The 72,089-nt window shown below is 32.3% G+C and overlaps 5 protein-coding genes, 2 long non-coding RNA genes and 1 pseudogene across 9 annotated transcripts; 3 read left to right on the forward strand and 5 right to left on the reverse strand.

Annotated features, from left to right (window-relative positions):
- Positions 1 to 5,803: 5,803 nt before the first annotated feature.
- On the reverse strand, positions 5,804 to 10,400 carry LOC131628901 (double-stranded RNA-binding protein 1-like; annotated as a pseudogene).
- A 5,465-nt stretch (positions 10,401 to 15,865) lies between these two features.
- Positions 15,866 to 17,080, forward strand: LOC131628948 (uncharacterized). The gene is made up of 4 exons (XR_009291922.1): positions 15,866 to 16,130; positions 16,215 to 16,490; positions 16,592 to 16,690; positions 16,933 to 17,080. It is a non-coding gene; the product is annotated as an uncharacterized LOC131628948 (long non-coding RNA).
- Positions 17,081 to 20,017: 2,937 nt separating this feature from the next.
- Positions 20,018 to 21,292, reverse strand: LOC131628902 (double-stranded RNA-binding protein 1-like). The gene is made up of 3 exons (XM_058899709.1): positions 21,057 to 21,292; positions 20,386 to 20,693; positions 20,018 to 20,305 (listed from the first exon to the last, which is right to left on the reverse strand). Exons 1-3 carry the CDS (start codon positions 21,274 to 21,276, stop codon positions 20,018 to 20,020), a joined length of 816 nt encoding a protein of 271 aa, XP_058755692.1. The 5' UTR covers positions 21,277 to 21,292.
- Positions 21,293 to 26,864: 5,572 nt separating this feature from the next.
- LOC131628949 (double-stranded RNA-binding protein 1-like) lies at positions 26,865 to 28,941 on the reverse strand. Its single transcript, XM_058899758.1, has 5 exons — positions 28,583 to 28,941; positions 28,223 to 28,467; positions 27,679 to 27,898; positions 27,359 to 27,481; positions 26,865 to 27,215 (listed from the first exon to the last, which is right to left on the reverse strand). Exons 1-5 carry the CDS (start codon positions 28,884 to 28,886, stop codon positions 26,956 to 26,958), a joined length of 1,152 nt encoding a protein of 383 aa, XP_058755741.1. The 5' UTR covers positions 28,887 to 28,941; the 3' UTR covers positions 26,865 to 26,955.
- Positions 28,942 to 30,272: 1,331 nt separating this feature from the next.
- LOC131628950 (5-methyltetrahydropteroyltriglutamate--homocysteine methyltransferase 1-like) lies at positions 30,273 to 34,473 on the reverse strand. Its single transcript, XM_058899759.1, has 12 exons — positions 34,293 to 34,473; positions 33,713 to 34,066; positions 33,382 to 33,469; positions 33,026 to 33,153; positions 32,551 to 32,942; positions 32,291 to 32,454; positions 32,136 to 32,216; positions 31,874 to 32,040; positions 31,674 to 31,779; positions 31,312 to 31,562; positions 31,026 to 31,227; positions 30,273 to 30,926 (listed from the first exon to the last, which is right to left on the reverse strand). The coding sequence occupies exons 1-12, from the start codon at positions 34,415 to 34,417 to the stop codon at positions 30,558 to 30,560; spliced, it is 2,427 nt and encodes an 808-aa protein (XP_058755742.1). The 5' UTR covers positions 34,418 to 34,473; the 3' UTR covers positions 30,273 to 30,557.
- Positions 34,474 to 46,119: 11,646 nt separating this feature from the next.
- Positions 46,120 to 48,270, forward strand: LOC131628952 (serine carboxypeptidase 1-like). The gene is made up of 7 exons (XM_058899760.1): positions 46,120 to 46,507; positions 46,593 to 46,700; positions 46,781 to 47,055; positions 47,147 to 47,508; positions 47,630 to 47,722; positions 47,854 to 47,959; positions 48,047 to 48,270. Exons 1-7 carry the CDS (start codon positions 46,120 to 46,122, stop codon positions 48,197 to 48,199), a joined length of 1,485 nt encoding a protein of 494 aa, XP_058755743.1. The 3' UTR covers positions 48,200 to 48,270.
- A 9,925-nt stretch (positions 48,271 to 58,195) lies between these two features.
- On the forward strand, positions 58,196 to 60,952 carry LOC131628953 (uncharacterized). 2 transcript variants are annotated; one of them, XR_009291924.1, is made up of 6 exons: positions 58,196 to 58,789; positions 58,868 to 58,905; positions 58,987 to 59,054; positions 59,134 to 59,202; positions 59,337 to 59,437; positions 60,444 to 60,952. It is a non-coding gene; the product is annotated as an uncharacterized LOC131628953 (long non-coding RNA). The 2 variants fall into 2 exon arrangements; XR_009291923.1 differs by having other exon boundaries at positions 59,134 to 59,437.
- A 1,943-nt stretch (positions 60,953 to 62,895) lies between these two features.
- Positions 62,896 to 65,240, reverse strand: LOC131628954 (serine carboxypeptidase 1-like). 2 transcript variants are annotated; one of them, XM_058899763.1, is made up of 7 exons: positions 64,770 to 65,240; positions 64,577 to 64,684; positions 64,220 to 64,494; positions 63,765 to 64,126; positions 63,572 to 63,637; positions 63,293 to 63,398; positions 62,896 to 63,206 (listed from the first exon to the last, which is right to left on the reverse strand). In XM_058899763.1, the coding sequence occupies exons 1-7, from the start codon at positions 65,182 to 65,184 to the stop codon at positions 63,054 to 63,056; spliced, it is 1,485 nt and encodes a 494-aa protein (XP_058755746.1). In that variant the 5' UTR covers positions 65,185 to 65,240; the 3' UTR covers positions 62,896 to 63,053. The 2 variants fall into 2 exon arrangements, with proteins under 2 accessions (XP_058755746.1, XP_058755744.1); XM_058899761.1 differs by having other exon boundaries at positions 62,900 to 63,206; positions 63,572 to 63,664.
- Positions 65,241 to 72,089: the final 6,849 nt, after the last annotated feature.

The following is a 72,089-nucleotide window of genomic DNA, read 5'->3' on the forward strand; positions in this document are numbered from 1 at the left end:
CGTGCTCACTTATGGATTTGAAATCAAGTCATTTCGGAATCGGTCTCAAAACATTACTCTCTTTTAAGGAAGCTTTCAAATTAGGATTTGACTGCCTCATTAATTTCGACAACTCCCTCCACTCTCCCATGCTCACCTTCCAAAGAAGTGATATCATTCCTTCTATTTCTCTCCTTAATCGAATTATGGAAGAAGTGAGTATTCTTGTCATTAGGGTACAACTTTAAATCCCATTAGAGTTTTTATCTTTGAACGCGACTGAACAATCCATAAGTGCAGGTAACCAATTCCTCATTATGTTAATTGGCATTAATTGATTGGTTAAATATTGATCATATATGAATTAATCTATTTTAATCTTGTTGAATGGTATTTTGGGAAAAATTCCTTATTCCATAAAGCACATAAAAGATTTAAACATGATTTGATAAATATAGTAACAAATCTTCAATCAGCGCGTGATTTACTCAGAGCATAACATCTTCTGGGCGCGATAGGATGTCTCACAGACTAGAGAACATTATGCTCTACACATGTTGATTTCTTGTTTGAGCATAGTGAGATCTAATGTCTCACACAATGTAATGACATATTTCTACACATGTTTCCTAAAAATGTCGTCAATTAGATGTAACAACAAACTCCCTCCTTTGGCCAATATTTTTAGAAAATAAAACATGTAAGATGTAATGCATTATGCTACAGGCATTCTTCATGATATGATTATCAGAAGTCATATGAGAGTAGTGAAACAAAAAAACATGTTATATAATATCACATTCATAAGCATGTGCATTAAACATGCGAACAACTTGCAGATATCGGTACTAACACCACAAATCCTCTTAAGCGGATTCAAGAACATGTGTTGCATAACATCAACAAAATATACTTCTCCTAATTACCTCGAAATGGGAAATGGGTACAAGCACTAAAATAACACAAATTAGAAATCAACCAACAAAGGGTAACATCCCAGAACGGACAAATGTTTCAGAAGAACACAAAATAGGAACCAACCTAATATAGGTTAACAAGAACAATTATCCTGCCCGTATAGGGCAATTTAAACATTAAAATAATAAAACCCATGTAGGCAATTAGATCTTATTCGAATATTTTAACTAACCACTATTGATGAATGTGCATTACTTGAGTAGAATTTACTCTATAGTATTACGACTAATTAACAATAAGATTGTACCCAACTCCTTGGTGCACAACTCTCTAATTCCTTAGGAGAATTCAAAGTAAAAGTTTGTTATATACATGCGTTAATTCTCTAGTCACAACTTATAATTACATATCCCTATTATTTTAACTTGAACAATTTCTCTATTTCAGATCGGTAGCCTTACGGTCAATAATCCATACTCATCTAAATTCACTTTGCGCACTTGTCAACACTTAAAGAGTATTAAGATTAAAAGCAATTGGATAATAATTATAAGGTAAAACATTCAAATAACATCAAACATTCATATAATCCAAAAGAGAACAATTAGGTTCCTCTTCTAAGACCTAATCAAAAGAAACCTAGCTACTCACAGTGTAATAATAAATTACCATGAGTTAATATGAAGGGGCATGAAAACCAATGAAAAAATATGTCTCCAATGGCTCAAAAGCTCTTCAAATTTGGGCTTGAATTTCTCTTGTTGTCACTTTCCCGCATGGAAACCAGAACCCCTCCAAAAGTTAAAAAAAAATCACTATTTAAAGCTACAACTATGTGTGTCAAGATTTTGCATCATCGCGACCCCATTTTCTTGTACCGCGATCGTGATACTTTACCATTGCGCCCACGATGAGAGCATCATGGTCGCAAGAATTCTTGGGGAAAACCCAAGGTTTTTCTTCATTTTTCTTCTTAATTTTTCTAAGTCCCCATCTCCACCTTTGGCCAATTTTCTCACTTCTTCATTATTTTAACTTGTCTTTTGCTTATAATTCCATATATTATGTAAAAAATACTCGCAAAAAATATTACTTAATTACAAAGTGTCATCAATTATGAATTTATTGACTAACTTGGAATATAACTAGTTTATCTCACAACTAGAAAAAATCTCACAAAGGAATTACTACAACAATGGCCCCACACTAGCTAGAAACAAATACATCATATATAAGACTCAATCTCAAAAGCACTAAGGAAAAGGTGAAGAAATAAAGATATGAAGATCAGTAGGAAAATGTGAAGATGAGTGGGAGAAAATGGTATTTGAAATATATTTCCTGGTCTAAATGATACTAGAAATGAGCCCTCTATTTATACGAGAAAATGTGGCTTAAATATGGAAAGAATTTATGGGCCTTTTAAAGCTCAAAATTGATTATGCAATAAGGATAATCGATTATGTAACACAAAAAAGAAAGTTTTTAAAAGCGTCGTTACTAGCCGATTAGGAGACCTAATGATAGATTATTAGGGTTGTAACAATGATAAATAACTATCCTAATAGGCTAATCGATAATGCCATGTAAAAAACCCCTTCCAATTGTTTAGAATGTGTCTCTAATCCATTAGCGACTCACAAAAACATTTTCTATTATTTTAATAAAATAAGAGAGGATTTTTTAATTATTTGAAAGTCGAGTTTAATCACTTCGTCTCTTTCACAACTATAAAACTTTAGGTTTCTTACTACAATATCTTTGACTCTAACACTTCACTGGAACCTTGAATCTTCTCCCTTATGATACATGAGATAACTCTTCATGGTATACACTATCATTAGACATACAGTTTAATCAGAGATCATCACTAAATTCACTGAACGCCGCTTGACATTAGGTGGTGTCCTTCAAAGATGTGCTTTGTTATATAATTTCCAAGCACCACAACTGGATCACCAAATCAGATGACGAATTCAACTTATAGTGTTATCATCATAAAAGCAAGATGGACTTGATCAACACTTCAGATGAAGAATTCACTTTAGAGTATTGTCATAAAAATCCAAATAGATTGTTGCATACATCATGCCTGCGAGCACAAAGGTCCATATGCTTCCCCTTTTGATGATGACAACGATCTCTCTTGAAAATTATTTAAGGTACTTATTTCAAAGGATGATGATGTTAAATCAAAGGTCACAACATATATGATTTCTTGGTCGAGCAATGATAAATATTACAAACTTCCGTCCTACAAAGCATAAACAAGGGCATGGGGGAAACTATTCTGGACTATCCACAAGACCCAAAAGCACTTATGTCTAATACCAGCGAAATCAAACAGTAAGGTGCTGAACAAGTGGACTTCATTTCCCTAGCAAGCAAGTAAACTCTCCCTCAAATCTATCCTTCTCGTCCATATCAATCTGACGGCTGACCACATTTCATGCCCCTCACATGTGTTCAGTTGCTAACTAACTCTCTTATTTAAAGAGAGGATCACGTCATTTCTCAGTTATTCAAATTTTTCTCCATACAAACTTCACTTCTTACTGACCTTGAGTGTTGGAGTGCTAACTTTGCAGGTCAACCCCCTTTTCACCACATGAAAGCCTTGAACCATCACAATATACCATAAATTCAACCTCTCCAATCATCATCTTATTTCAGAGCAGAACAAAAATCAATTATCTGTGTTTCCAATCTAATTATTTTTTTAGGGCACCATCGTGTGTCTTCTCTAATTTGAAAATAAATTTTATGTGTACCAATTTTTTTTGTTAGGAAAATAAATTTGATTCATTGGAACAAAATATACCGGGGTTAAAGAGGAGGGGTTTGGACTATTTTAAAACTTTTTATTTATCATTTTTAGAAGAGGGCTGCTATTTATACACCCAATATCATACACTTATCCAGTTACACCGTATAAAATACTTTTTGGCATGTGCTTGTTTTTAGAATAAAGTAAAAAATAATGATTAAATATTAAAAAAAATCAAAACCATAATATACTACGGTGTAGGTGTCACTTAAATTGTAAGAATAACATTTCTCTTTTTAGAATAATGAAAGTAGAGGATTCACACTAAAAAAATAGCTAGTGGTAGAGTTTTGGAGAGTAAATATACATTAAATAATGGAACTATTAGGGATGTGAAGATAAAAATGTTTAGGTTAGAGACAAAATGCATGAGATATATAAGCTTTGATGGAAAAGAAATTAATCTCTATTGGAATTGGATGAGTGAGGAGATGGATGAATTTGGTAGGGTAACACATATTCTGTTAAGAAACACCTTGTGCCTTGTGGCTTACTCATATATTGTCAATAGGAATTAGTTTACTTATAGATTAATTGTTTGTTCCTAGAATAAGGGAAACAAATATTGACTTGTTCTCATTAAATGTAATTAATTGTGTAATTACTTGTATAACCCTGTAACATCTATATATACCAGAAATAATAATGAGAAAGGCATCAAGCCAAGAATTATTGACATGGTATCAGTAGGTTTTCGATCAAACCTGTGAATTTTAGGTTAATCTTGGCTTTATTCAGCGACACTCCACTGGGTCGCTCTTGAAATCATCTCGGTTCTCGGTTCTAGGCTTGCGATTGTGATCTTCGGTAATTATAATTGTTTCACGGATTTGTTCTTCGTAAGGGGGGTCAAGGGTTACAATTTCGCTGTTCGTTCTTGTTTGCAACTCACGATCGGTTTGGGTGTTCTCGTTTCGGTGTCGGCGAATCTTCGGATTTGGGTGTTGATTTCTCTATATTTTCAATCACACACGGTTTTGGGTTGTTGTTCCTTCATTAACAACATTGCCATTAGTACTGCTACAAGTTAACTACAACACTGCGTGCCACTTACGTTGATTAAAAAAAAAAAAAAGGCAGTATTGTTGTTAGGTGGAGAGAGTTGTTCCAGTAAGGAAACTTCTGTTTTTTTAATTATTAGCAATATTGTTTCTATGGCTTTCAAAGGAAATTTGATTTATGTTCGCTTTACCGGAAAAAATTATTCTACTTGGGAATTTCAGTTTCGGATGTATGTCAAAGGAAAAGGATTATGGAGTCACTTGGACGATGTCTCTTTGGCACCGTTAGAGACAACTGCCTTAGATGCATGGGAAATAGAAGATGCTCAGATTATCACTTGGATTCTCGGTACTATTGATCCTCACATGATTAATAATTTGCGATCTTTTTCCACTGCTCAAGAAATGTGGAACTACTTGAAGCGTATCTATAACCTAGACAATGCAGCTAAACGTTTTCAGTTGGAGCTAGAGATTTCTAATTACAAACAAGGTAATCTGTCAGTTCAAGAATATTATTCTGGTTTTTTGAATTTGTGGACAGAACACTCTGCGATTATACATGTTGATGTTCCCAAAAGCTCTCTCGCGGATGTCCAAGAGGTCTACAATACTAGTAGGCGAGATCAATTTCTCATGAAGCTTCGTCCAGAATTTGAGGTTGTCAGAGGTGCTTTGCTGAATAGAAATCCTGTTTTTCATGAACGCACCAAACATATCGAAGTTGATTGTCACTCAATCCGTGACGCATATGATGATAGAATAATATCACTTCCTCATGTCAGTACTCAGTTGCAAGTTGCAGATATTCTTACCAAGGCTGTTCCGCGTCCACGTCATCAGTTTCTTGTTAGCAAATTGATGCTCATTGACCAGCAGCATCAATTTGAGGGGGGATGTCAATAGGAATTAGTTTACTTATACATTAATTGTTTGTTCCTAGAATAAGGGAAACAAATATTGATTTGTTCTCATTAAATGTAATTAATTGTAATTAATGAGAAAGGCATCAAGCCAAGAATTATTGACATATATTAGTTCTATTCAAAATATAAAAAACAGATAATATAAGGGACAGTCTAGCAACAGTTATAAGTGGAACATTATAAAAAGTTTTATGGTCCTATAGGTTTTGAGCTTGTATCATAGTCCTTCAGGTAGTTGGGCCTCTTAATTGGCCTTTTCAAACGGCTCAAATTCGTATCACTCATATTGCTCATCTTCATTTTTGTATCACTCATATTGCTCATCTTCATTTTTTTCTTTGGGGGCAATGGAGAAGATTCATTGGGTATGTCATTGTGATTAACTTTGACATTAGTAGGTAATATCTCTTGATCCAACAGTTGATCTGATAGAAGATTAACATGTTCAATGTTTAGTATATTATACCTTTGAAAAATGTAAACTAATTTCATGATAAATCAAAAAGTAATATTGGTAAGAGTAAGATATGTTTCTGGCTTAAGGGAAGAGAAAACATACCTTCAATATTTAATTTCTGTTTGGACTTATTAAGGTCTAATTCATGAGGGGATTTTACTACTTCGTTTTCTTTGATTGAGGAAGCAAAAGCAGCATACATATGTACTCCACCTATGCAAGACATCGAGATTGTCAATTTATAATCACAAACACTTCAATTAAAAATGTGTCTGATATCCGCCGGAGACACATATCGCTATATTCAATTGTTGTTATAATAGAGACCAAATTTCTAGTATGTTGAAGTTCTCCTTTAAAGTGATACTTATGCATGAAAGTAAAATAGAGCCAATGAGCTTACTCTCTTTTAAGGCAGTGTAAGCAATTTTTGCAGCATCATGTTCTGCCTGTTTTTTAGAGCTAGATGCTTTTCCATGAAACTCCAAGCCCTCTACTGTGACAGTTGAGAAAAAAGTTGGTATATGAGGAGGACCAATCTTCGTAGATTTATATGTTGGTTTGGAAAAACCTTCTTTCTGTGTTAATTCCAGAAGTTTACTCTTGGATGAACCCGAATCACCCTGAATAAGTAGGATACAAATCAAAATTCAATCATAACTATTTCTTAGGCAAGTAAAATGTTAATTTAGAGAACATATGAATTTACAAGGACAGTAACCTGTTGAAACATGTGAACAATATTTATAGCAGCTTGTTCTGCTTCTTTTATAGTGTTGAAAAATGTAGGGCTTTCAAATGATTTCCCGTTGATAACAACAGTAGCCTTATAACGAGTGTTATGAGGTGGCCCTTCTGTTTTAATTGTAAAAACAGGTTGATCGAGATTACTGTTTCGAGCATAGTTTTGCGGCTGATGTTTGCTCAAATGATCCTTGCCTGGAAGAAAAAGTTGATTATTGTTGATAGATCATAGATATGTTGAAATTGAACAATAGTATGAAAACTATCAAAGACTTGCAAACACAAATAGTGAAATAAAGTTAACAACATTTTTCGAAGACTCTACCAGAATACACAATGTTATTCAAGTTCATAAGTAGATGCTTCATATACGTGTAAAACTAAAATTCAATGCGTTATTCAGGCAAGCAATTATGAAAAAGTAAGACAAGAGGAAAGAAATTCTTACCATATATTTTATCTGGAGATTGTGGGGGAACTGGACTCTCCTGTGGTTTGGGTTTGGCAGCTTTAACTTCCTCTTTTGAACCATATTTGTTTGTTGGTATTGAAAAACCTATAGATGTCATGAAACACATACATTAGAGTAACCTATGAATTTGATGTAGCTTACTAATTCTTATATCATCATACTTGTAAAACATTCAAGAGCTTAAACAGAAAACTCATTTCCACAATACAAAACTATCAACATTATCATCTCACAGAAAAGATAAAAAAGAGAACATTTTAGCCGCGGAGAGTACTAAGAAAGAAAAAGAAGTGGACTACATGGAGGTGGAGAAGAAAAGTTGAGGAAAGCATTCATAGCAGCTTGGTTGTAAGCTTCTTTGGAAGAATGGAAAGTATGATAAGAAGAAAAAGTATCGCCATTTACAAAGACAGATGCCTTAAAATTTGGCATGTGTGGTGGACCTTCACTCACGGCAGAGTACTTTGGCAAACTCCACCGTCTCCGTTGACATAGCTCCTGCAACTTCGCCTTGTACATTTTCACTTAAACTCCTTGAACATTCAATTAAATAGTGAGGAATTAATCAGATAGTTATATGATAGAACTATTTTTTATAATTTGATGTTATACATATATATATGGTGTAAAATAACATTGACATTGAAAATATATAAACCATTTGAATAATAATTACATGATATATGGTTGGTTGCATGCAGAGAAAATGTATTAGGCGTGAAGGAAAGAAGGATCATGAAAGAGTGGTTGGTACTTTGGGTAATGTCTGTCTTGAAGCCTATTTTGGAGTTTTATGTATTCTTGTCTTCTTGGTTATGAGAGGGAACTACTTCAGTACCCTTCAAAAATAGTAGGGTAATTTAAAGGGTGCCACATGTTTATAAAATCCATATCATGAAGATGTAATAGTTTATAATATTAGCGAGATAAATTATTTAAAATTATAGATACATTCCTTATGACTTTGGAATTGTTTAACATCACATTTTCTTTTCTTCTATTTTTAGAAGAACCTCTTAGAATTTCATCTTCTTCCCATGGACAAGTACAAGCGCCTTTTCTTCTTTTTAGAAATTTGTTTATACCATAATCATGGTTTAGGTAAGAGTAAGACAAACAAAAGGAAATGAAGTTGGCTGAAAACTCTTCCTAGGTTACACGTTAACTCCAACAATCATGGAACATTTGGGCTCTTTCTTCTTTGATTTTCACCTACATCCCAAATCATTTACATCGATAACAACATGATTTGCAACATAACCTTGTATAAAATGTATCTATTATAATATATTAAAATAGAGCGTAATATATTTTGCGACACATATGTACCACCTAATTTAAATATGTCCTAATATTATTTTGGTCTATATTATTTTGATCTATGTTAATTTTGGAGTTTATTTTGCTTACTTAAGTTTAAAAAAATTATATATTAGCTTCTTAATTTTTGAAAACGTACCATATTAAGTGTCTGTTTGGAACTGCGTTTGGAGCAAAAATATCGCGGCCCAATGCTTTTTCAACGTGAAAATGAAGAAGCTACAAATTGTAGTGTCGTGGTAAACGCGCGTATTTTGGATTCTAAACGTACAAGCAAACACACACTAATTCTTTTCGTTTAATTCTGAATTTTTTGCATCGCTAAACATATCATATTAGCGATCAATTCTGAATTTTTTGCATCGCTAATTAGATAAAAAAAAGACTAACATGATACATTTTATAAAATTGAAAAATCAATATAAACCTTTTTTTTAAGATAAGGAATCAAAATCAACTTCAATGCTAACATACAACAGAAAAATAGGATATTAAACCTTTAAATATTGTCATGTCAATTTTTTTTTGATGTGGCACCTTTAAAATAAACTCAAAATTAATTTCTATACTTGTATAGTGCTAATATGTGTTACAACTTTTCATTATATCAAAAGTCATATTTATTCCACATTCATTGATTTTTCTTTATTAGTAGTTGTAACACTCTTGCTAAGGTGTAATTCTCCAATTATGACATTTAGACCTTTTGGTAACTTTCCCTATCCTATGAAATCCTTTCTATCAAAAATCAAGTTCTAGATTGTTACATACTTCATTATGGAATGTATTCAAAGTGGGGTATTTGCATACTCATCAACTATATAGAAACACTTATATTAATATACATCCCTATAAATAATTCAATTTTTTTACAAACTTTTTATCTCAACCAATTAAAAAATGAGGTCAAATGACCTAAACGCATCATTTTAAAAAATTTTAAATTGAATTATATTTCTCAATTTTGAAGAAAGTCGACAGAAAATGTAGCTCAGGATTTGAGCTTCAATTTCTAACTCCTACAACTTTGTGCTTTAATTAGAACCAAAATGACACACTTATTTTATAAATCATCTTATCCTTCAATTTTCTAGAAAAATCGACATAAAATATTGATTAATATTTTATTTAATTAAGTTGAACTCAGTCTTTACCTCATATCTTATATCTCAGTGTTTTACTAAAAACTAAGATATAAACTTTAAGCAATATTTTATTCTGAGATCAAAATTTTAAGTCACATTCAATTTTCATTATTTGATCTCATAAACTTTTTTCGCCCTAGCGAACAAAGAAAAATAATTCTTCATCTTCTCCGCCTAACAAACTGAAACACTATTCTCATCTTCTCGAATAAGGAAACTTGAACTTCAAACTAACACTTTTCTTTGACTCTCTCATCACATTTTCGATATGTAAAATTTTCTCCATACTTGTACCAGTAATATTGTTATTGTTGATGTTGTTATTGTTGTTATTGTTATGGTTTTTGAGACTTGGGGTATCATATTGTGTTGTTTTTAAGGTATTTGTAGTTGTTGTTTATTATTGTAAGACTCCATATAATATAAATCTAGAATAATATCATACACAGTGTTAATTGGTACTGATACAACATAAGTTTCTAACGGCATCATTTATATATACATGTCCAAAATTTACAATGCATCGTATGGCACATGATATACAAAAGGACAAAAAAACATGTTGATGTCCCTAGAAAATACGTTGTAGTTCATAGAAAATATGCACCCATAATGCGCCCACGATAGCTTCAAACATGCCCGCATTGAATCAATGATGGTGCAACGTGACTGCGTTGAAAGGCAGCGGCCAGGGTAGAAAGGTAGTGTGCCCGCATTGAAAAGCAGCGCGCCCGCGTTGTAGCTTTTCGCTGACATGTTTTTCAGCAGCTTTGTAAGGAAGGGAAAGGAGAAAATAGGGATTTGACGACCAAGACCCGAAAGTGACATTTGGATAGTGATTTAGGATCTCTTGGAGGTCGTTGAAGCCATAGGAGACCTCCTTCTTCGGTGATTTTTTATGTTATTCTCATATAATCTGTTGGTATTGGTTAATTTCAGCATGAGAAGCTAGATTCCGCTAGGTTAGGTCAAATTTGATGATGACCTTATTTTTACTTGATTATGGCATATGATCGATAATGTTAATGTTATTGTTCTGACTTATTGTTATTATTGAGTTATTAATAGTGCGCATTGCTTTTTGGTTGTTACGGCATGCGAGTCGATATTGATAAATAGTGACTACTGACTCTAGGGCTATCTAGTTCAACTACTTTAAATGTAGAATTCTCTAAATGACTAGGGATAGTATGATTAGGAATTGTGACTAGCTGATTAACAGTCTTTGTTGCTTAATCTCAAAGGACAATTGGCCTGAGGGATCAGGGAGTTGACGCCTAGATTAGTGAGCTATACGCCAAGGAATTGGGTATAGTGGTAAAGTTAGTTCATAGTGTAACTCTTTATTCATCGCATTTCTATTAATGCGTATTTCATCAATCGAGTTGAAATAGGGCTCCCAGTAGGAGTTAACTGCCGCCTAACGTTTACGTGAAAACCTCTAGTTAATATCTTGTCATCCTTATCTTCTTCTTATCTTTTTTGAAGATGTCTGTTAAGGTTTGGAAGAAAATAGTTAAGATTTAAGGGATTTTTCTTTGGGGAGGAGTAAAAAAGGAATCCAAGATAGCCTAGGTTCAGTGGTGGATATCTATAAGCCTAAAACGTTAGAGGTCCTAGGTGTTCGTGACCTTCGGTTGGTCAACTTGGCTCTCTTAGATAAGTGGAGGTGGCGACTGCTTTCTGTGGATTCTCGTATTTGGCGTGATATTTTCACTTCCAAATATGGAGTAGCCTTTATGACTTCTATTGTGGGTGGGATAGCTAGTTGTCTTCGACCGGCCTCGCCTTGGTGGAGAGGGGTTTTCCTTCTAGAAGCCAGAGGTGTTGATTCTACTGACTGGTTCAGGGATGGCATCTCCTTGAAAGCTGATATGGTTTCCTTACCTCTTTCTAGGAGGATATTTGGATTGGGGACTCTTCACTTTGTCTTAGATTCCCTAGAATTTTTCCGATTTTAACCACCCCAAAATTTTTTTGGGGATGTCGTAATGAGACGGGAGAGTTGAATTTAGGACCTCAAGTGGAGAAGACCTTTCCTCTTTGACTATGAGTTAGCAATTTTTACCGAGTTCCAATATGTAATTAGAGACTTCACCCCTTTTGTTGAAAGTGATGAGTAGATATGTCGTGAGTCGATTGATGGGGTTTATTTAGTGTCTTTTGTCTGTTGGCCCGAGCGTTTTCCCTAGTCGCCAAGTCTCAACCATAGAGTTAGTCATTCCAACTATTTGGTGTAGCTAGACCACTTCTAAAGTTATATTTTTCTCTTGGCATCTTCTTTAGGAACATATTCTAATCAGAGATAACTTACTTAAGGGGGGAGTCTATTTGATCTCTAGGACTATTTCATGTCCCTTCTGCTCGTTACACAACAAGACAACCTCCAATCTCAATGTGACATGTGAGGTTGCATCCTGAGTTTATTATAGAATTTTAAGGTGGTTGGGGTGGTGTGTCATTTTACCTAGAGATACCTTGGCCCTTTTTCAGATGTTTATCCCTTCAAAAGGAGGTTCTAGGATTAGAGGGGGTAGAGGATGATTTGGCATGTCGTGGTTTGGTCAGTTAAGAAAACTCAAAATGATATTATTTTTCGGGATCTTCGATGACATCAAAACACGTGGAAGACATGAACATCTTTTTGACATGAAAATGGTATCTCGATAGATCCATAGAAAACTCATGTGCCTTCTCGGTCCGACTTGAAATTAGTGTATATGAGTGCATCCTAAAATATACTTCTAAATTTATGGTCTGTTTGGTTCAAATGAGGGGGATGGGAGGGATTTTAATGAAGGGGAGAGGAGGGGAAGGATTTTTTTCAAATTATATGTATGTATGGTTCAAACGAGAGGAGGGGAGAAGAGAGATTTTGGTTAAAAATATGTTTGGTTCAAACGAGGTGTTTTATTTATAATTTACATTTTTATCCTTATGATTTTATATAAGTGATATGAAATTCAAAAGTTAAAATTTCATAAATAATTTTTTGAAAAAATATTTGTAATATTGAGTGATTAAAATTTTATAACTTATCGCATAACTTTAAGAAACTTAAGTACACTTGTTACGTATTATAACTCGACACAAAATAATCTATGTGTTGATAACAACCTTTTGAATACATAAAATAGCTTATTATTAACTATATATATATATATATATATATATATATATATATATATATATATATATATATATATATATATACGTATCAAATGAGAACTTTGGCTATTATGAGAACTGAGAACTTTTAATAATAACCATACGATTTAAAAGCAATGCCTTAGATTTCATTCAAATTTTAAGAAACAATAATTAATACATAGATTCTGGTTTGAATACATATCACACCAATGCAAATCTCATCATTGATTTTAAATCGTATGATTATTATTAAAAAATCTCAGTTCTCATAATAACTAAAGTTCTCATTTGATACGTCCCCATATATATATATATATATATATATATATATATATATATATATATATATATATATATATATATATATATATATATATATATATATATATATATATATATATATATATATATAGGGAGCGTATCCGGTGAGAACTGATATTTTTGTGAGAAACGAGAACTATCGATATCAACCATTTGATTTGATTAATGCTCAAGATTTAATAATTCCATATAAAGAACACTTTATAGAATCCTTTTCTATTACTTTTGATATTTAAAATTTTCATAAAAATTGAATCTTACCAAAAATATTATTCTATATGCTATTTAATTTTATATCAAATATATCAAGTTTAATTTTTCCATGTTATCTCGTACTTTTTTTTTCAATCTCTCTTGATTCTTTAAATTTATTATAAAAAATAAATAAATCATATTCTATATTTTGTTTATTGTTAGAGAGTTTTGATATTATTTATCTTATTAAAATAGACTATGACTGTAAAATAGATATGTCTAAGGTATAGAACTTTATTTAATTTGTTGACTAAGAATTTTATTTTTTTATCACCTATATATTGATTTATTAAAACTATTAAAGAATATGAAATTATAACCTACATTTTAGGTTGGATGATTTATTTATTTACAAGTTAGGAAATTATTATTTTAACAAGTTTTACTAAATAAAATACATTATTAATTTATCATCTATATTTTTATTTGATTAAATTATTTCTTTTATAAGAAAACAATATTTTCATTTGATTTATTCTTTATATTTTATTAAAAATATTAAAGAATGTGAAAGTATTACCAGTATTTAAATTCTGTTGATTTACTTATTTACGTGTTTGAAAATTTTTATTTTTACAAATTATACAATTGTGACTATTTTAATAATTTATATTATTGTTATAATATTTTAATAGTTATGACCCCTCTTAACTATTGGCAAATTATAAATTTTAATCTTATTATTTATTTATTTATTTTCAATATAAAATTATCCTTCTTACAAGAATGAAAATATTTTCCAATCTGCTACTTGAAAGAAATTATAACTTCATATAAAAAAAATTAAATAAATAATAAGATTACAAATTCTAGTTTACCAATATCATAAAAAGTCTACAATTATTAAAATATTATAACAATAGTAAAATTTATTTAAAATAAATCAATCAAATTAAAATATCCAAAAAAATCGTTAACAATACAAAAATATAGAATATGATTTTTTATAAATAATAATATCTGGAACTCCCTAACAATACAATAAAGAATAATACAATAAAATTGTATATTTTATACATGTATATTTTAATAAAATAAATAATATTAAAATTCCATAATAATAAAAAAAATATGATTTTATTTTGCAATAGATATAAAGGATCAAGAGAGTTAAAAAAATTGTACGATATATCATGGAAAAGTTAAATTTTATATATTTATGGTAAAAATAAATAGCATATTAAAAAGTATTTTTGGTAAGATTGTATTTTTATGAAAAAATATTAAACATAATAGAAAAGATTCAATAAAGTGCTCCTTATGTGAAATTATTAAATCTTAAGCGTTAATTGAATCTGATGATTGATATTAATAGTTCTCATTTCTCATAAAAGATATCAGTTCTCACCGGATACGCTCCCTATATATATATATATATATATATATATATATATATATATATATATATATATATATATATATATATATATATATATATATATATATATATAAATGAGGGCATATCATATGAGAATGCCATATTTATATGAGAATGTGAGAATGAATCTGAACCATTGGATTTTAAAATAAATGGTGGAGATTATGAGTGAATTTTTTTTCTCTCTCCTACATCATTTATTTCAAAATGTAGGAGAGAGAAAAAAAATTCACCCATAATCTCCACCATAATCCAATGGTTCAGATTCATTCTCAGATTCTCATATAAATATGGGGCTTTGGCTAATATGCATAAGGATTTTACTTATGCACCATGCATAAGCCTACATAAGCCATTGGATCATGTTTTTAATCCAGTATTAAGTATTGAGTATTGAGTATTGAGTATTGAGTAATAACAATTGATGTCTAGAATTTGATCCAATGATCCAAGGGTCCATAATAATCTATGCATGGTGCATAGATTTTTATCTATGCACGGTAACTGCACCCTAAATATGGCATTCTCATATGATATGTCATATATATATAAAAGTAAATTTTAACTTTTTAGATTCATTGAATAAATGTTGCATTTGGATGATATAAAGACTAGATAGATCTTTTATTCAGTAAATGTAAAAAGTTAAAATTTGTTTATAAATAGGAATGAAGAGAGTATATAATAAACAAAATAAATGAATTGTTTAAAATTTTATATATATTATATATATATATATATATATATATATATATATATAAACATAAAATTAAAATTATAATAAAAAATTTACAGTGAATATAATTTTTATTAAATAAAAATAATAATTTGAAGGTAAAATATCATTATAATAAATTGATATAAGCTTATATCAATTTATTATAATGATTTTTTACCTTCAAATTATTATTTTTATTTAATAAAAATTATATTCACTGTAAACCGGATGAAGTCATGGCGTATGTACTCAACCGTTTTATGACCAGCATAAATTCAGAAAAGTTGTTCTTTTTACCGTTTAATACCGGCAACGAGTTAGACTTTAATTCTAAATTCATCTATTATAATTTTTCATATTTTTACATTGTGTAGAAAGTTTTCATCTCACATTTGTTTTGCCTTACAGTGGACATTGGTTGTTGGTCGCGATTAATCCTATCAGTGAAGTTGTATATTTTCTGGATTCCTTACACAATCCAGTTAGTACATACGAAGCTATGAAGAATTTGGTTGATACGTAAGTGAGATTGTTCTAAATATTCGTGTGTATATTTATTTATTTATGGGAATTGTTTTAAATTATGCGTTTATGTTTTATTAGCGTTATACAAGTTTTTCGAGCACAAAAAGGAAGTCAAGTACCAAAGAGTAAAGCCAACAACATCACATGGATTCAAATGGAGGTATATTAATTAATGTTTCAAAATTTTGATTATATAAATAGTGATGATATATACGTGATAAAACTTAGGCCTTATCCATATTTTCTTTCCATGTGTAGTGTCCTAGGCAGCGTAATGAAGTAGATTGCGGTTTTTACATGTTGCAGTATATGAAAGAAATTCTTCTTTCGAATCAAATAGAGATTCCGTCCAAAGTATGGATTTCTAACTTAAGAGTTATTTTAATATTTAACACATATTTCTCATATAATTAAATAGTCTTAACTTAAACATACCATGTTATATTATTTTGTAGTATTTTGACGACTTCAAGTGTGCTACTTACTCAAAATCTAAGTTGGATGAACTTAAGGAGGAATGGTGTCAATTCATGATTGAGTTGAAAGTTGTATAGGTATACTGAAATTTTACTATAATTGATGAGAATTTTGAGTATAGCCAAGTGCATGTTGCAATATTTGATTTATCTACATAGACTATTAAGTGATATGTAGGCCGTTTGAAATACATTCGTGGGAGATGTAGAATGGTTTTATATACACTAATGTAGAATGTTTTTCACCTTTATATTGTTTTGTTTTTGGTTTTCTGTTATTCTGTTTTGTGATTATAATGGTTAATTTGATGCAATTGCAGGATATTGAAGGGTAAAAAGGTTAGCTGGCAAGAAGAAAAAGTAGATATTTAGCATCCTTTTGACTTGTGTAAAAAATAACAATGTTTTGGATAATGCAATTGTTTTCATTGAATTGGATGTAATTTTGTTGTTGTTTATTAATATATTCTTAGCATATAAAAAATTCAAAGTTTATTCGTATATATATATATATATATATATATATATATATATATATATATTCTTAGCATCTTATCTCTGAAAAATAGAGTTTATTTTTGTTGTTTATAGGTAAAATTTGTAATGGTATATTGTACAGGTGCAAAATGTGGTGAAAACCTAGGGCAAGCCTTTTTTAAATAGATCCATTTAAAAATTTCGTGGACATTAGACAGCGCTTTAAAAGAGAAGCGCTGCCTAAAAGCTATTAAAAAACTTTGTTTCAGAAAAGCGCTGCCTAAAGGGGGCCTTTAACAGCGCATTTAAGAAAAAAGCGCTGGCTAAAGTGGTACTTTAGCAGCGCTTGTGGGGAGAGCGCTACCTAAAGGTGGCCTTTAGCAGCGCTTTTAAGAGGCTTTTTCTTAAATATTGTTTCAGAAAAGCGCTGTCTAAAGGGGCTCTTTAGCAGTGCTTTAGATATAAAAGCGCTGTCTAAAGTGGGCCTTTAGCAGCGCTTTATAGGTAAAAGTGCTGACTAAAGGGTGCCTTTAGCAGCGTTTTCAAGGTGAAAAAAAGCACTGCCTTTACCTACGGCAGCGGGGGAATAGATAGCGCTTTTAAGCGCTGCCTAATGCCAAAAAAAAGCGCTGTCTATGTGCATGTTTGGCGTAGTGAAGCAATTAAGAAAAATCACAAAAAAAAAGTAGGAACACAAAAGAAAATAATAATTTTAAAATGATAAAATAAAACTGAAGATATTTTACTAAATATATTAATTTATTAAATATCAACCGTCACATTCCCTCTCCTCTCCTCCCCTCTGAATCCCTCTAATTCGAGGGACAAAAAAATGTAATTTTGAGGGATTTTGCTTCCCTCCCCTCCTCTCCCCATCCTAAAAATTAAATCAAACACATTTTATTATAAATATCTCATTATCTCCATTTATCTCTAACCAAACACACCTTTAAAGAGTTTAAGGTGATTTTGAATTTTTATAGAATGTTTCTCCTCCCAATAAATGTGCTACAAGTAATTCCCTAATTAAATAATTAAATATATTGAGGTTTTATTATTGGTGGAAAGATCCTAAGCAAGCATTGAGAGGTTTTATAATGGGTATAATTAAAGTATGAATAACTAGTGCCCTTAGGGCAGCAATAGTTAAGACTTTAAAAATAGTGAATTTTTTTCGATAATCTGCGTATTTAATACCTCAAAAAGTTAAAATATTTAATTTTTATCAATTTTTTTTTTAAATGTTTAACCAATTGTCCCGAGGATAGAGCAAGACTTAAAGTATTGATTATGTACGCATGTACGGTACTTTTCCAACAATTCTGGTCGTGCGATTAATCAAATGTGCCAAACAATGACACGTATACAATAAAAAAAACAGAATTAGAAGAAATAAAAAGCGTCTCTTTCTTATCTCACGCCCACCCCCACACCAGCCACGACCCTTCACATAGGTGTCTTCAGAGCTTGCTCGCCGCCATTAATGATGATTACACTGCATCAATACCATCAGATCTAATGATCTATACTTGTCTTTACCCCTTTCATAGTAAAACAGACCATTTTAGTTTAGTAAAACATTGTAATCAAAAGGAAAACAAAGCAACATAAGTTGTGCGCCGGTGAGGTCGATTACGGTTGGCAGTACGGCGGAAGAACGGGCGTGCAGAGCAAAGGAGCGGAGGGAAGAAGGTCGGCGGCACAATCATGGTGTGTTGCTCTTTGTATTTAGACTTACAGATGATACAAGTGTTTTTCAAACCTGTTTTTCTTTTTCTTTTGTAAATTGCACACGTGGCATTGTTTACTGCATCGGATTGATCAGACGGGCAGAATATGTGGAAAAACACCATGCCTTTCCCGCCTTAAAGGCACTCAATCTTTATCCGTTACTTTATACCAGCTGTTAGTTAAGATTTTAAGAAGAAATGACTTGGTGAAAAATATTAGTGTTTTCATTTTTGTCATACTATAGCATTTCACAATTCACATTAGCTATTGTTCTTGATAGCACCAATGATAACACATTTTAAAAAACCAAATAAAATTGTGTGTACACTCTTAACAATATACAAAATTAAACTCTACTTGAGGATATCCAATATATCTAAATTCAAACAACATTTAAATAAGTCGTAGGTTAACTTGAAACTAAATTAAACATAAACAACATTTAAATAAGTCATCTATTCTAGAGTTTAACTTGAACCCAAAATAGCAACATACAATTAACGTCATGTTTTCTACTAGTTGAAACCAAAGTCATACATGAAACTTTTTAACCAGAATCAAACATCTTTATCATTTGGACATTCCAAGCTCGCTGCAACCCATTTATCTTCACCAATAGGCACAATTGTAATCCCCTCAGGAAATTTAATATTTGGAAAACTTGTGTACACCCTGTACCTGTTACCAAGTAAATAACTACTTGGAGTTGTATTTGAAGTCTTTCCCTTGTTCAACTCAGAAATCCATACAGGAGGGGGTTTGTTACGTGAAGATGAAGGGAACATGTTGTTTGTCTTTATTTTTTTGTTAGGAGGCAGTGGAAAAGAACCATTATGCATGCCTTCAGAGTAAACACAAAGTCATTGTCATGTTCAATGATAAGTAATATATGTATTTTGGATGAAGATGAAGAAGCAAACCTTCAGAGTTGAGGATCTGCTTGGATTTAGCAATGTCTGATTTACGAGCTGATTGTATTGCCGGGTTTTCTTTGGTAGCGGAAGAAAAAGAAGCATACATATTTAGTCCACCTGTGCGGGATAATAATATTATCAAAGCATAATCATATTCATAGATATATGTTGCATCTAAATTGAACAGAACATCAGATTTCAAGCGTTTTTACTGTTTAGTGTTCGAAACCGACACAACACCGAAACATATTTATATTTAATCACTTATATTGCTTATATTAAGTTAATTATGTAGGCCAAATTTGTTTCTGATTGGTATGAATGAAAGCAAATTTAAATGAATGAACTTACACTCTTTTAATGCAATGTAAGCAATCTTTGCAGCATCATGTTCTGCCTGTTTTTTGGACCTAGAAGCCTTTCCATGAAATTCAACACCCTCTACTTCCACAGTTGAGAAAAAAGTTGGCATATTCGAAGAACGAGATTCTGTAGTTTTATATGTTGGTTTGGAAAAACTTTCTCTCTGTGTTAGTTCTAGCAGTAAACTCTTGGCTGGACAAGATTCATCCTGAATAAATAGAGTACAAAATCAAAATTCAGTTAGAACTATATTAATGCAGATTGATAGACCATGAAGTGGATACTTGCCTTGTTAAACAAGTCAGCAGAAATTGGCAATTCCTTCAAAGCAACATTTGCAGCAGCCTCTTCTGCCTCTTTTATAGTGTTGAAAAATATTGGGCTGTCGAATGATTTTCCCCCAATGACAACAGTAGCCTTATAGCGAATGTCATGAGGTAGCCCCTCAGTTTTAATTGTACAAACAGGTGGATCGAGATTGTTCTTTCGAGCATAGTTTTGTAACTGATGTTTGCTCGTCAAACAAGCTGGCTCTTGATATTTGGCAGCTACAACTTCCTCTTTTGAACCATATTCATCTGTTGGTTTTGAAGAGCCTGCAGGGAAGTCATGAATCACAAACATTAGAGTAAAATTGTATAAATATAAATAACATCTTCTACCATGTGAAGTTGATGTAATTGTAACCAACTAGCTCCTATCATAATATTGTTTTCCTTATCTTTCAGTTACTGCTAAGCACAATAGCAAAGGGAAAAGATAAAGGAAAACTTTCTAACAAAAGTGATTCCAAACTTCAGAAAATTATGAATGAGTAAGAAACCTTCAATACTATTTTGTGTTTATTTATCATAAATAAATCACTTTTTTATGAAAAATATATCATTTCCACGGCAAGGTTAAAAAAACATCTTTTTAAGGAAACAAAGCAAAATCAGAAAGAGAAAGAAGTAGAGTACCAAATGAAGGAGAAGAGAAATTGTGAAAAGCTTTCATAGCAGCTTGGTTTTGAGCTTCTATGAACGTATTGAAAGTATCAGAAGAGGTAAAAGTAACACCATTGACAAAAACAGAAGCCTTATAGCTTGGCTTGTGTTGAGGACCACCATACATGACAGAGTATTTTGGCAAACTCCACTTTCTCTGGTGGCATAGCTGTTGTAGCTGTGTCTTATACATTTTCACTCTCACTCCTTTCAACTATTGCTACTATGTGAAGTTATAATGAAAATGAAAAGTAAAACCAATGTAAACTATATATATTACATATTGGTTAAAATTACATGATATGATGATATACGGTTACATGCAGAGAAAATTGCCTTGGGCGTGAAGGGTCATGGAAATAAAAAGTACACTCATGCATTCCACAAGGGATGAAAGTACACTCATGCAAAACTAAAGAGAACTGCAAATCATGATTATACTCATGCAGAAGTGAAGAGAACTACAAATCATGATAAATATTTAAAGTTTAACTATGAAATTTGTACACTTTTGGAATTAGTTGTGTAGCAGATAACACGTGTCATGATCCTGGATTTTTTTCACTATAGACATATAGTTAATTTCATTTAATATTCCTATATATTTAATTTTGTTTTATGAATAGCTCTAAACTAACTACTTCTAACTACACGTATTGTTATGAATAGGAGTATTTGGTGTAATTTCATCTAACTAACTTCATTGAATTGAAATGGTGGATACAAGCTCTTACTTATAGTACAAATAAAGTCTACCTATATACAGTGTACAATAACTTATTACAATCTCTAACTATTTTTTAATTTTCATTTTTGAAGTATGCCTTAAAGTATTGGTCGATGAAGAGAAAAAAAACATATTTTGACATTTGTCAAAAATTAGAAAATCAAAATGCAATTTTAAGTTTGACCGGTTTAGTTTGGGAGTCTGTTATTTGATGTTAGAATATTGGGTATATATTATTTGGAAATAGTCTAAATTAATATAAAATATATTATAAGATATTTATAATATTTTATTCTAATAATTAATAGATTGTGTTTTGGGCTTTGTATGTTCGATTTTAGTAATTATGTATCTTTTCCGTGTTTTAAAGTGTGACAATAGGGTTTATGTATCTTAGGTTTGAGTGATTCATATATTGCGAGTTGTAGAGGTTGGAAAACACTTCGTAGAAAATAGAAATTTTCTTTTAACTTATATGTAATCTCTTTTAACAACTTTTTAAGTATAGTGAATTGGAGAGTTGTTCTCTCCCCAAGAATAGATCGTTTGATCGAACTGGGTAAACAAACATTTCGTCTTTTTTTGCTTTATTGTGTTATATTTTCTATTTAGTGGTTATTATTAATGAAGGCCATTTATTTTTGTTGCTATTGTTCTTTGCCTCACATATCAAAGTATTTATTGAAATTGAACCTTGTCGTTATCCCCCATGGAGAAAAACAAAGATGCAATCAATTTTAATTCATAAGAACTGTATTGATGCTTTGAAATGTGAAGTATTGATACCCGCGGCGCTTACACACGCACAGAAGACTAAGATGGTGAATAAGGCCAGGAGTGCGATTATCTTGTGCCTCGGGAATAATGTTCTAAGAGAAGTCGCTAGGGAGCAAACTGCGGTTGTGATGTGGACAAAACTTGAATCATTTTATATGACCAAGTCTTTGGCTTACAGGTTGTGTTTAAAATAACAACTCTATTCATTCTGAATGGCGGAGAACAATCTATAGTGGAGCAGCTTATAGAATTTCACAAGATTATTAATGATCTTTAGAATATTGAAGTGAAGATTGATTATGAACACAAGGTTTTACTCTTGTTGAGTTCATTAACCAATCTTTTGAGTACTTTAAGGATGTTGTCCTTAAAAGAAGGTAATGTAATTATATCTATTATAATTAATATAATTATATTATATTATTATTATTAAAAAATCAAAAATAATATTAAATTATTTTTTAGTTAAAAGAAATTAAATTTATAATTTCAATAATACAAAACAATAATAATAATAATTCTTCGATTAAAATCTCCTTGTTCAAGATCTCTCCCTTTTATTTTTTTAAATTATGGTATTTGATTTTCGGACAGAGTAATTTAAGGAGATCAATCTCACCGCCTATTTGTGGGAGTCCTTTTAAAGTCAAAACAAAGTTTTGTATTGATTTGACCCAGTATAAGAATTATTTTCCCCTAGCAGAATTCAAACCTGAGACATTGAGAAGAGCACATTTTCAAAACTCAAGTCTTCACCACTAGATCGATCTTTGGGGTTACACACCAAAATTGAATAGACGTAAATAATTACGAGATAAATTACTGCTCACAACAGGAACACCTAGGGATGGAAATGAGTCGAGTAGAATCTCGGATCGACTCGTTCAAAATTGGTTCAGATCAAATCTCAGATCAAGTTTGACACGAACTTTTATTTAAGCTTTAACTCGACTCGTTAAAAATTCACGAACAACTCGGTTCGACTCGTTAGGTTCAACTCTCTTGCTTCTCGGACTTAAAAGTCATTTTTAAAGACATTTTTTTATATAATTGACATTTTAAATTAATATTATTAAAAAAATATTAAAATAAAATAAAAATTATCATTTTGGAATTTAACTTTGTCTCAAAAATCTAGTAATTTAAAAATTACATAATTTATATAATGTTGATTTTTTTATTTTTTTTTTGTTTAGAAATATTTTTCTTATTTGAGAATATAAATTATCAATTAAAATTGCTAGATAAAAAATATAGGGTTAAGATTTAGAGTAAATCTTTAAACCTACTCTTAAAAATAATATAATTATTCTCTTATATAATCGAGTTGACTCATGAACCTAACGAGTCAAACTATGTATAGTTTAAGTTCAACTTATTTAGTTAACGAACTTAATTTTTTGCTCTTATTCACCTCATTATGTTCATGAACCTAATTCAAAGATTTAATTGTCTAACCGAGTTCTAAACTATTTTCGAGTTTATTCGATTCATTGTCAGTCCTAGGAAATAGAGGTGGGAATAGGTTGGACCGAGCTAGGCTTTGCCAAGCCTAGGCCTGGCTTGCTAAAAAATTCAAAGCCTAAGTCTGGCCTGTAGTCTATCGCAGGCCTATTTTTTTAGCCTGAGTCTGGCCTTTTTGAAGACCTGATTGGACTACTAGCCTACTTAAAAGAGCATTTCATTTAAACATTTGTAAATAAGTCATTCAACTAAAGTTTATATAGACTAAGGGTGTGTTTGGATTGGCGGTGGATAGAATTGATTATGAGAGAATTGAGTTTGGTAGAATTGATTTTAATAGAATTGAGTTTATAAGAATTGATTTATGTTTGGATACAATGATATAGAAGTGATTCTTATCAATTAATGTTGTTTGGATAGTTTTAACAAAATTGATTTTGAATTGTATAATTACCAAAATGGTAATAAATTCTAGTACAAATCAAAAAGAAAAGAAGTAATTGATGAAAATTAAAGAGGGTAAAGTAGGAAAATTTAAAAGAGTCGTAATAAATAATATATAATAAATGTAGAATTGATTCTACTAAACTCAAAAGCTAGGAATTGTAGCTTCTACTAGAATTGCTTTTGGAGGATGAGAATTGATTTTGAAAAAGTATCCAAACAAGAAAATAAAACCAATTATCAAGTTGAAGTGGACTAAAAGTGCTTTTGGGGCTTGTAGAAGCCAATCCAAACATGCACTAACAAGTTAAAAAATCAATTAGACTAAATGTTTGTCTGTGTTGAATTATTTGAGTGTACCTACTAAAATACGTTTTGTGATACTATTTATTTGAGAGAACTTATGAAAGCAATTTATGTCATTGTTCGTAAGATTTTTTTCATCTTATTTTCACAATTTCTTTAAGATAATTAATATTTATTTTTAAATTTTAATTTAAAATACAAAATACAATATAATATTAATAATATTATTCATGTTTATTTAACTAGGCCTTCATGATAGGCTTAAAAAGCTTTTTATATGGCATGTGGCCTAGTCTTTTTAGCTAAATAGGCTTATAAAAAAAACTAGGCTTTTTCTATTTAAAAAAAGTCTGACATGAGCCTGAGCCTGTGTAGATTAGACCGTAGACCTTTGTTAGTCGGCCTGACCTATTGCCACCCCTACTAAGAACATCCATAATCACTATTCCATTAAATGAGTGCATCATAACTAGCAATAATTTTCCTATAAGTAATATAATTAGTTTTTCCTTTTATATTATACACAATTAAATAAAAGGTCCAACAATTATCCCCCTAAAAATATTTACCTTTTCCTTAAGGTGAGTGTTACCCATGTGTCAATTGGGGTCTCAGAAGAACTCAAACCCTTCTTATTTGGATTTGTCACCATATAGTTATCATTTTTTCTATATTATTCTCCAATAGCATGTTTGTTTGCACATACATGGCCAAGACTAATCTTCTCATCAAATCAGAAACTAAGGACCGGTTTATTTTGCCTTTTTTTTAAAATGATTTTTATAGTGTTATATAATTTTATTAAAAAAAATTTATAAAAAAATTTTTTAGAAAAGTTTCAAATAAAAATTTTGTTTGAATAGTTATTCTTAAAATGTGATTTTAGGTATTTCATTTATTTGTGGGGAAAAAATTAAATATCAAAATTTTAAAAAATCACTTAATTTTGAAACTATTTCAAATAGATTTTCATAAAAATCATTTTTGAAATACAACTTTTTGAAAAAATTACGATTTTGACTAAGTTTTTATCTTTAATAATGTATATTTATATTATAGGATGTCAAATTAGTGTTTAATTTTAGAAAAAACAAATATAAAAAACAAGACCCTAAATCCATTTTTTTGAAAAACAGTTTTTGAAAATCTATTTTCAAAAATACAAAGAAAAAAAATCATTTTTTTAAAGCTGAAACAACCATGCCCTAAATCCTTTACATGATTTATCTTTTATTTGTGTATATGTCAACCTTATAAAGCACATGCCTTTGAAAAGAGTTTAATTGCGACTGATATGCCTCAATCGTGGAACTTGAAGCACCGAAAACATTTTGTGCATGGCTTTTATTCCCTATATCACATGTCATAGTCCTTCTGTTTCTGTAGTTTTTAATGGTTGGTTCACCACAAAAAAAGTTACAATCATTACTTTTACTCAATAAGTTATTTTTCTCATCCACCCCTTCGTGCATAATCGATAAATTCAGTCAAGTCAATCTTTCTACTTGATGTTGTTTGCCCTTATAAAATCTGAGTCCATTAAAAATATTTCCTTCAAATCAGATGGTTTAGTACATTTTTGGTGGCTTGCATATAAATCAAATTGCTCTCTGTATTCTTCACTCCTCCAGTTTGTTTAAAGCAATAATTCAAAGGGGCTTTGGATCAACGAAAAGTTTCTACCAATTGTGCCACATGACATATCATGTCTAACGACAACAGTTCAACCCCACATTCTTATAGTTCAACTTGGGCCTCCATCTTGCTCAAAAAGTATCCAAAGCCAAATTTGATCACATTGCTTGTTCGATGGTATACTTAATTTCTATTGCAGGACTCATTTGTTTAATGAACACTTATATATTCTATTTATTTTAATCATGAATAGATACTTCTATTTATAAAGATTAAATGCATAGAGTAAATTATATTCTAACAGAAAATGTCAATTAAGTGAAGAGAATCCTAAGCATGCATATATAGAGGTTTTATAGTGGAGTTTAACTTTTGTCTCTCTTGAAACTGAATTCAAACACAAACAACATTTAAATAAGTCTTATAGAGTTTAACTTGAACCCAAATAACAACATAGATTCAATATCATGTCTACTACTACTTGAAACCAAAATCATACATGAAAATTTTTAACCAGAATCAAACGTCTTTGTCATTTGGACATTCCAGGCTCGCTGCAATCCATTTATCTTCACCAATAGGCACAATTGTAATCCCCTCGGGAAATATGATATTTGGAAAACTAGTGTACACCTTGAACCTGTTACCAAGTAATGAAGATGACGGGCACATGTTGCTTATCTTTATTTTTTTGTTAGGAGGCAGTGGAAAAGATCCATTACGTTTGCCATTGTTAACTTTGATATCAGTGTTTAATATCTCCCAATCCAAAAGATCATCTGTGAGAATAAACATAAAGTCATTAACATGTTCAATGGTTAGTATTTTACATCTTAAGAAAAGCGAAATAGTTTCACAATGATTCCGAAAAAAAGTTATTGATAAGTAATATATGTTTTTGGTTGAAGATCAATAAACAAACCGTCCGAGTCGAGGTCCAAGTTGAGGATCTGTTTGGATTTAGCAATGTCTGATTTAGGAGTTGATTCTAGTGCCATGTTTGCTTTGGTTGAGTGAGAAAAAGAAGCATACATATGAAGTCCACCTATGCAGGACAATAATATTATCAAAGCATGATCATATTCATAAATAATAATCTGCGTTAAAACATATTCGGCTATATTTTGCATCTACATAGCACAGAACATCATATTTAAAGCGTTTAGTGTTGGATACCGACTTGATATTAAAACTTGTTTGTGATAGGTATGAATGAAAGCGAAGTTAAGTGAACGAACTTACACTCTTTTAAGGCGATGTAAGCAATCTTGGCAGCATCATGTTCTGCTTGCTTTTTGGATCTAGATGCCTTTCCATGAAATTCAACACCCTCTACTTCCACAGTTGAGAAAAAAGTTGGCATATTCCAGGAACGAGACTCAGTCGTTTTATATATTGGTTTTGAAAAACCTTCTGTCTGTGTTAATTCAAGCAGTAAACTCTTGGCTGGACAAGAATCATCCTGAATAAATAGAATACAAAATCAAAATTCAGTTTGAAGTTTGAACTATATTAATGCAGATAGACCATGAATATACATGTAAACTTGAATAAGTTTGATCTTCAAACACAGTTGATATACTATTAGGCCTTGTTTGGATAAAAAAAACTTGATGAAGTGCTTAACACATAAGCACTTATGAATAAGCTATTTCTATAATAATAACTAAATAAAGTCAAACTGTTTTCTTATAGTTTTTAAGCAATGTATATAAGCTATCCTAGACTTAAATATCCATACAGAAAACCTCAATTTGAAATCACATTAGAAAACAAGGACACTTGCCTTCTGAAACAAGTCAGCGGAAATTGGCAATTCCTTCAAAGCAACTTTGGCAGCAGCATGTTCTGCTTCTTTTCTTGTGTTGAAAAATGTTGGGCTGTCGAATGATGTCCCACCAATAACAACAGTAGCCTTATAGCGAATGATATGAGGTAGCCCCTCAGTTTTAATTGTAAAAACAGGTTGATCAAGATTGTTCTTTCGAGCATAGTTTTGCAACTGAGGTTTGCTCGTCAAACAAGCCGGCTCTGAAAGAATGAGTTCATTATTTTTGTTAGATAATGTTTAAATAGAAAAGAATAGTAACAAGATTTTAAAATATTTGCAAACACATTAGTGAGTAAGGTGGAAGAAATTGTTTACCAGTCATTATAACTGGAGTCTCTTGAGGTTTGGCAGCTCCAACTTCCTCTTTTGAATCGTGTTCATCTCTTGGTGTTGAAGAGCCTGATGAAGGAGTAGATAAGTTGATAAAAGCAGTCATAGCAGCTTGATTTTGTGCTTCTTTGGAGGTATGGAAAGTATGAGAAGAAGTAAAAGTGAGATCGTTGACAAGAACAGAAGCCTTAAAGCTTGGCATGTGTTGAAGACCTTCATTCATGGCAGAGTATTTTGGCAAACTCCACCTTCTCTGTTGGCATAGCTCTTGCAGCTGTGTCTTGTACATTTTCACTCTCACTCCTTCCTACTATTGCTACAATATTGAAGATAGAATGAAAATGAAAAGTTAAATCAATGCCTTGGGCGATAATAAGGGTCTATCTTGAAGATTATTTTGTTGTTTTATGTTTTTTGTGTTATGGTAGTTTACAGCATTATGAAAACAAGTGTGTTGGGTACAACTACTATTATACCATATCATGCCATACATGTTCTGCAGAGTTCTCTGCAACTAGATTGTTACAGACAATGTGTCTGCGATTCAAACTGAGTTTTGTTTCCTTCACAAAAATGGAAACAAAATTGGAGATACTCCAAAAAAGTAAATCCAACCTTATGCTCAAAATGGGAGAGTACTCTGCAAAATTTGTCTTTCTTCTTTACTCTTTTGAATGTACATTTTAATGTTGGTTTGATTTTCCACTCCTTGAACCTTAAACTAATTGTTACTAGCTAATAGCATGTTAGGATCTAGGGGTGGACAAATTTCAACCGACCGACCCATTGTAATTTTTGTTACAAATGGTTCGGATTGGATATATATATATATATATATATATATATATATATATATATATATATATATATATATATATATATATATATATATATATATATATATATATATATATATATAGAATTAAAATTAAATGATATGACACGGTTGCATGGAGAGAAAGTGAAGGATCGTGAAAATAATGGTTCTGCAGAGTTCTCTACAACAAGATTTTAAGAGAGAGATAGTACGATATTATGATTTTTTATTTTTTGGATAAGCGTACGATATTATGATCTTGTAGCAGACAATGGTGTTTACATTTCAAACTGTGTTTTTGCCTTCACAAAAACGGAAAAATAATTGCAGATACTTCAAAAAGTAAAATTGACCTTATGCTCAAAATGGGAGAGAACTACAAATCATGATAAACATTTACAATACAGGTTTAACTATGTTTGCACATTTAAGAAATTAGTTGTTTAGGAGATATCACTCGTATAACATGTGTCAAGATCCTGGTTTTTTTTTATCATAGCAGTATCATCGACATGTTCTTCAAGACCCGAGAAACATCTTGAAGATAGACAAATAGTTAATTTTCATTTAATACTCTTATAAATTTAAACTTGTTAAATTAGGAATACCTCTAAACTAATTACTTCTAACTCCACTCCTAATATTCTCTAACAATAAATAAATGTCCAGATGAAATTTACCATTTGAGTTAGTCAATGTTTCTTATAAATGAACCCAAAAATGAACATTTTTGTTTCTCAGATAAAAAGAGAGAGGGAGAATTTAGTTTTAACATATCTACTAGAGATTATTTAACCAAAAAATAATCAACTTGAGTTTTAGACTTAAACTCAAATAACATCTATGACAATTAGAAGGTTCAACTATAAGAGCTAACTTGTTATTATATTTTTCTTTTTCCAAGAAAAACATACTGTAAAATGCAAACCGACAATTGGTACATGTTTTCCAACAAAACATACAAGAAAAACTCAAACAAAAATAGATAATTTAACATATTCACATGCTGTATAATGTAAACCTACAACTGAAAGAGAAAAGAGCATCATGTTTGAGACATAATTTGAAACATAAAGCATTCAGTTTTCCAACTGGAGCACGTCCTTTCACATAGATAGATGACTCTGTTGTCTCATCATCAACTCACTTGGTACTAGTTAGTTGGTTGCGAATGAGCTTGACAGCATCAACCAGGTTGGTGAGGGCGGGCTTAACCTCAGTGTATTTTCGGGTTTTAAGGCCACAATCAGGATTGACCCAGAGGATGTTGCTTTCAAGGACTGCAAGCATCTTATTGATTCTGTCCGCAATTTCTTCTGTGGGTGGAATTCTTGGTGAGTGAATATCATAAACACCAGGACCAATGCCAGCACCATATTTAACTCCCTCACGGAAGACAGATAGTAACTTCTCATCTGATCGGGAATTCTCGATGGTGATCACATCTGCATCCATATCTATGATCGAGTGAATGATGTCGTTGAAGTTTGAATAACACATATGAGTGTGAATCTGCCAAACCACACGTTATATTAAAATTAATACAAGCTCGGTAAATAAACTGCATAATAATCATTAATGAAGATTAGAGCCAATGAAGTGAAGCTGAACCTGGGTAGTGTCTTGAACACCACAGTTTGTAATCCTAAATGAGTGAACTGCCCAGTTTAGATAGAAAGCTTCCTCAGATTTCCTTAGAGGCAACCCTTCTCTTAAAGCAGCCTCATCGATTTGGATGACGGTAATGCCAGCTTTCTCAAGATCCTCAACCTCATCCTTTATAGCCAAAGCAATCTGGTAGCAAGTCTCAAATCTAATAACAAAAAGACAATGTTAAATGAAACTGACATACTGCAAAATGATCATCATTTATAACTTATAAGGTGTTTTTGCATACCTAGGTTGGTCATCTCTAACAAAGGACCAGTTCAGAATAGTAACAGGGCCAGTAAGCATTCCCTTCATAGGTCGTTTGGTCAAACTCTGAGCTGTCGAAGACCAGAAAACAGTCATTGGCTTGGGACGGCTCACATCACCATAGATAATTGGTGGTTTGACACAGCGGGATCCATAGGATTGAACCCATCCATTGGCAGTGAAAGCAAAGCCAGATAATTGTTCTCCAAAGTACTCAACCATGTCATTCCTCTGAATTGGCAAAAAAGAAACCAACTTATAAATATATGAGTTTTGAACGGTATTTTCACACAAAAAGCCTCCTTTAAACCACTAAATAAATAAAAAATATCAGCTTCATACCTCAGGCTCTCCATGCACCAAGACATCAATGTCGAGCTCTTCCTGGATCTTAACAACATTGTTAATTTCTTCTTTAATGAAATTGATATAATCCTCCTCGGAGATCCTATTCATATAGTGACATATGGCAGGTTAAGCGTTAAAATGTGATAATCATGGAATGTGGTAGATAACTGAAGAATAGGAAGAATTATGCTTACTTTTTGGCCTTGAACTCACGGCGAACCCTTCTAAGATCTGCAGTCTGAGGGAAAGATCCAATTGTAGTGGTTGGAAGAATAGGAAGATTCAATTTCTTTTGTTGTGCACCCAATCTGGAACTGACATTAGTAGCCCTACGGTGATCAGAGCCCTTCAAAGTTGCAGCCTAAGAAAAGAAACCAACAATTTAAGAATAATCCTACTAGCTTATAACTAATCAGATACGAAAATAACATAATTGAAATCCAGAAGAGTACTAACAGCCTTTTGGACAGCCTCATTTGTCACCCTTGGGGAGGACTTCCTTGAAGCCAAAGCAAAAGCATTAGAAGAAAAGTAAGCCTGCAAAATAACACGCATTAAGAAGCTGAAAATATACAGTATGAACCAAAACATTCTTCGAGAGTATGATTTACCTCATCCTTTTGTCCAGACAATGCCTTGGCCAGGGCATTTACTTCAACTATTTTCTGTGCTGCAAATGCAAGCCAAGACTTAATCTCTTGGTCCAGCTTCGTCTCATTCACCAAATCAACTGCAGTGTGAAGAAGAGAACAGGATGTGGAAACCACAACTTTCTCTGCAGAAGAAAATTAAAATTCACATTTAGGTTGTTGCGCATTGAATATATATGTTAGCAGAAAGAAAAAGAAAAAAAACACTAAATAGTAAATACCCTTTCCAACAATGTCCACAAGGGTCTGCAAGGTGTTCAGCGAAGATTCAAGATTATTGGCCCAAATATTTCTTCCATCAACAACACCAGCAAAAAGAAGTTTTCCAGATGGAAATCCTTGCTTGATCAATTCAAGGGTCTTGGTTCCACGGACAAGGTCAAACCCATATGCAGTAACAGCCTTCAAGGAGGTGAGTGTTTTGTACGCATCAGCTGGGACATCAGCAAAGTATGTCTCAACCAGAACATCCAAACCAGATAAAGTAGATTCTAGCTCTGCATAAGCATGATCAAATGCTTGTAACTGGTGAGAATCAAGATCCTTCACAAGGGTAGGTTCATCAAATTGAATCCAAGTAGCACCAGCCGCCTTCAATTCAGTCACCACTTGCCTATGAAAAATTACAGTATGATTAATATTTGAAACAAATTAAATACATGATTCAAAAACTACATCACTACATTAAGCCGTTACTTGTAAACAGGAAGGATCTTGTCAATTAGGGAAAGAAGGGGAAATGACTTTTCAACACCCTTAGCAGGTTTTGATAGCAACAAGTAGGATACTGGCCCAACAAGTACAGGTACGGTATTCACTCCTAGCTGCATAGAACAAAAATACATTGTATAAACAACAGTAAGAATATATAAATAATTCAAAACAAAAGTCTCTTGTAACAGACATTCTTCCCATGTTTCAATCTTCTGTAGTATATCATAGGCAGGGTAGTGAAGATTCTTCCATTCCAAGACCAAAGTATTCAGTAATTATTTTTATAAAAAAAAAAATTAAATTAAAGATACTTATGTTAAAGTAAGTTTTACACTTACAGCTTTGGCCTCCTTGTATTCATCCACCGCTTTGTGTGATGCATAGGAGAACTTAACATCTGGACCCAATTCAGGAACAATGAAATGGCTGCACAATAATAGATTATGATTTTGTTATGATTATGATAAATATCAAACCAAATTGCCAACTCAACTTGTATCTACATATTTAAATGAAATACAGTAAAGTTATGCATCAAAATCTACTATAATATTTTGTATAGTTATGCGTCAAAATCTCCATTCATACACTAACCTAGCTTGTATTGAACCTAAAATCTCCATGTATAACTTGAAAAGTAAGAAAAACATTTTGAGGGGGGTTACTTACTAGTTGGTGTCAAACCACTTGGTCATTTCCATAGCAGGCACAGAAGCATTTCCTCTAGCCATGGAGAAGTAAACATCAAACCCAATCTCTCCGCCTTTCCAATTGTATCTGTCGGGAACTGCACCAAGCATAGCTGTAGTGTCCAATACTTGATCATAGTATGAGAAAGTGTTGCTTGGAATGTGCTTAATTCCGGCATCGGCCATCTGCTTCCAGATGGCTGCCCTAAGGCCCGCAGCAACCTGCTTCAGTTCTTCGGCGCTACTCTTTCCATCCCAAAATGATTCAAGGGCAAACTTAAGTTCCCTCTTTGGTCCCATGCGGGGATAACCAACGATATGGGATGTCATTGCTCTGTTATTTCAGATAAACAATTTTAATATACCATTTGATCAATCCAAACATAGCCTTAAATTCAATCATAAAGAACAACTACCAGTAGAATTCTCAATAAACCTAAACCCTAAACTACTCAAGTGAAATGAAGATACAGACCAAAAGGTACTCATGCAGCATGTTAAGAAACATAGCAATACAAAAATGATATTGTGAGTGAAGTTATGAGAGAAAGGGAACAAACCTAATAGAAGTAGCGCGGAGAGAGAAGCGATGAAAGGAGCGTGGCGAGTGGTGGCGAAAGAAAGAGAGAGAAGAGAGTGAGGATGTAAACGGCGTCGTCAGACACTGAGAGAATACTCTGTTCATTTATTATACGCAAGTAACGCAACACGTCCTCGCTCTCTATCTTGTTTTGCATTCTCAAACTCAACTTCTACTCTTTTTATTAGTATTATTAATCTAATTTTAATCATTAATTCAAATATAAATATGTTGGTTTTGGGGGTTACATAATGTGGGGTTTGTTTTTTTTGAATTTCTTGAGAAAAAAAATTTAGAAAAATTGAAAATGCCCTTCACTTTTTGAAAATACATTTTCAAATTCATCCTTTGTATTACACAACAGCTTAAAGGCTAAAGAAAATTTTATTTTAGAGATACATCTTTAATGGATGCATTTAATTTATTAAAAAATAAGGTATTCCACAACACAACTCTAGTTGTCCTGCATTATGAGACAGGAAAAAATAAGAATTAGGAACTAAAATACCTTTTTATTTTTTATTAATGATATATTTCCCCCTCTCTCATATTAATATTTACGAAAATACTCTTTTATTTCCTATTAAAAATATGTTTTTCCTCTCTCTCATATTAATATTTAAAAAATACTCTTTTATTCTTTATTAAAAATATATTCTCTCTCTCGTATTGATCTTTAAGAAAATACTCTGTTTTTTTATTAAAGTGTATTCTCTCTCATATTAATATTTACAAAAAAAAAAAAAAACACTTATATTTTCTATTGAAAATATATTCTTCATATGAAAATATCTTTTATTTTCTCTTAAAAAAAATATATTCTCTCCCCCCTCTCCTAATAATATTTACGAAAATACACTTTTATTTTATATTAAAAATATTTGTTCCCTCTCTCATATTAATATTTACAAAAATACCATTTTATTCTTTATTAAAAATATATTCTCTCTCATATGTATTTACAAAAATACCCTTTTATTTTCTATTAAAATTATATTCTCTCATTAATATTTACAAAAATACCCTTTTATTTTAAATAAAAAATATATTATCACTCTCTCTATCTCATATTAATATTTACGAAAATACCCTTTTATTTTCTAATAAAAATATATTCTCTCTATTATTAATATTTACATTTATAATGGGTATTTTAGTAAATTTAAATTTATTTTTATTTGTCATGTCCATTGTCTATCAAACATTGTACAAGGCAAAAAGTTGTCTAGTACTTTAAATGTTTGTACTATTATGTCCAGTACTTACCTTTTTGCAAATCAAACGCACCTAGTGAATTATTCAGATATGTAACTCCGGAATATTGAAGTGAAAATTTGAAAATCTGGCACCTTAGCATGTAAGATTATTCCAGAGATGTATCTCCGAAAAAATTAAATGTGTTAATGTTAAAAACAGTCACCTGCGTGATCAGACCTCATATCTAATTTTTCCATAAACCCTTTCCGTTAGTCCTGCCATTCTCAATCAACATTTTCACTCCAAAACCTCATTATTGTGTTTCATCAAATCAAAAGGAGCAAAAGAAGTTGGAATTCAATGTAAAGTTATGTCGTACCCGAAAATGTATCTCTGAATTCTTTATGAACTCATCCGGAGATGCATTTTCATAAGTTATCTGTTCTCATTTTCCAACAACCTATTTTCTGTTTAAGATGTTGTTGAGTATCTTATGTTTTTGTTTTCATTAGAAATGATTCATATTTCTTCAAACCTATTGTGTCTCTAGATTCCTCACGTGTAGTTGTGAAGTAAGTAGATGTTGGCAATCAATTTAAAGATGGACAAGAGTTTGAATTTCGAGATCATGTGCTTCAATAAATTCGTACAGAGGCTCCTAAACTGGGGTTTAGTATTTAAATCGGAATGTCCTACAATGGTTCGGATATAATAGATGCATTTGTGACATTAACATACGAGAGAAATGGGAAATATAGACATTCATTCTCTCTGTAATTTCAAACGAGATAAAACTTGTTCAAGAAAATGTGAGTGTCCTTTTAAGTTGTGTGGTTATTGGTTGGCAAATAACAAGTGGAGTTTAATGTGATATGTGGTTTACATAACCATGATTTGTATGAAAAGTTATATGGTCATCCAATTGCATGTCGTCTCATGGTGAAAGAGAATGAATGTGTTTCTGACATGACATTGAATTTGGTGCATGATAAGTACCAAATTGTAGTGCTTTTGTATATATAGTTTTGTGGCACTTATCGTGTTTTTGTGTAAATTTTGTTAAATAATCCCCCGTTTTGTGTGTAATTATGTTTAGTTTATTTATACTCGTGTTTTGATTCATTTGTGTACCTTTTGAAAGTTTTCTATTAGTTTTGTAGGTATTGATGCGTATTTGGAGCATGAGTAATATAGTGTCGAATACACGACTTCAAGCGCGCAATTTTGAGGATGGAACCAACTCATCAACGAATAAGGCTCAAGTTATGGCCAAAACAGTAATGTTGCTACTGGTGTCGTTCACCCGGCGAATCTGGCGGGACAGAAATACGTTAAAATGGGGAAAAAAATCACATTTTTAGGTTATGGTTTGGGTATTTTTTGCTCCCACTCCATGACCAAACATTTTTAGGTAGATTAGCTTAGAAAACAACTATGGAGCTTACATTTGGATGATCGGAGGTAGATTGATCATCAATCAGAGCTGACAATCCGGGAGATTTTTCAGTTCATTTCTCTTCTTCTTTGCGTATTTCTCTTTGGTTGGGTTTTGTATATGATTTTATCTTGAACTCATGTATATTTGTTGTTCATGGTGTTGTATAAAGTTTACTTTGCAAATCATTATTGACGTCTTCCTTAATCTTTTTGCTTTATGTTTTGATTTGGGTTGTTATAGACATATACCTCACAAATATTGATTAGGGATGAATATCTATTAGTTCTAGACTCCAGAGATAGTTTTTGGAGCTAATATTCATCGTGAGTATCGATGCTTAATGCCTCTGTGTTATTTGTGTTGGTTGAGAGATCGTCAATGCGAGCAATATGGTTGTCTGTTGTGTTGTTGAGGTTGGCCAAGAGATCGTCGCCGAGATGATATAGTAGTCCTCTCTACTTTGGGTTAGAAATGACTTAGGGTGTGAGCGATGTTTGAAGATATTGATGAGTATTGTAGGTTGAGTATAATTGATCAATAAGTTTATGTTTGTGAGAAGTAGATTATATGCAATGTCTTATAAGTCTCTTCTTTCTAAAAAAATGAATTTCTTTTGTGTTGATATTTACTTTTCTGTTTTTATGTTTTAACTATTCAATCCAAACTCATAACTTTGGAAACTATTGAATGGAAGTTCGGTAGCACTAATCTCTGTGGACACGATAAATTTCCGGATAAATATTTCTAAAACTTTGGTTGCTTGCCACTTTACCGCATCAGCAATGCAACCGAAGAATCATACTTGCGACCTTGAAGCGTAAAAGACCCGAGAATATCGCAAATATCAGACAAGTGTACAATAAGAGCTATCAAACTAAATTAGCGTTGATGGGGATAGAACTAGAATGAAACACCTCTTGAAACTTCTAGATGATAACAATTATGTATCTAGGTACCGAAAGTGCGAGGATGGAGTGACCGTTAGCGATATTTTTTTGACTCATCTAGAGGATAAATGGATGAGCCTCCCTAAAATGAGTCATCTAAAGGGGAGATACATTTGCGAAGAAGTCAAAATTAAACTCACCAAAATATTTTGTTCAAACACAATGAAGGGCAATTCGAATCAATAATTTTGGAAAGTGACATCTTACATGAAAAAACTACAGTTAGGGTACCGACCAAATATACGTTCCTCTTGAACCATTCCAATCTATCCACAAAAAGGGTGAGACAACGGTAACATATGATACACTATTTCTTCTATTGTATCATAGTAAGGCTAATAACCACATTAGAAGATTATTCAAGTTTTAAATAACTACTAAATATGGGGAGATACTGTAAGGAGGTATCGCCGCCATAAATAAGAATTTCAAAGCTTTTCATGTCAACACTCAATAAACAATGTCACCATCAATAAAGTCACTTTGACAAATTGCAAAACATAAATGAAACTAACAAGTAAAGAAGAAAGAGAGAAACATACCAAGATAGTTGTACAGAAAAAAGGGATGACAATAGTGACAAAGAGTTGGAAGCATTAAAGACAAAATAATTGACATAAAAGATAACTTTATATCTAATACCCTAAAATTAGGAATACCCAAGAATTAAAGCTTTAAAAAGGAGAAGATAACATAAGAGAATAATAAGAAGAAAAAAACCCTTATTTATGAAGGCCTTTTGAACCCAAAAAATCCAAAAGATCAAAAGAAACCCTCAAAATTCAGTAGGAATGAGAATAACTAAGGTTCACATGACTTCATCGAGGGAGCATTCTCATGCTATAAATCATGACACATCGATTCCTCATACCATAATCATCATTCCTTGATTATTAGGGAAAAACACTAAATGTGCCCTCAATCTATAATTTATGGTATCAGGCCTAGTAACCATGTGACGGCGTTAAAAGATACTAATAGTCGAAATCAAACTAACAACGATACCCCCTTTAGAAGAGGATACATGGGCATGGGATGATGGTCCGCATAACAACAAATAAAGTACTGTTCAACCAACTTGAGCATACCCCTATTGATTCGTCTAATGAGGTCAATAAATTAAAGTGCAATGACCATACCATAACAACATAGAAAAATGATATCGATAAAGCGATACAAGTCGTCAGATCTGAATATCAAGAAATACTAATGCCACCTTTATAACGTCAAGCCAATGACATTATTCCTTTAGAATAATTATCTACAAAAAAAGTTCTAGTATCGTAGAACCTAAGATGGACTTGTCATAAAACAACATCTAATTAGAGCTATTAGAAGGAGGAACATTTTAAAAACCTGTCCTGAAGGATCCTTTGACACATGTCCTCTCATGAAACTGTCAAAAGCATAAAGTTCTAAGGCCTTAAAATAATTCTAGAACCGTACTATAAAAAGGACTAACGAAGGTGTTAAATCAAAGTCTACACCATTCTAATCCTAAAAATCTCTCACTTTTGTTTGTCACTGATTTTACCGCCAAAGTATTTGCAAGTACCCTCTATTGAACTAGGACAAACAATTATCAAGATCTTCAACAAAATTTACCATCACATATCATTTCACACCCTATTAAAGAGCTAGAAAAATTCACGTCGGATCACTAACTATAAATGTTTATATTGATGTTGGTTATGCAGTGATTGATATAAGATTTACTTCATAATATTATACTTTTTGTGTGAAAACATTGTTGCTTGAAGGAATAAGAAGTGTTGCGAATATTATACCATAAATAGTAATACTTAAAATAATTTTAGTGTACTATTATAATCCATTAAACAAGTCTATTAGTTCAAATTTATGCATGTTAATTCTAATATTTTAACTATAACTTGTAATATATTGAAACCCTTCTACATATATTTTCAATAATGTAAGCATATTAGTCTACATCAATTTTCAAAATATTTAAATATATAATTTTAAAATGAAATTTAACTAAGTTTCATTCCCTAACAAAATGATACTAAATTTTAAATAGAGTTGAATCTCATTGATCAACTAGCTCATTAAGTAAGTAAAATTACTAACTTAAAGACACTACTATGAAATAAAATTTTTTAAGTAGTCTTATAGATTATACTAGAGCTTTAAAATTTTGATAATACCTCAAAAAAAAAAAAAACTTAATTTTTAGAAAGATTTGGAAGAGAAGAAATTTTAGGTTGCGTTTATATTTTAAAAGGTGTTTGATATTTTAAAAGAGTTAAAAAAATTATATGATTTTATATGATAATATATCATATTATTTTTTAAATTTTAAAAAAATATCAAATGTTTTAAAAATTGGACCGGTTATTAAAATGGTGAGGGTATTGAATCACTGGTTCATTGGTCGAACCATTGGATCGTTCACTACAACATTTTTTGTCTCTAGCAACACTTTTTTATACAACATGCAAAAATTGTTGCCAAAAGAATAGTTCTGGCAACATTTTTCGCTTGATGCCAACAATATTTTTACAACAACTTATAAATGTACCCTAAACTGTTTTTGGGGACGATTTTAAAACGTCTCATATTATATTGTTTTGCCAATATTTAATAATTGTCCCCTTAAACGTTATTTGAACATTTTTTTTACTGATACAATATTTTTATCAAATAACTACATTAGTTAAAAGTTAAATAAATTTTTTTAATACTGATAAAGATCTTGACAACAATCTTTTTCCAAATATAAATTATATATATATATATATATAATCTATTTTTTAATAACATAAAAAATATAAAAATTACAAGTTTTGTCTTAGATAAGGAGGAATTAAATAAAAATTATTACAAAAGAATATTAGTAACAATAGTAATTAGATATTAATATAAAATAAAAAATAATAATGATTAAAATAAATAAAAATTATGTAGTATATTGATAATCATCTGAATACTGACTGGGTATGAATTTTTATGCTTCAAACAACACTAACAAAGAATAAAAAAAGAGAGAAATCGAAAACACAATGGTGTTGAGAGACTCGTGGGTGATTTCTCTCCATTTCATGTCTCTCTCCACCAAACGTTCTGGCGGCGCTTCTACCACCATTATGAAAAAGGCCAAGTCAATCTTCGACCCTTCCTCTAACGACGCCGTTTTAGACCCTTCCCTCTCCCTCTCCGATTTCAAATTCGACCTTCCCAATCCTCGTGGAACTCTCATGGCGGCTAATCTCACTCGCAAAAAAGCTTCTCCTCAGAAACCGAAGAAATTGCTCATCAAGTTCACCAAAGGTTTCTCTCATTCTCTTTTCAAATTTTAGGGTTTTTTTGGTTTCTGCTTAATTCTAATAGGGGATTTCGATTTTCAGTTGTTATTTGGTTTAATTAAGCTTCAATTGGGGTTTTCAATTTCTAATTTGTTCTATAATTATTTCCTTAGGTTAATCACTACTCACTTGTTTTGGTAGTTATAATTAAAATTTTGATAAGTGAAACTGGATCTCTTAGTGAGAGTTTTAGTTTTGAACACTTTGTATAGGTAGAAATAGTTTTTTAATTTAGGATTGCATGTGTTTTGTCTATTTTTTGAATTTTTTTCTAGAGGCTGATTCTGTTTTTTATGATACTGGTGAATGGGTGATATTTGTGTGAAGGGAGTTATATAATGATGATAATTTGAGTAAGGAAGTGATTTTGGTGGTGGTATGTCTATTGTGAATTTCTTGTGAGATATTGTAGATTGTCAATTTATTTTTCTTAGGAATAGGATGACTTCTAAATTGCTACTTGTACTTTCCTGTTTTGTGTTTGAAGGTAAACCAGTAGCACCCATTAATCTTTAGGAGCTGAAATGGGTAACACTAAAGTCTACTATATGTGCTATATTTTTGAAGCAAGTGACTCCTGTGACTTGGAAAAACTTTATTAGGTAATTATTCCATTTTCAAATTCTTTGTTATTCTTAATATTTATCTTGAATCAATTTACGGGCATGACAACAAAGCACTAAGATTAATCTTAGGTTAATGTTATTCTATAATTTCACTTTTTTGGATTGGAATTAGATCTGTTTCATACCATTTTATTTTTGTTGGTATTTAAGGATAAGACATACATTTAATTTAAAGAATTCAATATTGATTAAATCTAACGGTAATTTTTATGTGTTTCACCGATGAGGCATTTAGACTTCACCAAAAAATAATAAATGAAAATAGAAAAAATATCTGAAATGAATAAGAAATAAAAATAGTTATAAAAAATTGATTTTGTATCTCTAATTGTGATATTTGATTCTAATGAAGAATGTGTTAGTAAATAATGAAAATAGAAAATGGGAGAGAAAAGTCTTAATAAATAATGAAAATAGAAAATGGGAGAGAAAAGTCTTGGATCTTAATGTTGAACCATTTACATCAAGTCAAATTTTTGTTTCTAGTGTGCAGGTTTTAGTTGAAGAGTATGCAAGGATCCATATCGTCAGTAATGTCTAAAAGGGGAAGGAGCTTGATGATGGATGGGATCACCACACCAATCGGTTGATGTATATTCATTATTAGAGCAATTGGATTCATTGCACATCAAGTTACAAACCAACTTCGCCACTTGTCCATGGTTATGATTACATAATTTGTGTGCTGTTATTATAAACTTAATTATTATATTAATTTGAAGAATCTTATGTATAAGTTCAACTCTGGCTAGTTAATATTAAATTTTAATTGATGAATTTCATTACTTAATTTAAATTTAATTTAAAGAATCTTGTGTATAAATTTAACTCTTGTTGGTTGATGTATGTTAAATTACTTTACAAGAATTGAGCCATACAATTGTCCTAATTTTTATATAAATGATAATTTATATGTAGGGCATAATTTAATGGTGGATAATGTAGAATTTGATCGTTCAAAAACCTATTTTACTTTAAGGCAACGATTTATAGTCGTTGGTACTTGTGGGAACACTTAAGAAGTGTTGCCTAAAAGTCCATGAAATAGGCGACGTTTATGAATATTGTGCCCAAAGAGAAAAATAAACGTCCCCTTAGATAAAAGGCAACGCTCGTATAGAGGACACCTGAAAATTGTTGCCTATTCTTTTAGGCAACGGTTTTCATAACTCTAGCAACGCTTTTTCAGCGTTGCAAAAGACAATAAATGTTGTAGTGGTTGGTCGAACCGTATGACTAAATCGGATTAGACGGAATACGTCAATACAATAAATCGATCTCTATAACAAAATTATATAGTTATTAAACCGGTTGAATCATATGACACGGTCTTTAAAAAATTCATGACACTTTAAAATTTTTAAAATATCATAATTTAACATATTCGTTCTTTAAATTCAAATTCTAAAGATAATCATCACACACAATAAAATAATATAAATACAAATCTAAATAAGTTTTGAACAAAGTCTAATTCTAATAAATTCAATTTTAAAGAGGAAAATTGTTTCAAATAAGTTTGGAAATTTCTTATTCCACTCTATAGGGTGAACAATACCCTATGAAATTCCAAAAATGCCCCTGGAAAGTAGGAAATGTATTTTCAGGACACACCTTTTTTGGTTAGATTTTAGTTAGTTCCGGAGATGCATCTCCGTTTGGAAACCGAAAACACATTTTCGATTTAGCAGCAAATACATTTCTGGTCTGTCAGCAAATACAATTTTTCTTTCAAATAATTTTGTAAGTTACAAAATTAAGAAGCTGCAATAAATTTTGAATACAATTCAAGCATAAACACACACACATATATACATAATACAAATTGTGGCAAAACTAACCAAAATATATCCAAATACAGTTAGTAACCAAAATGATATTCAAATACAATCCAAAAAATCAATACACATATATAATATAATATTTAAACCAAAATACATAAAGATATACGACGTCTATTGGGTATGGTGGACTATGAGTCAGCCCGTCACCCTAACATTCCTCCGCTGCCTCCTGTACAACAGACCCCCCGACCCTGAATGGAATCGTGACACAGTGGTCGGCGTATGCCTGAAAGTGTTTATCATAAAAAAACAAACCGGTCAATATAGACTCTGAACGGCTTTATCGCCTGCTTCCTTTTGAGCGGGTCGAATGCAGCGGCACGCGGACAATCCTCCATATAACCTGCGGTAAATGACCAACCCGAGATACGAGGTAAGTGCATTTCTAGTTTGTTTCTGCGTGTAAGCGTTCTTCAGTCTTAAAAATTCATATGAATTTAGGGCGGTTCCCGGAAATACATCTCTGGTTCCTACCCGTAGTTGTATTTCCGGTTAATTTAAAGTTGTTACGTAGGGTCTCGTCCACCAAAACCCAAGTTTCCAAGGTTTTGGTGGTCCTGGAAATGTATTTTCAGTTTCCAGGGGCATTTTCGTAAATTTGCGTGGTGCGTAAGAAAAACATAGAATAGGTTAAGAAATTCGTATACGTTTTAAGTAAAATCTACTCATATTTTAATTTCATTTTTTTAAAAAAATTATCAAAACGACGTCGTTTTGCTTGAAAAAAATGAGCATTTAACTTGACGGTTTTTCAAAACCGTCGATTCAATGATTTTTATTGATTCTAGTCGGTTCCATTCAATAGCTTAACCAGTCCAACAATCAGACTAGATCAATGACTCATTTAATTCCCGATTTGTTTGGTCTAGTCAAATTTTTAAAACATTGTATCAAACACGTTTTAATATAGACGCAACCCTCCAAATTTGTCTCCTTCAAAACCTACTTCCAAAACCCACCTTAAATAAATTTGATAATAGCTAAAAATAAAAGACAATTTCTTTATACATCCATATACCGACTTACAGACCCGCAGTGAAAAACCAAAAATAACTCTATTTTCCGGATGTACATCTCCGAAGAGATCTTTTTCTAAAAAAAGGGTGATTTCGGACATACATATCCGAAGACACTTTTTTTTAGAAAAAATGTGACTTCGGATATGCATATCCGAACTCACCCATTTTTTGGGAAATGGGTGTTTTCAGATATAAATTTTTGGTGTTGGAATATTTTGTATATGCATACCCGAAATAACTCAATATTTATTAAAAAATTAAAATCAAAGTGAATCAATATAATTAATAATATAATTAATTATGTTAAATTAAAATATATTATTAAATATATACCATTATAATCAAGATATAATAATAATATTAACCTAATAAATATTTAAATCAACACATTATTTTTGTACAAATATAAAGTTAATTAAATAAAATTATTACAAAATTAAAATTTATATTTAAATAAAGAAAATTATTGAAAAAATAAATTATTCGGTTCTTCTAGATTTTAGATAATAATATATACTATCGTTGTAAATTTAAATATAAAATACTGCATTTTTCAAAAAAAAATTGCATTAAAAACAAGAATTTTTAAATTCTTAAAAATTTAAATAAATTATTTTTAAATACAGTTTTTTAATTTATTTTCAAATTAAATGTCCTAAAGTAATAAGTTATTAATTCCTCAATAATAAATATTTAAAATAAAATATTTTTTTTTTGAGATTTTAATTAATTCGGATATATATATATCTGAATTAACCAATATCCCAAATTTTTTAATTTCTTTGAGATTTTTACTATATGCATATCCGAAAAAATCTTTGCCAATTTTTTTTGTGTTACTTTGGATAAACATATCCAAATTAATTAAAATCCCAAATTTTTCTGAATGTTCTTGAAAATACATTTTGGAAGGGTATTTTGATGTTTAAGCAAGGGGTGTACGAATAAATTTTCAAATAAAATATACAATATGGCCCAACTTAGACCTTAAATTCTTTGAACAAGTAAAACCTTTTATGTAGAGCCTTCCTCGAGTAAGCATATTCGCACCCCAAACTAACAATATTACAGATGCTCTCAGATGGAGATAAATTACAACTGCATAAACCATAGCAATAAGTTAGAGGAACAGATACCCCTATTAACTTTCAAAGTTGCTAAATTGTTAAATAACTTCACATGGTTCTAGAAAAGAGAAAAAGAACAATTCAAGGAGAAACTTAATGAAATCAGCCGGCTAATATCTATACATAGTAATTGTTCAATAGTAATGTTATCATTCTTTTGTTTCTTTCACTTCTCTCCAACCACAACAAAACAACTCCTACAAGATTTGCCACTGTTTTTCATCTATAAATACTTAGAAACTATAGAAACTTAATGATATATAGAAACCAAGTTGAGAACAAGATGAAGAAAGCTTCTCTTTATGCTTGTTTATTACTCAACTTTAGTCTTTTGGCTATTGTTCCACATAGCAAGGCTAGTCAAGCTGATAAACTTGATGAGTTGATTCTGTCTAGAAGCTCACAGAATCCTCCTAAGACTTTTTCATGGGAAGCTGAAGATGCATTGCAAACACAGTCTTCTTCATCTGCTTATGTTGTACCTCCTCAAGAGGGGAGAAGGCTAGCTGACAAGATTGTCACATTGCCTGGTCAACCCTATGGAGTTGATTTTGACCAATACTCAGGCTATGTCACAGTTGATCATGAGACTGGAAGAGAACTTTTCTACTATTTTGTGGAGTCTCCCTCTAACTCTTCCACCAAACCTCTAATATTGTGGCTCAGTGGAGGTAAAAACAGTCTCAAACGGCTTTATGCTTATACCTTTTGTTCCTTTATGTTTTTTTTTTTCAACACAATGTTTGAAACATGCAGGACCTGGTTGTTCCTCACTGGGGTATGGAGCCTTTGAGGAGCTAGGACCCTTCAGAGTCAATTCTGATGGAAAAACTCTACACCGAAACCCATATGCTTGGAACGAAGGTGCGACAATCATCAATATAATTGATTTTCCTTGAGATATGAATATCTCTAACCAACTTATATCATTGTGAAATATGCAGTTGCAAATATACTTTTCTTGGAATCTCCAGCAGGAGTAGGCTTTTCCTACTCGAACACAACTTCTGACTACGACAATTCAGGAGATAAGACAACTGCCAAGGATGCCTATGTCTTCCTAATCAACTGGTTGGAGAGATTTCCACAGTACAAAACAAGGGATCTTTACCTAACTGGAGAGAGTTATGCTGGTCACTATGCTCCTCAGCTTGCATCCACTATTCTTCACAATAATAAACTCTATAACCAATTCATTATTAACCTCAAAGGCATTTCTGTATGTTGTTCAAACTTCAAACACACCTATAATGAAATATAACTCAGTCATATATGTCTAACTTTCTTATCTTGTATGTAAAAAATTTCAGATAGGAAATCCTTGGATTAATGATGCTACAGATTTAAAAGGGATATTCGATTTCTTTTGGACTCATGCTTTGAACTCAGATGAAACTCATGAGTTGATTGACAAGTACTGTGACTTCAATTCTGAAAATGAATCAGCAATATGTTATAATGCAACAATAAGAGCTTCAAATGAGATAGGACACATAGATTTTTATAACATCTATGCTCCACAGTGTCATGATTCTTCTCTCAAAAATGTCTCAACTGGTTATGTAAGTAATGAATTTGACCCTTGTTCTGATTACTATGGTGTTGCCTATCTAAATAGACCAGAGGTTCAAAAGGCTCTTCATGCAATACCTACTAATTGGACCTTTTGCACGTAAGTAATCCCTAACCCCTTTTAGGAAATTTGCAAAATAGTACTGTTTGTTTTGATACCTCCATAACTGTATTTTTTTTGTGTTAATCAAGAATGTCTTATTTTTTATGACAATTTGCAGCCGCGTCATTCGTAACTGGATAGACAGTCCAGTTACCGTCCTTCCCACCATCAAGTATCTCATTGACAGTGGCATTAAAGTATGGATATACAGGCAAGCACAATTTCATATCATATAACAAAGTGTTAACACTGCTATGAAAATTTGAATACACAGAGACAATAATTTACCATGTAGACTCTTGTGAATAATGAGATGTTGCATTTTTGTATTATATATTACAGTGGTGATACAGATGCAAGGGTTCCAGTTACATCTTCACGATATTCTATCAACACTCTTAAGCTTCCTATCAACTCTGCTTGGCGTCCATGGTATTCCGGAAAAGAGGTACTGAAATTAATCTATTTAGTGACTTTTCTTGTAGAGCAAGTAATTGAATATTTTTGAAATGTGACCAAATTGTGATAATGACAGATTGGAGGATATGTTGTGGGATACAAAGGATTGACATTTGTCACAGTAAGAGGAGCCGGACATCTTGTTCCAAGCTGGCAGCCGGGACGAGCTTTGACTTTGATCTCATCTTTCATCTATGGAATTCTGCCTCCTGTCTCACCATCAAATTAATGGCTTCTAAGCATGCTCCATGTTTCAATTTACTTTGTTGAAATGCACTGTGTGCCTAATCTACTTGTTAGATTGTAATAAAAAATTAGTTTCAACTTCCAATTAGTCACAACTCCATCCTCTAGAAAGGTTTTCTAGGGAATCTTCATCCGTGAAGGTACGAGGATTGTCGAGGGCGCGTGCAACATGTAACTTAAAGTTACCGTGCAATGATGCTACGACTTGAATTGAATATTTATGAAGTTTGTTGATTCCGCTGCAAGTTAATTATTGAATTTAAACAAAGTGATTTTTAGTAATGATTTGATTATCGTTTTAAATTTTTGTGCTATGTATCTATGAGGGAAGGCAAATAAGCCGTAACTGTTTTTGAAATGACGAATATGTGATACCTCAAATGAACTTGTTTGAAATTTATACTCTGATTATATTATATTTTTCGGGTAGAATTTGGGGTGTTACATTAGTGGTATCAGAGCAGGTCGGTCCGTCCGGCCAGAGTCGTCTAATTATTGTTTATCCTTTTGTATGCGACAAGTGTGTACAACACTGTCGGTACTTGTTGCTTTCTGGTTGTTGCAGGAATTAGTTTGAGCGAAGTGGGGGAGAAGCTTTGCTTCTCGGATGTGGTTCAGTTGCAAGTTCGCAAAGATGATTGTTGTCTGGGTGTTTCGAAAACTGAATTTCGACGAAAGAATGTGTCTCTCGAGTTATAAAAAGTTTGGGAGTGAGGAGATATGTTAAGAGTTTGTAACACCCCAAATCTACCCAACGAATATTTAATAAAATCAGAGTGCGGAAATTCAACATACAATTGGGATGTCACATTCAACGTAAAACAACAAACAACTTAATCACATATATCATAGATACATAGCACATAACTCGGATGAACCGATAAAACCTGTTTACTCTTTTAAAAAATAAAAACAACTTTTATTAATAATAATAATATCAATTATTTAACTTCACTTCGCATAATATTTTTATTAAACTAAAACAACTTCACCAACATCATATTACTTCATAAATTCCACTTAAAAGTTAACAACTTATAGTTATAACAACAATTAAAAGACAATCGTTCATCCCGCCGAGTGCTACGTATCAGAGCAAGACCCAACTCGAACTAACAGCAACTAAAGACTTCATAAAATCACTTCAAACTCCCACCGCACTCCCACCGCTATCTTGAGTACCTGTCCATTTCCCATGGTAGGGAAACATCATTCAGAAGGGGTGAGATATCCAACAATATAAACAAGCGTATGATAAATAATATATTAGGATTAAATCATACAAAATTATCACTTCACAGTCATAAAACTATAAATCACTTCACATCGCAAAAATCAACTCATGTCACTTCAAATGAGACACAACTATGCATATGCATGTGGTACCCAGGGCTTCAGCTCCCATCGCCAATTGCCAGTTAAACAGAGGCATCAAGGCATAAGCCTTCGTCGCTAATTTGCCAATCCAGGCCGTCGCCAAAATATGCAATGTATGCAACTCGATAATGCACATCACACAACATACAACATAAACAACAAATCCTCGTCGCCAGGCATAAGCCTATATCACCAATTCATTTACCAATAATTAGTGGTAAATATCGTCACTGAAACATCCTGCAACTTCGCATAAAACAACAAAATATAGCAACATACACATCACTGATAAATCCCAAAGAAAATAGCAGCCCATCGTATTCAACATAATGCACGAAACAACTAATATACAACAACGTCATAATAATTTCATACTCATTCAACACTCTAACAAAATATTTTTATTAACTTATTCTATACTCTTAACTCGCGAAAATTTATAATAATTAATAATTATAACTCGACAGAGTTTCCAAGAACTCTAAATAATTCTATAATAATCTCTACAACTCTAAAGTGTAAAAAAAAATACTCTACTGACAACATCTAGCAATTTTCTGCAACTAATTCCTCGATAATAATAATTATAAACCCTAGGTTAATTTTCCACCACCATGGATTGAACTTTTATAACCTTATTCACCGACGTCAATCAATTTCAACATTCAACAATACAATCACAACACACGAAACAGAGGCAATCATACAACCATAACCCCCACATATCATTCATCATAATCCTGTTTATAGAGCTAGAACCCCACCCTTACCTTGGATATGAGATTTCTCTACTCTCCCGGTTGCCATAGCTTATGCCGCCGCTTCCATCTTTTCTCCGAAAATCTTTTCTAACAACGTGCAGAGACGCAACAAAAACCTGTTCGGAAATCGCTTTGTCAGACAAACTTAAAATCATCAAAACGAAAATCGCTCCGGTCAGAAGTTACCTCTACGAGTCTGGAACGCTGTGTCCAAGAACCGCGACGATCCAACGGTTGGATTGGGAGAAACGTCCATTTTACTAAGGTGTCTCACTGCAGAAACTTACTGCGAAAATTGGACTTCCTCTAACTTTTCTCTTCCGCTATGGCTCTCTTCTTCACCTCTCCTCCAAACCCTATTCCTCTTTGTGTTATGATAGTTCTTCCTTCTTCCAATTCTAAATCCAACATAATTGGGCCTAAGTTACATACCCCCTCCTTACTTCACAACAACTCAAATTAAATCCAAAGTTATTTTTAAGCTCATTAATAAAATAACACTTCAACTTTATTTCACCAAATTAATCCGATTAATTACTATGCCAACTTAATAAAATAATTCCGACTTCGTCGATAAAATTCGAATTAAATACAAATAGTCCAATATTAATAATAATATTATTTCTTCAACGAAATCAACTTTATTAATTCTCCGACTAACCGAATAAAATTCAACTTTAACTTAATAATCCAAATACGCTTCCCAAAATAATACCGACAATTCCGATTGATCCTCGAACTTCGATTAAATTCTTAAATAATTTAATTAACTAATTAATTAAATTCGGGGCGTTACAACTCTCCCCCACTTGAATATTTTCGTCCTCGAAAATCTATCCGACACAACCATCCTCAACCTCGCTTATACTCGACTATACAACATCACAAAATACTCTTATCAACAAGATTCTCGTTATAGCATCCATCACTTTACTCACCATCAAGATAGCAAGATACGTCTATACCATCCAACACAATTTTCGTCCACTATCAACAAGAGATTAAGGGTGATCAAGTCCTCAATTTGTCAATAGACAGCCGACAACGATATTGAAGTATAAACCATCATTACCAACATTAATAGTGTTCCTTTCCCAATTGTACTCACCGACTCGCATTTCCGATCCTAACTCACAATTCAAAACTTCCCAACAACTTCTACAACTTTTTCCAAATTTTCAGCAAGAATCACCAAACTTCAAACACACTTATCTCTTTCAATACAGACCTCCCAAACACAAAATTTTATTCCAAAATGAAGGTAATTTCATGTAGATTCCAGAACTTCAAGAATCACTTAAATCCGATTTACGAGTATAAAGTTATCATCCTTGCAATGGGACTGGCCCAGAATTCCCGTATGCAGAATTTTCCAAAAATCAGCATCAGACCCAAATATTAAAATGCACTTTTCTTCCTCTTCACAAATTTTCTGAAGACAAATCTTATATGCGAACTATAGGGAATTTCGTAAGCTTTTCAAAAAGTCCAGAATCTCTTCAATCAGAATCACGAGTAAAAAGTTATGCCCCTTTTACTGACAGTTGTTCCATAATTGCAAAAATCAGAATTTGAGGTTGATGGACATAAGTTCCATCTATCTCTCTTGCTTCCAAGATCTACCAACATCCTTTCTTCATTCAAGACGCTCCAACTTGTCAAACAACTAAAATCTTAAATCCATGTTACCTCGGAAAACAACACAACTTAAACAATACTTGCACTGTAGCCAACTGCAGCACACCAACATCTTACCACTGAATAGATCCGAGAAGCACCGCTTCTCCCCCACTTAGCTTCAAGCCAACTCCTGCAACCAACAACTAGAAAATAAACAAGTACCGACAGTGTTTCACACACTTGTCGCATACAAAAGGATAAACAATATTAGACAACACTGGCCGGACAGACCGACCTGCTCTGATACCAATTGTAACACCCCAAATCTACCCAACGAATATTTAATAAAATCATAGTGCGGAAATTCAACATACAGTTGGGATGTCACATTCAACGTAAAACAACAAACAACTTAATCACATATATCATAGATACATAGCACATAACTCGGATGAACCGATAAAACCTGTTTACTCTTTTAAAAAATAAAAACAACTTTTATTAATAATAATAATATTAATTATTTAACTTCACTTCGCATAATATTTTTATTAAACTAAAACAACTTCACCAACATCATATTACTACATAAATTCCACTTAAAAGTTAACAACTTATAGTTATAACAACAATTAAAAGACAATCGTTCATCCCCCCGAGTGCTACGTATCAGAGCAAGACCCAACTCGAACTAACAGCAACTAAAGACTTCATAAAATCACTTCAAACTCCCACCGCTATCTTGAGTACCTGTCCATTTCCCATGGTAGGGAAACATCATTCAGAAGGGGTGAGATATCCAACAATATAAACAAGCGTATGATAAATAATATATTAGGATTAAATCATACAAAATTATCACTTCACAGTCATAAAACTATAAATCACTTCACATCGCAAAAATCAACTCATGTCACTTCAAATGAGACACAACTATGCATATGCATGTGGTACCCAGGGCTTCAGCCCCCATCGCCAATTGCCAGTTAAACAGAGGCATCAAGGCATAAGCCTTCGTCGCTAATTTGCCAATCCAGGCCGTCGCCAAAATATGCAATGTATGCAACTCGATAATGCACATCACACAACATACAACATAAACAACAAATCCTCGTCGCCAGGCATAAGCCTATATCACCAATTCATTTACCAATAATTAGTGGTAAATATCGTCACTGAAACATCCTGCAACTTCGCATAAAACAACAAAATATAGCAACATACACATCACTGATAAATCCCAAAGAACATAGCAGCCCATCGTATTCAACATAATGCACGAAACAACTAATATACAACAACGTCATAATAATTTCATACTCATTCAACACTCTAACAAAATATTTTTATTAACTTATTCTATACTCTTAACTCGCGAAAATTTATAATAATTAATAATTATAACTCGACAGAGTTTCCAAGAACTCTAAATAATTCTATAATAATCTCTACAACTCTAAAGTGCCAAAAAAAAAATACTCTACTGACAACATCTAGCAATTTTCTGCAACTAATTCCTCAATAATAATAATTATAAACCCTAGGTTAATTTTCCACCACCATGGATTGAACTTTTATAACCTTATTCACCGACGTCAATCAATTTCAACATTCAACAATACAATCACAACACACGAAACAGAGGCAATCATACAACCATAACCCCCACATATCATTCATCATAATCCTGTTTATAGAGCTAGAACCCCACCCTTACCTTGGATATGAGATTTCTCTACTCTCCCGGTTGCCATAGCTTATGCCGCCGCTTCCATCTTTTCTCCGAAAATCTTTTATAACAACGTGCAGAGACGCAACAAAAACCTGTTCGGAAATCGCTTTGTCAGACAAACTTAAAATCATCAAAACGAAAATCGCTCCGGTCAGAAGTTACCTCTACGAGTCTGGAACGCTGTGTCCAAGAACCGCGACGATCCAACGGTTGGATTGGGAGAAACGTCCGTTTTACTAAGGTGTCTCACTGCAGAAACTTGCTGCGAAAATTGGACTTCCTCTAGCTTTTCTCTTCCGCTATGGCTCTCTTCTTCACCTCTCCTCCAAACCCTATTCCTCTTTGTGTTATGATAGTTCTTCCTTCTTCCAATTCTAAATCCAACATAATTGGGCCTAAGTTACATACCCCCTCCTTACTTCACAACAACTCAAATTAAATCCAAAGTTATTTTTAAGCTCATTAATAAAATAACACTTCAACTTTATTTCACCAAATTAATCCGATTAATTACTATGCCAACTTAATAAAATAATTCCGACTTCGTCGATAAAATTCGAATTAAATACAAATAGTCCAATATTAATAATAATATTATTTCTTCAACGAAATCAACTTTATTAATTCTCCGACTAACCGAATAAAATTCAACTTTAACTTAATAATCCAAATACGCTTCCCAAAATAATACCGACAATTCCGATTGATCCTCGAACTTCGATTAAATCCAATAATTAAATTCTTAAATAATTTAATTAACTAATTAATTAAATTCGGGGCGTTACATGTCCCATCCAATCTCCACCTGGGTGAAGGCTTGCCATGACCTGACAGATCATATCAACCTTGATCTTGAATAGGTCATCGGCTTGAATCCGAGCCATAGGATCTCCCTTGTTGTGAGAGTGTTTAATGTTTGTTTTTGTATGTCGCATTTGTATGAACCAAATGATAAGAGATCTCTAATAGAATTCTAGTTTATTGATTGTGCACAACTTGATTACAAAGTTATATGCCTCTAAGTATATAAAGTGCCACAAGGTTTCAAAGAGATAAGGTAACTACTAATTTTGAATAGAAACCCTATCTATGATAACTAACTTTATCTTTTATCTTAACATCTAGGAGAGGGAAAATAAAATTGTTACATAACAAATTCTGTTATGAACTTTATAACTATTGACACTTTATTACTTCCCTTCAAGTTGGTGTCTTGGATTATGAACAACACCTGACTTGAACATTAGTAGAGAGAAAGTATTAGTGCCCAAGGATTTTGTAAAAATATCAGTTGGTTGTTGTTTAGTTGGGGTGTAGGCAGTAGAAATTATGCCTGATTGTAAATGTTGACGTATCCAATGACAATCCATCTCAATGTACTTAATTCTTTCATGAAAAACGAAATTTGTCACCATACAGAGTTGTGGGTGAATCATAATTAATGGGTAGACATCATAATAAGCTTCTCAACCAAATGATTTCACTATTGGCATGTGAAATGGTTCGATATTCCGCTTCACTGGATGATCTTGACACGGTTGCTTGATTCTTTGTTTTCAAGAGACTGGAGTTGAATCCAGTTTAATCAAATATCATGAAATTGATCTTTGAGTCACTAGGCATGAAGCACGATCAGAGACAAAAAAATGTGACACCCTAAACTCTAATGAAAAAAATTTCCTTTATAATATAGCATACTTTTGCGGAATAAGTAATTATAAAATCAAAAGGGTATCACATCAATATAGATAACATGGAAATTTCTCATAAATGAGTACTTTGATCAAAACATAACATCAACATAATAATTTCAAAATATGAATCTCGATCCCGATGTCACAATATCATAGCCTTATTACAAATTAAACCAACTAGATAACTAAATGGTTCAACAAAACATAAGCATAAAGGAAAACTAATGAAATGACATTCTATACCATCTTCCATAAGGTATTGCAAAACGACTACTCCTCAGTCTCGACCTGAGAATACTCTGCATATATATATATATATATATATATATATATATATATATATATATATATATATATATATATATATATATATAGGCTTAAATAGTCACTTGGTCCCTGTAAGTTAGCGTGTTTTTGATTTTTGTCCCTATATCTTTTTTTCCTGGATAAAGTCCTTAAATATTGAATTTCTTTTGGATTTAGTCCTTAAAATTAAAATCCGCAGGAAAATCTGCAGATTTCCTGCGAATTTTTCTTCGGATTTTCCTGCAGATTTTAACTTTAGGGACCAAAACTAAAAAGATTTTAACATTGAGGAATCATTCCCAAGAAAAAAAAGATACGGGGATAAAAATCAAAAACACGCTAACTTATAGGGACCAACTGACTATTTAAGCCATCAGGGCCGGCCCAAACCGTTTAGAGGCCCTGTTCTATTTTAACAATAGGCTCATTATATAAATTAAAGTATAATTTTTTTTAAAAAAAATTATTTAAATTGTAGCATAAGAACTTAAAAAAATAAATAATTATTTAGAAATATTTTGACAAAAATACAACTATAATTCTTATATCTTTTCTATCGATAAGATTTCTCCATATTTTCCAATTATTACTAACTATACAACTATAAATTTAATTGAAGACAATGTATATGACAAACTTTAATATTCTAATGTACTATTATATAATTTTTAATATAAAATATAAAATATATTTTAAACAAACACATAATTTTTTTATTGGGAGATGGTATACTAATAAATAAGTCTATATTTTTTTAAATAAAATAATATATTTTGTTTTTGGCACATTTAATTTTCTTCTATTTAAACTTATAAGTTTGATAACGTTGATATATAACTAAAATTGATTAATGACTAAATTAAACAATAGCAATATATTAATTAAAATATATAATTATTGTCAAATAAGAAATAATAAAGCATTATAATTCCACGTGAAAATTTGGTAAACGTAACTTAAGGATAGTTTAAAATTGACTCTTCATGTAGGATCGGTTGTAACATTTGCTAAATTAATTTCAGTTTTCTTTTAATTCCCATAAAAAAATATTACAAACCAATATTTTTTTTTAAAAAATTGAGGCCCTTTAATAGATGGGGCCCTGTGCAACAGCTCTTGTTGCACTTGCTTTGGGCCGGGCCTGTAAGCCATACAAAGAGATGTGAGAATACATTCTATCACTACTAGAAATACTCTATTTACCTGCGGAATTTCCTGCGAAAAATTTTCCGCAGGTATACCTGCGGATTTTCCTGCGGATTTTGTAAAATAAAATAAACTTCCTGCGGTACGAGAATTGGCAGAAAATTCCGCAGGAAAACCTGCGGATTTTGCTGCGGAATATATATTTTCATTAAAATATCTAATTACAACACAAAATCCGCAGGTAAGTTCGCAGGAAACTTTGCTGCGGATTTTGCTGCGGAAATTTATTTTAATAAAACTAAACCACAATACTAAATCCGCAGGTAATTCCGCAGGAAAGTTTCCTGCCGATTTTGCTGCAAATTAGCCATTTTTATTTTTTCCTAAAGATAATTGTAATATTTTTAAAAAAATTAATCATTAATTTTTCTATTTTATTAATTATTTTTATGGTATTTTTATTTATTTTAATTTATAGTAATTCTTATTTTATCTATGTTATTAATTATTTTATGATGTATTTTAATTAATTCTTAATTTTTAATAAAATAAATAGTATGTAAGATTTGATAAATATTTATTGTCTAAATTTTGCACGTATGAACTACCACCTTTATTGTCTATATTTTATTTAAGTTGTATGACTATATTTTTTAAAAATTTAATAAAAGATTAATTTTTAAATTTAATGTAATTTTTCCATTTAAATTTTAATAAAATGTATACAAATTTTGAAAGTTAAAATAATAAAAAATTATTAAAAAATTGAAAATGTAAACATGATACAATTTCTACCATAGTAATCAAACCTATTATCTACTTTATATTGGACCAAAAAATCTACCTTATGATAAGTTTGTAATAAGAAATTATGATATACTTTCACGAATGTTCCGTAAATTTTTCTATGAATTTTACACTAATTTTTAAATTTTTTAGATATATTTGCATAACTACTAACTAGTTAATTATATTTTTATTACGTGATAATCCTATTTATAAAGCTTCTCATCTGAAAATAATTTTATAAATATTTTTTTTAATTTTTTATTAATTTTAAATGTTTTCTAAAAATAATAATATCTTTCATTAATTTTATCAAAAATATTTTATAAATACAATAATAATTATTAAATTACTATTTTTTAGTGTTATTTAGCGTAATAGTATTTGTTAATCATAAGTAGATTAGTGTATGTACGAATAAAAATTGAATATATATTTAAATATCATTTTTATGTTTTCCTAAAGCTTAAATAGAAAAATTAATAAAATTTTAATGATTAATTATTCAATATTATTATTTCTATTATTATTTTTCCTTTTCTTTCTTCCTCTCAAAAGGTAGCCTCTCAAAAGGTAGAAAACGCAGAAGCATCTTTTTGGCAAAACCCTAGCTCTGACGTACCTTTCTCCTTCTTTCTCCGTCTCCGTCCGCTACTCCAAACGAAGAAAGGAAACTGTTTTTGGATTTCCCATCCCTCGACCTTTCTATTGAACCAATGAAGTTTCTCTCCTCTGAAACACTACCGCCGTCGCTGGCGCCTTTTCAACTCGATCGAATCTCGTAACCCTAGCTTTTTCAACTCAAGTAAATTCATCTTTCAACTCGGTTTGACGTTTTTTATTTTTATATCTATTATAGAGCTCAGTTAGTTGGTGAGTTAATTCAATTGGTAGAGTTTTTACTGATTTTTACATTGATTATAAACTTGGGTGATTTTTGTAAACAAATTGTTTGTTGAAATGCCACAATGAGTTTATTAGGTTGATTCTGAGTTGGGGCTTGAATGTTAATCTTCTATCATGGTGGATGTTTTATGGACGGTTAGTGTTTATCTATGCCTTTCCAAAGTTAAGTTAACCGACGAAGGGCTGAAGCTGTTGTTGCAGAAATGCTTATCCCTTCAAAGTTTGAATCTCTATGCAATGTCTAGGTATGAATTGAAACTCAACCTATTGAAGTTCAATTTGTCTTTCTTTCCCTGAAAATTCACTGCATTACTCTTATTCAGTTTCACAGCTCATGTTTTTGGATCTCTGTGGTGCCCAGGTAAAATCTTCGGTTGTTGTAGATTTCTCCGCACAATTCTATCTAATGCAAACTGCTAATAGAAATAAGTTTTCCTTGCAGAATCTTTCAGATGAAGGACTTGAATGTATTTCGAAATGCAAGAACCTTGTATCCCTCAATCTGACTTGGTAAACTCACGATCAACTTGAATATTCGTCTATCTCATTTTATGAAACTAATCGAGCTGTATCTGTTTTTACGTGATAGGTGTGTACGTGTGACCGATGAGGGAGTTATAGTTGTTGCTCAGAGTTGCACCTCTCTTGAATTTCTAAGGTATTATCATATTTTGAGAAGTTTATAGCACTTGGATAATTGTTATCCTAGAATCACTTATTGGATTGCCATATTTGCAGCTTATTCGGATTGAGCTTTGTTTCTGGTTTGTGGTTTGAGCTTTGTTTCTGCAGGGAACATTAAGGCTGAGATAGTTAAGTTTCATTAAAACTATATATGAAAACTAGAATGAAAGTGTTATCAAGAACACAATGCTGTTTGTGATGCTCTCAAGGTATATACAATAATGGATTCAGCTTATGCTTTGTGTGTGATTTGTTATTTATACTTTGATTTAGATGCCCTTAAGTTTTCAGAGCTTGTATGATAAACATGCACAAACCAAAGCTTTGATTTGTACAATTGTAATTTATCATTTTTTGACCGGGGATAGCCGGTCACCAATCACGGGTTGTTGGGTTCAACCACCGGGTAAAGAAAAGCAAGTTGCTCCAAAAGTAAGCAAAGGATGTGATAAACCCCACGGGTTATTCATTTGATTATTTCTAATAATCACTTAAAATGTGGTTTTAGTTTTGTGCACGTTGACTTGTATGTTTAATCTTGTAGTTGATTAGTCATTAATCATGCTTTATTTTTTCCATAACATTCATCATTAATTAACTCAAAATATCTAAACATACATGGTTGATAAATGAAATTGGTAGTAGATGAAAGTGAAGAAACATTAATACGGTCCAACAAACTCATACAAAGTATGGAGTACCTTCCATACTTTTTTTGATATTTTTGTCTAAATTATATATTACTTGTCTTTTGGGAGGGACCAGTTTTAATTAATGTATTAGTTTCAACTACTATCCATACAACATAAAAACACAATGATACGAGTTTAATATAGCAGTCAGGACACTTTGCTAAAGCACAATGGCCACTCTATGCTGCCATTGAATACTCTCTTTAGAATTTCTAGTAGTTTGAACAGCTAAAGTCAGTAGGAGATTTTCTACTTCTATAAGCACTTGCCTATGATTCAAATAATATAAATACCTTAGTATGAATCCAGCATGCAAATCATTATGCAGTCACCTGCCTATTGCAGTTACTGTTAGTACTGCCACGCTGTGATTCATCAATATAGCCACAATAAAGGGCTGTAACAGTGACTGATACTGAACTAGTAATTTGCACAATACAAACACTTTTTAATAGTATTTCTGGCCAATTACGTAATTGCTGATTTATTGATTGATTGGTTTGTTTCTTTTGTAATGAAACAGGGATTTCTCGCCGAAGGGTTGCAGAAGACTTCAGCTGGTTTGGGCAGTGTATGCTTGCACTTAATTTCTTAGTCAATTTTACAAAATCTAGTACTGAAACTATTGTACAATTAATCTAATGAAGGTTTAAGAACAATAGCAATAGCCAGCTCATTCACAAGTAATAACACAGTGGCTTCTAGTTCTTCCTAAATCTTACAGTAGATCCTACATTTAAAATAATTTGGTTCTTTAAAATAATTTGGCCAATAGAGATGTCAAGTTTTAGCCTGCAATATATTTTTGGTAAATTTGTATTTCTTTTCATTTAAAAAGTTGGATAACTTTACTCTAGTGAGTTGTTTTAAGCATAATTATATATGTGAAATTTATTTCCCATTTCACTTAAATTGATTAATTTAATTTATTTCCCAGAGAGAAGATGAACTCTTATGATGAAGCTAGTGGCAGACTTTGTTTCACATTAAATTATTGCATAGGAAAATTTCAGTGTCAATTTATCAAAAAAATTATTTTTATTTTTTTTTTAAATTTTGAAAACAGTTAGCTGCGGATTTACCTGCGGAATCTACTTCCTGCGGATTTACCTGCGGAATTAGCTGCGGATTTACCTGCGGATTTCTCTGCGAATTGTTTCCTGCGGAATTAGCTGCGGAATTACCTACGGAATTACCTGCGAAAAATATTACCCACGAAGGTTTTAGCTGGGGACATAAAGCCGCAGGAAAATCCGCAGGAAACACGTTTCCTGCGGAAATTTGGCAAAAATCCGCAGGTAATTCCGCAGGAAATACGTGTATTTCTAGTAGTGTATAATATACATGGTATAATAACAACAAAGGGTAGCATAATCACAATATGTCACATTTACACAATTCATACCACATTACGTAGAATCATACAACATTACACATTATGCACATAAATGTTTATGAAATGTACTTATCCTCTACTTTAATGCATGTGGTACCATCACTGAACTCAGAGCTTATTTCCCTGAGTTCTAATAGTTTAGGAGGATAGATGAGCTACACCCACCACTGCAACATTCTGCTAGATGTCCGCAGACATGCAATGTCTAGAAGTACATGCGAGCCATGCACGCACTACAACACCCTTCGCTAAACTCTACTTCTAGGAGTACATACGAGCTACCTCTGAGTTGGACTCCCGTGTGAGTGAGTTAGGATTATGTAGTGCCACAACATCTCTATAGGCTTTAGAATAAGGGTTTATTCTAGTAGTCAGGTTTGGAATGTGTGAGTTACCTTGATGGATTATGCAATTGTACCTTGAACCGTGTAGAAGTGTAGTAAGAGATTCAACGGTTTAGCTCGGGAACCCAATGAGATTAGCATCTCATTCCATGTTGTTATATTAATTTTAAAAATAAGCAGGTGCTTGAATGAGATTTGCAGCTAAAGGTGTGGCACTGATGATCCGTTGAATCATATTTTTGATGTGCTAGAGATTTCTATCTGACAATGATGTATCCGTTAGACTTGTTGTATTGTAAAAAAATTACTCGGTCCAATTCTAGACTTCTACATTGATGTATCATGTACCAGAAGTAAATACTCTAATAATTATTCTAGACCTATGATTATGGTGTTAAAGTATTCATGGACACCGCAAACAAAAATGCAGATATCTCAAAATCCACTGATACCTATCATATGGATATCTCCACGGGTATGGGACGGACACGTGTATCACAATGATGCAATGAGGCGGATAGATGGAGACTAGTACCGTGTCCATGGGTACTTATTGTCATCCCTAGATAGAACCCTTATGTATGGTGATAGTCACTCTTATTCTCAAACCCTAACCGCGCAAAGATTCTTAGCCTATGAAGCACGGACACCGGAAACACGACATCGACACTGACACATTGACACTGGTAATGATATGAAAAAATGAATAAATTTAATGTAATCACAAGTGTCGATGTCGATATCAGACACCAACACTAACACAAACACACATTTCTTCAGAGGTGTCAGCTCTATAGAGTTTGAGTCTGTGTTCTCTCTAAAGCTTTTCTCAGTTTGCAATTAGCACTATAGACGGAAGACTCCCTTGTCGCAGATTCTATTTTTGTGGACTAAGTAGAGATGTTGTTCACGCAACGTTAGTGATCAATCTGTTTTGACAGTAATTTTTTTTTTTTGTGTTATAAAAGGTATCAATCAATTCCCGACTTATATGAGAAATTTGTATACTTATCTGATGCACTCACTTTGATTTTTGATGATTTCTCTTAAAGTAGTTTTGTTAAAATTTGTATATTTCATAATAGTAAAAATATTAGAATGGTTAGACTTATACTTTTTAATGTTAGTTTGCATCCCTTTTGATATTGACTTGCATTGATTCGCTTTGTTTTTATTACGATTTGTGGCAAAAGAAAGCTATGGAGAAGTTATTTTGTTACTTATGAAGTAGGCTACATTAGATACCAAAGTTATATAAAAACCAGTTAGAACTTAAAAAAACATTTAACTGAAAGTTGAAACTAATTTTTCTTTTATAACAATCTAACTAGTAGTTTTGGCACAAATGCATTTCAAGAAAGTAAATTGAAACAAGGATCATGCTTAAAAGCCATTAATTTGATGGTGAAACAGGAGGTAGAATTCCATAGATGAATGACGAGATCAATGTCAAAGCTCGTTCTGGTTGCCAGCTTGGAACAAGATGACCTGCTCCTCTTACTGTAACAAATGTTAATCCTTTGTACCCCACCACATATCCTCCAATCTGTCATATTTAAAAGTTGGTCACGCTTCAAAATATTAAATTACTTGCTCTACAAGAAAAGTCACTAAATAGACTAATTTCAGTACCTCTTTTCCGGAGTACCATGGACGCCAAGCGGAGTTGATAGGAAGTTTAAAAGTATTGATTGCATATCTTGAAGTTGTGACCGGAACTCTTGCATCTGTATCACCACTGTAAGAGAACAAATCATCTGAATTAGGAGTTAGGATTTTGATAAAACTAAAATGCAACCTCTCATTATTCACAAGAGTATGCATGTTATCTCATTGATTTGTGGATTTTTTTTCAAATTTTCATATCAGTGTTGTTAACACTTCAGAATAATGAAATGAAATTGAGCTTGCCTGTATATCCATAATCTAATGCCGCTATCGATCAAATACTTGATGGTGGGTAGGATGGTGATTGGACTGTCATTCCATTTAGTAATAAGATCACTATGAATTGTCATAAAAAATAACATATTCTTGATTAGCATAGAAAAACACAGTTATAAGGTGTCAAAACCAGTAGTAATATATTACGATTTCTTATTACCCGCAATGACTCCAATTTGTAGGTTTTGCATGAAGAGCCTTTTGAACCTCTGGTGTATTTAGATAGGCAATACCATAGTAATCAGAACAAGGATCAAAATCATTACTCACATAACCAGTTGAGCCATTTTTGAGAGAAGAATCATGACATTGTGGAGCATAGATGTTATAGAAATCTATCTTTCCTTTTTCGATTAAGGCCTTTGCGGTTGCATTGGCACATATTGCTGAATCATTTTGAGAAGTGAAGTCACAGTACTTGTCAATCAACTCATGAGTTTGATCTGAATTCAAAGCATGGGTCCAAAAGTAGTCAAATAACCCCTTTGAACCTGTTGCATCATCAACCCAAGCATTCCCTATCTGAAAATTTTGAAGTAAAGATAATAATGAAGTTCGATATATGAGACTGTGAGTTAGATTGCATGACTAGTTTTTGAAGTTTGAAAAACATACTGAAATTCCTTTAAGGTTGATAATGGTTTGATTAAGGAGTTTATTGTTGTGAAGAATAGTGGATGCAAGTTGAGGAACATAGTGACCAGCATAACTCTCTCCAGTTATGTAAAAATCTCTTGTTTTGTATTGCGGAAATCTCTCCAACCAGTTGATAAGGAAGACATAAGCATCCTTTGCAGTTGTCTTATCTCCTGATTTTGCATAATCAGAAGTTGTGTTTGAGTAGGAAAAGCCTACTCCTGCTGGAGATTCCAAGAAAAGTACATTTGCAACTGCATATTTCATAATGATATAAGTTGGTAAGATAATCATGTCTCAAGAAGAAAAAAAATTGTATTGATGATTGTCTCTCACCTTCATTCCAAGCATATGGGTTCCGGTATAGAGTTTTTCCATCAGAGTTGATTCTGAAGGGTCCTAGCTCCTCGAAGGCTCCATACCCCAATGAGGAACAACCAGGTCCTGAGAGTTTCGAACAATATGTTGTCATCATGATACAAAAGAACAAAAGTTATTAGCATAAAAAAGTTTCTTAGGCAATTTTTACCTCCATTGAGCCACAATACTAAAGGGTTAGTTGATGAGTTATATGGAGACTCCACAAAATAGTAGAAAAGTTCTCTTCCAGCCTCATGATCAACTGTGACATAGCCTGAGTATTGGTCAAAATTAACTCCATAGGGTTGACCAGGCAATGTGACAATCTTGTCAGCTAGTCTTCGCTCCTCTTGAGGAGGTACAACATAAGCAGAAGAAGACTGTGTTTTCACTGTATCTTCTTCTTCCCATGAAAGAGTCTTAGGAGGATTTTGTGAGCTTCTAGACAGAATCAACTCATCAAGTTTATCAGCTTGACTAGCCTTGCTATGTGGAACAATAGCCAAAAGAGTCAAGTTGAGTAATAAGCAAGCATAAAGAGAAACCATCTTCATCTTATTCTCAACTTGGTTTCTATATATCATAAGATTCTACTTTCTAACTATTTATAGATGGAAAACAGTGGCAAATCCTGCAGGAGTTGTTTTATTGTGGTTGAAAGCATGTGAAAGAAACAAGAGAGTGATAACATTACTACTATTATTGACTAGTTAATGACCATACATTGATTAGCCGGCTGATTTGATTTTAGCATATGATGTTACTTAAAATTTTAGCATTTTGTGATTAACTTTGAAAAGTGGGTGAGATATATGTTTCTCTAACCTATATTAGTTTGTGGTGGAGGTAATGTGTAATTGGGTTACATAGAGGGATTGAATATGCTTTTTCATAAATAATTAAAATAAATAATTGTTTTGTTATGTTGGATCATCTTAGGTGTGCTGCGTCTCTTTTGTTTTTAGGTGGTGGAGAAGGTTGTGATTTATTTGTGTAGGCATTTGTTTTGTATGTTGGTGCATTGGTCTGTCTTGAGTGGTGTTGCTTGACAGTTTGTATTCTTTTTGTTGGCAACTGTGCATTTTTCATGCTATAGTGCTTTAATTATATTTTACTTTAAGAAAAAAAAGCTGGATCAGCCTCCGTAAAATAGCGATTTAAGGTTCATTAACACCTGGATCAGACTCATTTTTGGAAGGCAAGGTTACAACACATGTGTCTATATTGTGACTGTTCGGATTGTCAAAAAGAAGTTTGAGCTCAGAGATATTGACTTCGTATTGAAGCTGCAGTTTTGGGTATTTTTTAGCTTTTTGCTTCGTATTTGTAAGTTAGTTTGCTTTGTAATTTGCATGTTGTTAGCACTAATTTGTGCATCACATTGAGACTCTATTGTACCATAATTTGAGTATAGTGAACCTATTCTTTTGATCTAGACGGGGTTTCACTTAGGGTTGTTAAAGAAAACCATGAACCGAACCGCTGAACTGGACCGAATTGAAGTGAAAATAATCAAACCATTAGTAATGATTAGTGAATCAAACTTATATTTTATTAATTGTTCAAGAATCAAACCGTTAAACAATTAATCAATCTCAAATTAACTCTGAACCGAACCGTTTGTTATTTTAGTTTCTAAATTTAATTTCTTTTTCAAAAATAAAAAAATAACTAAATTCAAAATTTTGATTTTTTTAAAAATAAAAAAATTGTTTTTTTCGACAATAAAAAAAAGGTGATTTTTTTCAAAAAATTAGAAAAGTCATTTTTTTGTAAATATAAAAAAAATCGAATTTTCTGAAGAAAACAAAAAAAAAATTGTTTTTTTACGAAAATTAAAGAAGTCAATTTCTTCGAAAATAAAAACCCGATTTTACTGTAATTTCAAAAAACTCGATTTTACTGTATTTTTTAAAAATCTGATTTTACAGTATTTTCAAAAAAAACCCAATTTTACTGTATTTTTGGAAAAAAACTCGATGTACTGTATATTTGAAAATCTCGATTTTACTGTAATTTTTAAAAAAACTTGATATTATTGTATTTTTGAAAAACTCGATTTTACTGTATTTTTTAAAAATCTGATTTTACAGTATTTTCAAAAAAACCCAATTTTACTGTACTTTTGGAAAAAAAACTCGATGTACTGTATATTTAAAAATCTCGATTTTACTGTAATTTTTAAAAAATTTTTGATTTTATTGTATTTTTGAAAAACTCGATTTTACTGTATTTTGAGAAAATTTCAATTTTACTATATCTTTGGAAAAACCTGATTTTACGTTTTTTTTTTATATAACACGATTTTAAAGTATTTTCAAAAATCCCAATTTTACTATTTCTTTTTACAACTTTATTTTATCTTATTGTCAAAAAAACTGATTTTATCGTATTTTCAAAAAACACGATTTTACTGAATTTTTTAAAAATTTAATTTACTGTATTTATCTCGATAACTCGATTTTACGATATATCTAAATATTGAATTTACTGTATTTTAAAAAAAAAAACTCGAAGTTACCGTATTTTCTGAAAAATTAATTTTTACTATATTTTCAAAAAACTCAAATTTACTGTATTTTAAAAAAAACTCGATTTTATTGTATTTCCTAAATATTGAGTTTTTCTAAAAATACAGTAAAATCAAGTTTTTTCACATTCACGATAAAAACAAGTCTTTCCAAAAATTTAGCAAAATCAGATTTTTTTTGAAAATACAGTTGAATCGGGTTTTACAAAAATATAGTAAAATCAGAGTTTTTGAAAATACCGTAAAATCGAGTTTTTTTTCAAAATACAGTTCAATCGATTTTTTTAAAATAAAATGATCTTACCGAGCAGATCAGATGACCAGCAACAATGAAGGCTTGAAGTTTGGGACGGTTGATAGGGGAAAAAAGGGTTGTACCTGCAAGGCACTCCGATGCCAAAGTAAGTATGTGTTCCACAAGGCACAACAAAGTGAGAGAATTTTGGGGTATGAAAAAATTACCTTGCCCTCTGTGGTGAGAGGGCTATTTATAGGTTGTCCTTAAGCGAAATTGACTCCTCCTTCTAAGGCATAGATTTAGGTGACACGCGAGCTGGCTGCTTACCGGGCACGAGGCTCTCTCGTGGTCGGTTGTCCTGGGCGTTTGCCCGGAGCAGTCCGGGGGAGGCTCCCACGCGTGGTCTAAGGCGCCTTGGGCCGAAGGTTGGATTGACCCAATTAGAATGATTGGGTCGGTCCAGAACATAAAATAAGATCGAATTTTTTGAAAATATAGTAAAATCAGGATTTTTGAAAATACAGTAAAATTGAGTTTTACAAAAGTACAGTAAAATCAGTTTTTTTGAAAATACAGTAAAATCGAGTTTTTTAAAAAATAGTAAAATCTAGTTTTTTGAAAATACAGTAAAATTGAGTTTTTCCATAAATACAGTCATATCGAGTTTTTTGAAAATACTTTAAAATCGAGTTTTTTGAAAATACTTTAAATTTTGAGTTTTTTGAAAATACAGTAAAATCGAGTTTTTTTATTTATTTATTGCATTACTGAAAAAATCCATGTTGCTCAAAACATCAATTTATAACCGTTGATTAAATAACCAATAAATATGTAATTCACAAAATGAGGGAAAAAAAACTTGATTTTTCCCCAAAATAAAAAATTTGATTTTTTTCCAAAATAAAAGTCATTTTTTTTCGTAAATTTGAAAAGTCTTTTATTTTCGAAAATAAAAAAAGTCGATTTTTTGCAAGAAAAAACAAAAAAAGTTTTTTTTCTATACCAAATATAACGGTTTGATTCTTTAACAAATGTTTTAGTTTGAAAAAATTTGTCTTCTAATGATGTGGTATAATTGGAAATTAAGAACCGTTATTCCAAACCAAAACTTTTGGTTCAGTTTGGTTATAAAAAAATTGAAACGGTTCACGTCAGTTCAAATGACCTTATATATAATGGTTCGGTTCAGTTTTCTTACAGAACTGTACAACGAACCGCCCTAACCAAGACACTTCCTCCCTCTAGGTTTTGAAGATCTGGGAAGCAAGTTCACTGTGTGTGACTCTATTCAAATCAACCACAATGCAGCTTGAGGGGGCTATTAAACGAGTTAATCATGTAATATAATAGGATTTATGAGTAAACTCATAAGAGCCTACTATGTAGACATGATTACATTAACGCAGCCTGTATAACTAACTATAGCCGAACTTGTTAGAACAAGATTTGTTCTGATCAATTATCTTAGTTTTGATGATAACAATAATATGAATTTTGCTTAAGATAATATGGTACTCTAATCCAATGCAATTTCCCTTTCAGGAAATATATAAAGAGTACGCATAATTCAGCGCTCAGAAGCTTTGTCTCAAGGGTTCAGCATGCAACATCAGAACATGGTCTGGCAAGACATCAGAAGATGGTCGAAGCAGAATCAGAACATGGGTCTATGGAAGCATCAGAAGAACATGAGATCAGAAGCACTGAAGCTCAGAAGATGGTATCACGCTCAGAAGCACTTCAAGGTCAGAAGATCAGAAGATGCTATGCACCAAGTTGTTTGACTCTGATGATATTCAAACGTTGTATTCACAAACATCAGATCAGAAGAAAGTACAAGTGGCAAGCTACGCTGACTGACAAAAGGAACGTTAAAAGCTACTAAAGGCTACGTCAGTAGACACAGCGTGAACAAGGCTCGAGGTAGTTGACAAAAGCGTATAACATTAAATGCAATGCTGTACGGAACACGCAAAGCATTAAATGCATTCAACGGTCATCTTCTCCAACGCCTATAAATATGAAGTTCTGATAAGAAGCAAGGTTAACAATTCTGAATATTTACAACGTCTATTAACTTGCTGAAACTCTGTTCAAATCCAAAGCTCAGAATCTTCATCTTCATCAAAGCTCACTACATTGCTTTTGTAATATATTAGTGAGATTAAGCTTAAACGATTAAGAGAAATATCACAGTTGTGATTATCGCTTTTAAGAAGCATTTGTAATACTCTTAGAATTGATTACATTAAGTTGTAAGGAACTAGAGTGATCGTGTGGATCAGAATACTCTAGGAAGTCTTAGGAGTGAACTAAGCAGATTGTAACTAGAGTGATCGTGTTGATCAGTAGACTCTAGAAAAGTCTTAGAGGGTATCTAAGCAGTTGTTCCTGGAGTGATCAGTGTGTGATCAGAAGACTCTGGAAGACTTAGTTGCTGACTAAGTGGAAAACCATTGTAATCCGTGCGATTAGTGGATTAAATCCTCAGTTGAGGTAAATCATCTCTGCGGGGGTGGACTGGAGTAGTTTAGTTAACAACGAACCAGGATAAAAATAACTGTGCAATTTATTTTTATCTGTCAAGTTTTTAAAGCTACACTTATTCAAACCCCCCCTTTCTAAGTGTTTTTCTATCCTTCAGAACTGTCTAACGCAATTAGATGCAGTTACATCACATGAGCTTATTCTAAGAATGATGTACAATAACTCAGCCTATGTAGCTAACTGTAACTGGACTATCTAACACAATTAGATAAGTTAGATCTGATCTAACAACTTGTAACTAACTCAGTGACACTTTTTAGACAGTCCTAGGCCTTACCTACTACATCAAGTCACCAATTGAATCTATAAATAGATCTGATCTAATTATTCAAAGATCAATAATGATACTATTCATACTTTCTCCATAGATTCCAGAGAATCATGGCTAGTATTCATGATTCTAACACCAACAATTAAGTCAATTTTTTCATATTTCTACCATGGCACATTATCAAGCAGTTCTCAGAGTTATTAGGTACCTTCAGCAAAGTCTAGACAAAAGACTTCTTTTTCCTAAACAGTCAGAGTTGTAGATTTTGGGATACTCGGATGCAGATTGGGTCGATTGCATTGATTCTAGAAAGTCTATATCTGAGCTTATATGGTTGTTGTACTTGCTCAAGGATATGTTGGTGCACAATGAATAAAGATGGTGACAAAGAGAATAATAGAATAACGGCTGTCGCTACCGCGAAAATTAACAGAGTCGCCACTAACATATTTATCCCGAAAAGGAAGGGAATGCCAGCAAACCACAAAACAAAACAACGGTCTCACGACCAGAGAAAAAGGGTAAGGGAGTCGGTTACGCGGGGGGAAGGTACTAGCACCCCTCGCGCCCATCGTACTCGATGGTATCCACGCCTGTGTCTAAATCTATGGGTGTGTAACAAATCTACGCTAATCTGGACTAAAATGAATGCAGAATGTAGGGAAAATAAAGGATTGTGCTCGCACGGGCCCTACCCCGCTGCCTACGTATCTGTTTTGCAGAATCAGAGCTACCGTAGCTCGGCTAACTAATTTCTGTTTGTTTTGTGTTTTTTAGGTGAACGAGTTACATTCACACTCCGCTGCTCGACCTTTGGAGACTTATGCTGGGAATGGAGCGGAAATAACAAGCTCTTAAGAAAAGAAAATCAAAGAGTGTGGTTTGTGTTTTAAAAAATGCATGAGGAAAACCTAAGCTAAAAGGGAAAGCTTGCTACCTAATGTTATCATACAAAGGGTACCAGTCTAAACTAAACTAAACAACCTACGGGGGAAAAGCGAATGCAAACAAATAGCACACAAACGAGCATCCACTCGTAAAGCAAACAAAACCAACGGTACTGACCGAATGGTAGAAAAACGGTCCCGCCATAGCCAAGGGGAGCAGCTCAACCCAAGTCAACCAAGCATTAGACCTCGTGAAAATGATCGGGCCATAGACAAGAGGGCGGACCCCTCTCAGCAACCAAGCCGTCACGGATCATAAAGGAAAACGGTGCGTGCGTACACCGAGCATCAACGTCGAGCGACGCGAGCTATAGGAAAAGCGGGGGTCCGGCTACATGAACCCTTTTCCTGACATACTCGATAACAAGATCTTTTGCACGTTCGGAAGCAAGCAACGCGAGGCGTGCGCATACCAAACAGACTCGATGAGACTAGGCGGGGGTTGATTACGAACCCTTGACCGCATGCCTTCCATGAGGACTCAACGGAGTGCCATATAGGACTTATTACACCGTGACTCCCTGCCGCAAAGCACAAATGTAAACACACCAACAAAAACAAAGCCTCTTTTGAGGGCTTGGCCAGATGCATGTCTAGGTCCTACTTCTCATGTTAAAGGATGATGCGGAAAGCGATAAAGTACAGAAAGAAGTAAAATGAAACGGAATCAATACCAAACGGATGATGATCCGTAAACTAAAGCGAAGAGAGCGAGTAAACTAGGATCCCGCGAGCGAGCTAGCAAAAGCAAAGGCAAATAGTCAGCACACCGATTAGCCATGAAAGCACGCAAAGGTCGACATGCGCGTCGAGCATAATCACAATACACCTGCAAGAGGAACAAGCAAACCAAACAAGCAGATATAAAGTAATAGAGACGTGTCTCCAGGATGAGAACACGAGGCAAACGAATGAAATCGTGTCCTGCAAGTAAAGCGGAACACTCATAGAATAAG

This window comes from Vicia villosa, unplaced genomic scaffold (assembly GCF_029867415.1).
Source record: "Vicia villosa cultivar HV-30 ecotype Madison, WI unplaced genomic scaffold, Vvil1.0 ctg.000493F_1_1, whole genome shotgun sequence".
Classification (NCBI taxonomy): Eukaryota; Viridiplantae; Streptophyta; class Magnoliopsida; order Fabales; family Fabaceae; genus Vicia; species Vicia villosa.

Bases quoted from the DNA above. Each gene is read 5' to 3' on its own strand.
- LOC131628952 (XM_058899760.1), top strand. From the start codon at position 46,120: ATGAAGAAAGCTTCTCTTTATGCTTGTTTATTACTCAACTTTAGTCTT. The intron at 46,508-46,592 runs GTAAAAACAGTC...TGAAACATGCAG, and splicing joins AATATTGTGGCTCAGTGGAG to GACCTGGTTGTTCCTCACTG. The intron at 47,960-48,046 runs GTACTGAAATTA...TGATAATGACAG, and splicing joins CATGGTATTCCGGAAAAGAG to ATTGGAGGATATGTTGTGGG.
- LOC131628950 (XM_058899759.1), bottom strand. From the start codon at position 34,417: ATGAACAGAGTATTCTCTCAGTGTCTGACGACGCCGTTTACATCCTCA. The intron at 32,041-32,135 runs GTTAGTACTCTT...TTCTTTTCTTAG, and splicing joins ATGAGGCTGTCCAAAAGGCT to GCTGCAACTTTGAAGGGCTC. The intron at 31,228-31,311 runs GTATGCAAAAAC...TTTTGTTATTAG, and splicing joins GTTAGAGATGACCAACCTAG to ATTTGAGACTTGCTACCAGA.
- LOC131628954 (XM_058899761.1), bottom strand. From the start codon at position 65,184: ATGATATATAGAAACCAAGTTGAGAATAAGATGAAGATGGTTTCTCTT. The intron at 64,495-64,576 runs GTGAGAGACAAT...TGAAATATGCAG, and splicing joins CCCATATGCTTGGAATGAAG to TTGCAAATGTACTTTTCTTG. The intron at 63,665-63,764 runs GTAATAAGAAAT...GACAATTCATAG, and splicing joins ACAAATTGGAGTCATTGCGG to TGATCTTATTACTAAATGGA.
- LOC131628902 (XM_058899709.1), bottom strand. From the start codon at position 21,276: ATGTATAAGACACAGCTACAACAGCTATGCCACCAGAGAAAGTGGAGT. The intron at 20,694-21,056 runs GTACTCTACTTC...ACTTCCCTGCAG, and splicing joins TTTCTCTTCTCCTTCATTTG to GCTCTTCAAAACCAACAGAT. The intron at 20,306-20,385 runs GCAAGTATCCAC...CTATTTATTCAG, and splicing joins CTGCTGACTTGTTTAACAAG to GATGAATCTTGTCCAGCCAA.
- LOC131628949 (XM_058899758.1), bottom strand. From the start codon at position 28,886: ATGTACAAGACACAGCTGCAAGAGCTATGCCAACAGAGAAGGTGGAGT. The intron at 28,468-28,582 runs GTAAACAATTTC...TCATTCTTTCAG, and splicing joins GACTCCAGTTATAATGACTG to AGCCGGCTTGTTTGACGAGC. The intron at 27,216-27,358 runs GTTTGTTTATTG...TTATTCTCACAG, and splicing joins CTTGGACCTCGACTCGGACG to ATGATCTTTTGGATTGGGAG.